Raw genomic sequence first — 72,089 nt, 5'->3', positions numbered from 1 at the left:
CAGTCAAGAAAGGCAAGTTCATCACTTGCTCATACCATTTGAGTATCTTTAACAAATTACTTGCAAAGTACTATGTTTATCACTATTGCATAAAAACCAAAACCACTATTTTCATAACTATGAATATGACTATGTGGTGGGCAATGGAACCATGGATTGTGTTGATATGGTGGAGGTTCCATTGCAAGGGTTTATATCCATCTAGGATTAAACAACAAATGTCGCCAGTGATTCTTGTACCGTAATACCCGTGTTAACCATAAAATCCGGAGTGGGACGGAGTAGTCAAAAGTGTTTCCACCTCTCGTACATCAACGGATGCGCTCTACCGTAGACACTTGTATCTGTCGGGGGCGAGCGGTTGGCTGGGGAAGCCTTAAGTCCCCACGGCATAGTCCGTAGACACTTGTCGCCCGAAGAACAAGCGGTTGGCTGGGGAAGCCTGAAGTCCCCACGGTATTGCGGTCTATGATGGGTTGCAGCTACCGGCGAAGGAGTTTGGTTAACGAGTCCCAAACTGTTGTCGTGGTCGGGGTCCACCCGTGAGTGGGAATAATGGGACCGGCGAGGACCCAGGGTCGGGGTATGCAACAAAGGGTGGGTGTGCGAGGTAGCGGAGGAACATGATTGGCTAGACCTTATACCGGGCCTCACACCAAAGGAAGTGTGGATGAGCCTGCAACTCGGTTGGCACCAAGGTTAAGATCTCTTATGGGTAAAGCAACACACCTCTGCAGAGTGTAAAGAGCCGTGACCTGTCACTCCCTGTTCCGGGATATGGAACTGCGAACGCGGCCGGAAAGGAGCTCCGTGAAGTTCTAGTAAACCGGTGAAGGCTGACGGACATAGTTCTTCTGAATAAAAGCAACCTTTTGAAGAAATGGTTATGAAAACCTGCATTGGTATTAGACTTTCTGGTCTAATGCTGTAGCTAGTGCATTAAACACCTCTTTCCTATAATGAACTTGTTGAGTACGCTCGTACTCATCCCACTCTTAAATCCCCTGCTTAGATATGGAGGCATCGGAGGAGGATCTACAGTGCAACTCAAAGGCCGAGGAGTCAACAACTACTTCAAGAAACAGGACCCTGTCAGAGGAGTCAGATACCCCATCGAACAAGGAGAAAACCTAGTTTAGCCATAGAAGGGAATTAGCTTCCTAAACCTAGCTCCTATTTAGCTAGAATCTATTCATAGCCTCTATAGCTAGTTAAATACTCTACAAATAGAGTTCGTGATAAGACTAGACTACGAGTCGTTCTTCTAGAGTTTATTTGCAGTTTTACCTCATTGTAAAGTAGGAGGCTGTGATGATCTTATGTAACAGAGGCGATGTTGTAATTCTATAGACATGCCTTGGACCCGCATATGTTTCTGTTGTACCACTCTGAGCGATATAATACCCGTGGAACTGTGTTTCATTGGTCTTGCATACTACACCATGCAGTGGTATGCCGGGTCACCACAGTTGGTATCAGAGCAAATGCTTTGACCCTAGGATTAAAACCCTTTAAAGGAGACCTATAGGATTGGTAGTGTCTATAGGAAGTTGTCCTAGGTAAACTAAATACTTCTTATGACTTGAGATGGATATTCACTTGAGAATAATCCTTACACACTTGAGTCACACCTTCTAACCTATATTTCCTAAGGGAAATTAGTTAGTTAATCCCAAACATATAGTACATCAATAAGTCCTTAAAACAATAGATGAGTAGATCACAGTTGGTATACAATACATGGTAGTCCAAAGAGAGGATACAACCATAAGGAAAATATCCTATTGGAAGGTGTGTACCAACATATGTCATGGTTAAGTAAGAGTTATCCAGACCTGTAATAGGAGTAATATCAAGTGATAAAGATAATTAAGATATCCTAATAGAAGATGTAGACCCAGACAAGTAATAGGGTAAGTAAAATTATCTAAACTTGTGAAACAACTGATAGTAAGTGATACAAACAAGTGATATGAGTAGTATAGACCATGATGAGTCAATCATGGGAAATAAGGAAGAGAGATAGAAATAAAACATGTCTACTTACAGATTAGAGGTAGTAATCATACAAGATTCACTTGAGAATCATTATGTGATGGACTAGAACCTCATAATTAGTTAGGAGGAGAATACTAAGAATCCAGTGTTCAATAATAGTGCAAGATTTGTGTTCCAAAACCATGAGAAGTATGCCAAGCACATCATGACCATAGTCTTAGGATAGAAACACTTGGAAGTATAGGAACTATGCTCTAATAGTTAGGAGTTTAGAGTAGCTATATTAGAATCTAGAGATAGCATGTAAAGTAGTCCTCAACAAAATAGAAGTTAAGTACTACTTCCAAAGAAAATTAGATTAACCTTATCTATCCTAGACCATTTTTGTTTCAAGTCTATCTCATTGCAAATGTGCAATTCAGGTAAAGGGTGAGGCAAATAGTAGAATCCCATATATTTGTGCTAATTATCACGATATCAACCTATCTTATGTGGTGTTATATACTACGCATCAGAGCCTGATGTTTAGAGATGTCTTACTCAAATATTATATTCAGGCCTAGGATGGTGTGTATTAAAAGCACAAAGCTGAATCTTCTTGGATCTTATTGGAATTTTCATTGTTTGACTAGATCCATACATGAAGTTTGACTTTGATATGCAAATGCATGTTGCAATATTAAGTTCCTACTTGATGTTAAAGATCTAGAGGGTAATGGTAATCGTGTGAGGAAGTGACGAATTGTGAAGATTCCGAAGACAAGATGAAGGTTCATCAGAGAAAGGAAGCAAAGTTGTGGGAAGTAACCACAATAATCTGAAGATAGTACCAATCAAAGCTCATGATTTGCCTCAACAGAGGAGTACTTTAGTACGGAAGAAGCATGAGGGTGAGAAATCTGGTGATTATGGTGAAGCTGAAGCAGATCCATAGTCAACATAGAAGAGGGAATGCATGGGAAATCACTTCGGATACTATATTCATAGTGTCAGCTAGTGGTTTTCTTGCAAAAATAAACCCTGAAGAAAGGAAGATGACCTATGAACCATAACAGATATAAGAAGACCATAGTTGATATCAGAAGACCACAATTGGTATAGTATCCATACTACGAGATAAAGTAGGAGATGTCCTGACCAATTGATCAGAACATATGATAGAATCCATTTATTAGATATCAAATAGCCACAATTGGTATCAAGTAGTCCACCATTGGATTATTTGTACCAAGAAATTGTGAACAAATAAAACTTTGTTAGCCAAATAACAATGACCTATAATCATTAAGTCGAAGGATTCACATTGGATGTTCACAACTGAGTGAATATACCACAAAGATCCTTCACGAGACCTTAGAAGAAGTACAAGCCATAAACTAGACCTAGACCAATATTCTAACTATAAGTCTAACGATTGGAAGAAAAGGAGTTGAAGACCATAAGAAAACTCTAAGGGGTAGAGTAAAGATTGAGTTGGCTGTATAACAACTCAACATTTTGAGCAAGATAGTTGATGAAGGTCTGAAATGAGAGGAAGTTCGATCTTATTTTCATAAGATTGTTGAACACTACTTCCGGAAGGATGTCAGACCAGAAGCCGAGGATCATACCTCGAGGAAGTAAGAAGTGGACTATAACTTGAGAAAGTGAGTAGTATTTACTCAGAAGTACGGAAGCTCAAGTATGCCAAGTTTAATGAAGTTGGACGAAGGAAATACCGTAGATCAATAAAGCCCAAGATGGCCAAGGAATGAAGAAGATTGACCATATCAAAACTAAATACTAAAAGAATAATTCCTTTCATGGAACCTAAAGAACCCCAAATAGTTATAAGCATCAACTATAAACCATGATTGGATGGACTAAATGAGTCTAATCCATTCTTAGGAAAGTAAACCATCACGACCATTTCCATGGTAAGTACCTTACCAAGTACCATTATTGCACTTTTGGTAGTAAGGGAAAACAAAGACCTATTTATCAATTAGGAGTTTGTTATCAAATTAGTCCTCTGTTAAGACTAGCAGCACCAGAAAAAGTCCCATCATTGATTCTTCAATGAGAAAGGAAACAAGCATATAGAGTTGGAAGAAATCAAAAAAATCAAAGTAAGAACCATGGTTCAGAGACAAACCCTAATGGATTCCAGGAAGAATCTGGACAAGGGATATATTCAATTATATCTAGTGAGATCAATATGGAGTTCGAGAAAAGCTTTAGTCTATACAAGTCAGATCCACACTCCGAAACGTGAGAGAGATCAAACTTCGGGGACGAAGTTTAGTTTAAGGGGTAGAGACTGTAATATCCCAGGTAATGGGGTTACAAAAATATAGGAATAGATGTGTGCATTGCATTCATGCATAGAAAATCTGGGGAATTTTTGCGCTTTAAAGTAAAACAGTCACAGTAACTGAAGTTTCACTTGACCTTGGTGGAATTGAAGTAGCTCATCAAGTCAAGCGCTATAAACCTCAATGTGACTTTGATAAAACCTTGTTTTGGGTAGAGATGATTTGATCTAAGGGGTTAGATCAAATGGAACTAATAATCAACACAACAACACTTTACTCAATGATCAATTGCTTGATCTTATAAAAGATTATAGTATGGTAATCATTGTCTTAGCATATGAACATCAATTCAATTGCAAATCAAGTAACAATAAAATGGAGAAACCATTATTGACTTATCTCTTTCATGTCCTAAACTAATCCTTGATCTTACCATGAACCTCATGGTATCCATTTCACTTCATTCATGGAAACAAGACAAGGAGGTAAACTCTATAAATATATATCCTTCTCCATTCCATATTATTACACATCAAACCTAGAGAGGTGAGAGTTCTACAATAATTATTAAGAGAAGTAACAAACCTTGAGCTAAACCTTGGATATACATCCAAGTATTCAAACCATCATCTTTAAGAGGAACCCTAGGATATTATTTAAGACCTTCCCTAGAGAGAGAACCCATTTATGTTAACCATAGGTATTGGTGACTACATCATTATCTTTGGAGAATAACCTTAGGCTAGAATTGAAGTCCTTCCCAAATGAGAGAGACCATTCATACCAATTCTAGATTTACCTATTTAAGAACCAAGAACAAATCTTGAACTAAAGTATTAGGTTGTAAACCATTTCACCTTGGAGGGGTGAGATAACCTAATATCAAATGGAACAAGACTATATCCATGAATAGGTAAAGTAAAGTAGAGACTAATTCAACTAAGCCATCTAGGTAGAGACTTAACCCTTTACTATCTAATGAGATCTTGTGAGTACACCATAAAACCTAGAATAACCACTCCTATAAGAGAGAACTCAAGCTATGGTGTTACACTCAAATTAATTGAGGCAACACTTGGATTTGAGGGAGAGATCTATCCATATACCAGATGATTACATCATCATTGATTAAGTAGAACCCTAACATAATATCTCAGGCATTCTCCTGGGATATAAACTTTAGAGGCAACCATAGTAGTCCCATTCAAGAATGTAAATTAGAAGTACTATACCCTAGTTGATTAAAACAATACTTGACCATGGAAGTGAGAAACCTAATTAATGAGAGATACCTTAGGAAGCCAAACCTTGATCATTATAGATTGAGTGATGATCATAAACCCAAAGAACTTGAGGTAGAGATATTAAGAACAAGTTGATCATGCCTAATTCATGATCATGCTCTTGAGATATATGAGGATAAGTTAAACCCTAATAGGATAACTAGATATCATTCACCACATGAAATTATAGGGAGGTAACTAGTAAGCAAACCTAGGCTAAAACCCTAACCTTAACTTGTGACCACTTGGTGATCATAAGTAGAATCCTACCATATCTATATTTCATAAATTAAAGAACATAAGAAACCCTTGTGCTATATTTTCTAATTAAAACCCATAAGTGGTGATCAACCACTTATCATGATAACCAAGACCAAACCCTGATTAGAGTAATATCTACTCTAAGTAATTCAAAGTGTTATTAAATGTAATTCTAGTGCTAACCTTGAAATAGGAACTTACTAAACCATACAAGACCTTAATAAAGATGCCCACATAAAATCATGTGTAAGTGACCAACATTCTCAAATGGGAGATCAAGTCCTTAGAAATATTTTAGCACATGAAATTATGCCACTTAGTCACTTACTTAATAGAACTCCATAAACAAACCTTACCTGGTGACTTGTATCTTGCAAAGTAATACCCAATATAACCTTACATATCATTAAATAAAAACAAACTACCATTTGGAAACTAATTTTAATATTTCCAAGATGATATTCCAATTTCATGCCATATGGATACTTAATTCAAAGACAAATAGTAATTAATTAACCAATGTTCTAGGAACCATATTAAAATTGCAAATACACAACAATACTCTTTAAAGTATCTTGGAGTGAATTACATAATAGTTAAAATAATAAAGTTCTACAAAATATGATTGAAATACAAATGACAAAATGTAAATAAAATTCAAAACAGAAAATACAAAACAGAAAAAAAAATGGAAAAGAGAGGAGGAGAGGCCTACCAGACCTTACCTGGTTGTGCAGCCCGTGAAGCTCAAATAGCGCCTACCAACGAAGCCCAGCCAAGACCAAAGCCAACCCAACTCTCAGCACCGATTCAATAAGAAGCAGAAAAAACAGAAGACCATCGTCTTCGTTCTCCTCTGTGAGGCCGACACCGCGGCGAGCTCCGTCACCACCGCCGTTGCTGATCGCCAGGGAGGAGTTGACCATCATGCAGACTCCCTTATCCTCCACGCCAACATCCATATCTTGTTTTCACCAAGATTCGCGCCAGCAGCCTACCGACATCGCCGTTTGCATCCCGGCCGCTGCCGCCGGTGAGGTGGCGAACCAAGCCTTGTCGTGCCGTATAAAGACCTCCAGAGCACCGCCAGAAAACCCTAAACATCCAGCAACCTCTCAAACTCTCTCAATCTCTGTACAACTCCCGAAATCATCCGCAGCACCTCGTCGGAGTTCATCATGAATCCGTCGGAGGAGACCACCCTAGGGACCCATAGGTAGTCCATGAGAAGCGCATGTGTCCGGGGATCCATCTGGTAAAAGGAATCGAGAAATGGCTTGCTCAATCGGAAGAATTCGTCCGTTCCCTTTCGTCGGAGCTCACCGGAAATCATGTCCACAAGCTCAACTCCGACCATCCCCGTCTTCCTCGAGCAGTCTATCAGCTTTGAGGTGAGCCTGCGCATCTCTAGCATCTCTTATTGCGTAGAATAGACATCCCTAGCTCGAGATTGAGATTCGCCGGACTAGCGCCGCCGCAGCACCATGCGCCGTTGTCGATTCCGGTGACCATTTGGTCACTGGCGCCACCCGTTCGTCTCACCACCTCAAGGCGGCTCGAACGCGCGCGCCCGTAGGGTCGCGGCAGCTCTGGAACGTCGGGGGCAGTCACCATATCGTCGCCGGTGGCGAGCAACGCAGCCAGTCAAAATTTGACTTGGTCGGTGCCATGCTATCGCTGAGGTGGCATAGACCCCACTTGTCAATGACTACGGTTAGATAAGAACCGGGTACATCTAGTATTATTTTCGTTATTTAAAAACCAGAATAATGTCTGAAACTTTGAATGAATTTAGAAAATTCATTATAACTCAGAAAAATACAAATGAGATATCAAAATGATCCTAAAAATAAAATCTATCCAATAAAAATATAACATGAAATTTTTATTTTTAATAAAAATTCAATTATTTAAAACTTATTATTTAAGCCTTTTATTTTAATTCTAAATGCAATTAAAATTCAATAATTAGAAAAACTTTCCAAATCAAATAAAAACCAGTAACTAAATAAAGAAAACATTAAAACCAATTTTCTTTATTTGTTATTTTGTTAAATCATTATTAGAGAGATTTAAACCCTGATTAATATTTATCCTAATTAATTGTTTAAAAAATGATAAATGCCAAATTCAATATTATTTTTATTTAGAAGTTATTAATAACTTCAAATTCAAAATGAAGTTATTAATCCTAGAACTATCCGGTAAATAGCAAACCCTAATTCCATATGGAATGATATTACAACCCTATCATTTCATGGGAAACCCTAAACCCTAAATTCATTTAGAACCTAGTTCCATTATTACATGTGAACCCTAATTTGCTTCTAACCTAAACCCAAGGTTAGAACAGGTGATCATGGTACTTTATTTCAAATCATAGAGCCATCATTAGCAACTAAAAGACATACCTATGTCCACATAAAATGTAGAACCCTATCACTAGCAATTTAATATTCCATGTATGCATCTTCATAAGAACTAGATGCTCAAGTAGGGTCAACCAAATGTAAAACCCTAGTTCCTACTCCCAAGACCACCATCCTTAACTATCCATGATTAGCATCACAACATTGTGATGAATCCTAATAGTAACCATGATTGATGATTACCTTACATTCCATACTCCACTAAACCCTACTAGTGTGAGATATTTATGAACCATCCTATTTAGGAACCAAACATTCTTTACATAGTGAATCCAAAGGTAAACCTTAGGCAACCACAACCTTAATTGTAATACTTCTTATTATATAAGAAGTATGTTCTTCAAAAGTTATTCCTTTGAAGAAAATTAGGAATCATCATCAACCCTGCCTAGTAGGATCTATAAACCCTAGCCAACTATCTCCAATAAGATATACCACCTTGATAGCAATTATTGGTAATTAAAAGGTTTAGGCTTAATTCAACAATACAAGCCCTAGTAGCTGATGAATCCAACCTTGTTAGGATCCATCTACTACTTACTCCAGAAACCAATTAGAACCATAGAAAACCATAGAACCCCACAAACTTAATTACCATACTTGTTCTTTATCAAAGTACATGTTCTTCAAAAGTTATTCTTTTGAAGTATATGATAATTAATCATTAACCATACCATATAGTACTAAAACTGACAACTGTTCTTTACTTGTTAACATTATGCCAATTAACATTCTTTATGTGCTCAATTGATTATTATGCTTTATTATCTACCTGTTTGTAATACCAAATAATCACACCTGAATAAGAACCTTGTATGTGAATCACTCTAAAAGTGCAACACACCCTGAACCAATCATTACAACTCACTGATCCTAAATCATCGGGGTTAGGTCACGCTTAGAGCGATTGCATCTCATACTTATGCATTATTGCACCCTTGCCAATCTTTTAAACATCGTCCTTACCGGACGATGATGCTATTTCAGAATTTGGAGTTATTACGTATCGAAGACCTTGCCTGCATAATCTTGCAGTCAAGAAAGGCAAGTTCATCACTTGCTCATACCATTTGAGTATCTTTAACAAATTACTTGCAAAGTACTATGTTTATCACTATTGCATAAAAACCAAAACCACTATTTTCATAACTATGAATATGACTATGTGGTGGGCAATGGAACCATGGATTGTGTTGATATGGTGGAGGTTCCATTGCAAGGGTTTATATCCATCTAGGATTAAACAACAAATGTCGCCAGTGATTCTTGTGCCGTAATACCCGTGTTAACCATAAGATCCGGAGTGGGACGGAGTAGTCAAAAGTGTTTCCACCTCTCGTACATCAACGGATGCGCTCTACCGTAGACACTTGTATCTGTCGGGGGCGAGCGGTTGGCTGGGGAAGCCTTAAGTCCCCACGGCATAGTCCGTAGACACTTGTCGCCCGAAGAACAAGTGGTTGGCTGGGGAAGCCTGAAGTCCCCACGGTATTGCGGTCTATGATGGGTTGCAGCTACCGGCGAAGGAGTTTGGTTAACGAGTCCCAAACTGTTGTCGTGGTCGGGGTCCACCCGTGAGTGGGAATAATGGGACCGGCGAGGACCCAGGGTCGGGGTATGCAACAAAGGGTGGGTGTGCGAGGTAGCGGAGGAACATGATTGGCTAGACCTTATACCGGGCCTCACACCAAAGGAAGTGTGGACGAGCCTGCAACTCGGTTGGCACCAAGGTTAAGATCTCTTATGGGTAAAGCAACACACCTCTGCAGAGTGTAAAGAACCGTGACCTGTCACTCCCTGTTCCGGGATATGGAACTGCGAACGCGGCCGGAAAGGAGCTCCATGAAGTTCTAGTAAACCGGTGAAGGCTGACGGACATAGTTCTTCTGAATAAAAGCAACCTTTTGAAGAAATGGTTATGAAAACCTGCATTGGTATTAGACTTTCTGGTCTAATGCTGTAGCTAGTGTATTAAACACCTCTTTCCTATAATGAACTTGTTGAGTACGCTCGTACTCATCCCACTCTTAAATCCCCTGCTTAGATATGGAGGCATCGGAGGAGGATCTACAATGCAACTCAAAGGCCGAGGAGTCAACAACTACTTCAAGAAATAGGACCCTGTCAGAGGAGTCAGATACCCCATCCAACAAGGAGAAAACCTAGTTTAGCCATAGAAGGGAATTAGCTTCCTAAACCTAGCTCCTATTTAGCTAGAATCTATTCATAGCCTCTATAGCTAGTTAAATACTCTACAAATAGAGTTCGTGATAAGACTAGACTACGAGTCGTTCTTCTGGAGTTTATTTGCAGTTTTACCTCATTGTAAAGTAGGAGGCTGTGATGATCTTATGTAACAGAGGCGATGTTGTAATTCTATAGACATGCCTTGGACCCGCATATGTTTCTGTTGTACCACTCTGAGCGATATAATACCCGTGGAACTGTGTTTCATTGGTGTTATATCAGACTTGCATACTACACCATGCAGTGGTATGCCGGGTCACCACACAAATCTAGCTTCTAACATGTGTACTAAAGAAGTAGCAGCAATTTCATAAGTAGGAGCAAGTTCTACCAGGTGTCTATCTTCAAAATCTTCAACCGTACTAATATGAGTGAAAAAATCTTCTATATTATCTTTCCCGAGGATAGACCCTCGGCCTACCGGTACATCCTTAAGAATAAACTTAGGAGGAAACATGATGAAATAAGTAAAGCAAATGCAAGTAACTAATTTTTTGTGTGTTTTTGATATGGAGTATGCAAACAAGACAGTAAATAAAGTAAAGCTAGCAACTAATTTTTTTGTATTTTGATTTAGTGCAGCAAACAAAGTAGTAAATAAAATAAAGCAAGACAAAAACAAAGTAAAGAGATTGGAATGTGGAGACTCCCCTTGCAGCGTGTCTTGATCTCCCCGGCAACGGCGCCAGAAAAAGAGCTGTTGACGTGGGAGTTGAAAATCTTTGTGGCGTAACTTTTCTTCGTTCCCCGGCAACGGCGCCAGGGCCCCATGGTGGACCCCTCCGGAACCTTCTAGAACCTTCCAGTCAACCACCGGAAAAATCCCGAACATTTTCGAAACCCAGAAATCAACTTCCCTTATATGAATCTTATTCTCCGGACTATTCCGGACCTCCTCGTGACATCCTGGATCACATCCGAGACTCCGAACAAACTTCGTCTCCATACCATATTCAAATCTACTTATGCGACATCGAACCTTAAGCGCGTCACCCTACGGTTCGCGAACTATGCAGACATGGTCGAGACTCCTCTCCGAGCAATAACCAATAGCGGGATCTGGAGATCCATAATGGCTCCCACATATTCAACGATGACTTAGTGATCGATTGAACCATTTACATACGATGTCAATTCCCTTTTTCACACGATATTTTACTTATCCGAGGTTTGATCATCGGTATCTCCATACCTTGTTCAACCTCGTTACTGACAAGTACTCTTTACTCGTACCGCGGTATGTCATCTCTTATGATCAAATCATATGCTTGCAAGCTAATCAGATGACATTCCACCGAGAGGGCCCAGAGTATATCTATCCGTCATCAGGATGGACAAATCCCACTATTGATCCATATGCCTCAACTCACACTTTCCAAATACTTAATCCCATATTTATAACCACCCATTTACGCAATGGCGTTTTATGTAATCAAAGTACCCTTCCAGTGTAAGTGATTTACATGATCTCATGGTCGAAGGACTAAGACAACTATGTATCGAAAGCTTATAGCAAATTGAACTTAATGACTTGATCTTATGCTACGCTCATTTGGGTGTGTGTCCATTATATCATTCAACTAATGACATAACCTTGTTATTAATAACATCCAATGTTCATGATCACGAAACCATGATCATCCATTAATCAACAAGCTAGTTATACAAGAGGCTTACTAGGGACTCCTTGTTGTTTACATAACACACATGTATCAATGTTTCGGTTAATACAATTATAGCATGGTATGCAAACATTAATCATAAACACAAAGATATTATAATAACCACTTTATTATTGCCTCTTGGGCATATCTCCAACAGTGCATAGGAAATCATTATTATTTGTGCTAGCGAAGTCACACAACTTAGTATTCTCAGGTGTACCCATTTTAGCAGTTGTAAATAAAGAAAACTAAATAAAGTAAATGCAAGTAACTAATTTTTTTGTGTTTTTAATATGGAGAACGCAAACAAGACAATAAATAAAGTAAAACAAGTAACTATTTTTTTGTATTTTGATATAAGAAAGCAAACAAAGCAGTAAATAAAATAAAGTAAAGCAAGACAAAAACAAAGTAAAGAGATTGGATGTGGAAGACTCCTCTTGCAGTGTGTCTTGATCTCCCCGGCAACGGCGCCAGAAATTTAGCTTGTTGACGCGTAAAGCACACGCCCGTTGGGAACCCCAAGTGGAAGGTGTGATGCGTACAACAGCAAGTTTCCCTCAGTAAGAAACCATGGTTTATCGAACCAGTAGGAGTCAAGGGCCACGTGAAGGTTGTTGGTGACGGAGTGTAGTGCGGCGCAACACCAGGGATTCCGGCGCCAACGTGGAACCTGCACAACACAATCAAAATACTTTGCCCCAACTTAACAGTGAGGTTGTCAATCTCACCGGCTTGCTGTAAACAAAGGATTAAACGTATGGTGTGGAAAATGATGTTTGTTTGCGAAGAACAGTAGAGAACAATGATTGCAGTAAATTGTATTCAGATGTAAAAGAATGGACCGGGGTCCACAGTTCACTAGTGGTGTCTCTCCAATAAGAAATAGCATGTTGGGTGAACAAATTACAGTTGGACAATTGACAAATAAAGAGGGCATAACAATGCACATACATATCATGATGACTACTATGAGATTTAATCGGGCATTACGACAAAGTACATAGACCGCTATCCAGCATGCATCTATGCCTAAAAAGTCCACCTTCGGGTTAGCATCCGCACCCCTTCCAGTATTAAGTTGCAAACAACAGACAATTGCATTAAGTATGGTGCGTAATGTAATCAACACAAATATCCTTAGACAAAGCATCGATGTTTTATCCCTAGTGGCAACAGCACATCCACAACCTTAGAACTTTCGTCACATGTCCTGCATTCAATAGAGGCATGCACCCACTATCGAGCATAAATACTCCCTCTTGGAGTTACAAGTATCAACTTGGCCAGAGCCTCTACTAGCAACGGAGAGCATGCAAGATCATAAACAACACATATATGATAGATTGATAATCAACTTGACATAGTATTCCATATTCATCGGATCCCAACAAACACAACATGTAGCATTACAAATAGATGATCTTGATCATGATAGGCAGCTCACAAGATCTCACATGATAGCACAATGAGGAGAAGACAACCATCTAGCTACTGCAATGGACCCATAGTCCAGGGGTGAACTACTCACACATCAATCCGGAGGCGATCATGGTGATGAAGAGACCACCGGGAGATGATTCCCCTCTCCGGCAGGGTGCCGGAGGCGATCTCCTGAATCCCCCGAGATGGGATTGGCGGCGGCGGCGTCTCTGGAAGGTTTTCCGTATCGTGGCTCTCGGTGCAAGGGCTTTCGCGACAGAGAGAATAAATAGGCGGAAGGGCAGCGTCGGAGGGCTGACGAGGGGCCCACACCATAGGGCGGCGCGGGCCCCTCCCTGGCTGCGCGGCCCTATGGTGGCGGCGCCTCGTGGCCCCACTTCGTATGCTCTTCGGTCTTCTGGAAGCTCCGTGGAAAAATAAGACCCTGGGCGTTGATTTCGTCCAATTCCGAGAATATTTCCTTTGTAGGATTTCTAAAACCAAAAACAATGAAAAAACAAGAATCGGCTCTTCGGCATCTCATCAATAGGTTAGTGCCGGAAAATGCATAATAATGACATAAAGTGTGTATAAAACATGTGAGTATCATCATAAAAGTAGCATGGAACATAAAAAATTATAGATACGTTTGAGACGTATCAGTGTCGATGGAGATGACTCCGGGGGCAATTCCCCGTCCTGGCGGCATGCCGGAACATAGATTCTGTCCCCCGAAACTTGTCTTCGCGATGGCGGCGGCTACGGAACTCTTCGTGGAATATCGTCGGTTGTAATAGGGTTTTCGCGTCTGGGAGCATATATAGGCGAAAGGGCGGCATCGGAGGGGCACCAGGGCGCCCTCCCCACCTGGTGGCGCGGCCAGGAGTGGGCCCGCGCCTAGGTATGGTCTGGGGGCCCCCTGGCCCATCTTCGTCTCCCCTTCGGACTTCTGGAACCATCCGTGAAATATAAGATCGTGAGCTTTTGTTTCGTCCAATTCCGAGATTTCCTGTGTAAGATTTCTGAAACCAAAAACAGCAGAAAATAGGAACTGGCGCTTCGGCATCTTGTTAATAGGTTAGTTCCGGAAAATGCATAAAATCATTATAAAGTGTGAGCAAAACATGTAGGTATTGTCATGAAACTAGCATGGAACATCAGAAATTATAGATAGGTTGGAGACGTATCATGACGCTCTGCCGCGGCCACGACCACGACCACGGCCACGACCACGGCCGCGAGCTCGGCCTCCACCTCTACCAGACATGGCGTCGTCTCTTGTTGAGATGGTGGCGTCTAGGGTTGGGGAGAGAGGCGTTAGGGTTTGTGTGTGAAAGGGACGATGAGAGGCGGCCCTTTTTATAGGCCGGAGGGAGGCGGGGGAGCGGTGGCGCTCATTAACGCCGACACACAAAGCTAGGCGCGACGAGACGCGTCGATGCGCCTCTGCGGGAACTGCACCGTCGCTGCGGGAACTGCACCGTCGCTGCAAAAGCCAATAACTTCCATCGCGAGGTAGGCGACGGTTAGGTTAAAATTTATTGTGCCGCTGACGGGTCGGCCCCGTCACTCCCCGCCTCGCTTTTTGGTGTGTCCGGCGTCCCAATAGCGTCCCCTGTGGGACGGGGACGGCCTCGGGGCGCCGGACACCGTATAGGGCCGCACCGGACAAAATGGGCTTTGGGGGACGCGGCTGGAACAGATTTTTGGTCTGGCGCGCCCCAAATTGCTTTGGGGGACGCGGCTGGAGATGCTCTTAGAGAGGTGTTTAGAAAAATAAATCAAGCTTTTTACAATAAACTAATTTATTTTGCTAAGCACTTACTAAGCATCTTCTATTGTACATGCCCTTAGTGGACAAACATACATTTGCAGATGTATTTCAGAAACTAAGAGCATCTCCAGTCGCGTCCCCCAAAGCGTCCTCCAAAGCTATTTAGGGTGCGCCGGACAAAAAAACCGTTCCAGCCGCGTCCCCCAAACCCGTTTTTTGTCCGGCCCGCCCCGATATACGCTAGACACAACGAAAAGCGAGGCGGGCTCCCACATGTCGGCGAGTATTTGCATAAACCGTTGATTCGCGCCTTTTTTCTCGTCGCTCCTTCTTCCCGCGCCTCCCACCCCTCCGCCGCCGCTGGATTTGCCGGCCGTTTGGGCGGCTGATCCCTTCTGAGAGTCGGGACCGTCGCCGCGGCTGGCGCTCCCGCCGGTCGCTCCGCCGCCGCCGCCGCTTCGCCATCGCGTCCCAGAACGCGGCGTCAAATCCGCCCCACCTCTGCGCACACAAGGTGCTCGACGACTTGCTAGGTAGGCGCGATTGGCCGCTGTTCGTTGCGTCGTCTGCCTCGACGCAATTTTAACCATTGATTTTGCTTTAGACATGGATAGCGACGATGAGATGGTTGCCCTGCTCTAAGCTGGTCTCACGACCAAATATGGGAGGTGATGCAGGCTTGTGTGATCATGCACAACATGATTATCGAGGATGACCACAAGAATCATGCCAGGGCACATGTTGGTCCCTATGAGTGTGAGGACCCTCTTGCGGAGGTTGATCATGAGTTGCCTGCAGATTTTGCTGATTTCCTGACCATGCACGCAGAGATCCGTGACAGCAATATTCATGATCAACTTCAAGCTGATCTCGTTGAGCATTTGTGGAGGATCAAAGGAAATGTCGCGGCACCTTGATCTAGCCCTATTTATTACATTTGTTTTGTTTTATTGTTTGTTGTATTCTAATTTGAAAACTATCTCCGCAAACATATTTATTCCTATGTTATATTTGATAAATGATTGTGTGTTAAAAAAGCCAAAAAAAAGTATTTTCAATGTTTAGGGGCGGCGCTTGGGGGACGTGGCTGGGGAGCGACGTCCCCCAAACGCGACACGAACAAAACACGTCCCCCAAACGCTCAATCCGGCGCGGTTTAGGGGACGTTTTGAGGGACGCGGCTGGAGATGCTCTAAATATGCATATATTTGGGGCATGCATGTCACTTAGACCTGTCATGGGACCCATTTGGTCAATCAAAATGGAAAAAAATCAAATATGTACGCAGGGATAAGTCCAACCAGTGCATATAATGTGTGCTCAACAACGTTGGGAGCTTTTGAAGCCACCAACTAAAACGTGAGCAATCTAAGGCATAGAAAATCGTTGCAATTATAAGCCAGTGAATGGGTGGGTTCATACATGATGAAGTCGAGGCCAGGAGCAGCTGGGTTTTGTTTTCCTCACATGAGATGACAGCTAGTAAGGCATGAACCGACAGTTTTGGAGTACTTTGTGTGCATGTTCCTCGTGTCTTTTCCTATCATTGCCTTATTATTTTCTTTTCCATAATTGTTGAATGAGTGTTCGTTTGATGATTGCTCTTTGGAGTAACATGCACAATTGGACTTTTCAATGCTGAAAGGAAGGATGCCAGTGCCACTAAACAGAAAAATAAAACAAATGCCATAATTTTCGCCTCAAGGTTTTTGTACGCCACATAAAGTGGTACTACTAGTACAAATCTACAATTGCTATTAATACTCCCTCCAGCACTAAATACTTCTCGGAGGTTTAGGCGAGGTACTAGTATTCTCTTCGGCTCTAAATATTTATTCCAGATTTAAACAAAACATTTAAGATATAATATGCCTAGGTTTAATGAACCTGCAACGAGTATTTAGAAACGGAGAGAGTATTTTTCTTCGGAAGAATGCAATTGGAGTGCTCCAATACAACACCTGATCGAGTCCACATGCACCGTAAAAGGATAGGGACCAAAATGCAAGCAAGGCATCTTAGTAGTTTGCTCTTTGCTGCCGTAGCTTTCAAGGGACTTTTTGCGGTGAGGTGAGTGGTGACAACGAGACGCGATCGAGGAGGAAACGTCTCATCGCAGCCGGTGATTGATTTGATCCACCATAGCATACGTATCTAGCCGTCATGCAACGCAACGCCTACACCTACACGGTCTTCCAGAAAGGCAATCTTCACTGAAAAAGTGGGACGCGAATGGAGGATATATTGCGTGCGTACGAACCTTCCAGTCAGAACGATTTTATCTCAAGGAACAGTCAGTTGGCGCTTAGCCATCCATAGGGCTCGCGACACGTCCCGTACTGACCAAGGTCGATCTGACGAAAAGTAGCCCGTTCGCGCCAACAATCCAGCACCGACACTCACGGGGCCAGCGAGCGGCCGGCCGGTCAGGTGTACCGAACGACGCATCACGGTCAGCGCTTAAAATACTACACCAGGGCTGCCTAGATATGGCTGTTTTGCCCCCAGGAGAGACGGCGACCCTGAACGTAACTTTGATCTGCAACAGGGCCAAGAGAACTAAACCACGACATCCTACACTACATGTACATCTACTTTTTTCGTAAAGAGAATATATATTTATATTAGAAGATATCAATTACATCAAGCCTTTACAACAACGCAATACCCTAATGTAATACGGAGGCATACAACCAAAAAAAAACTAAGAAATAAAAGCCTTGCGACAGCAATACTACCATCACCAAGACAACACATGAATTCAAACTCTCCAAAAGCGACGCCTCCAAGAAGGGAATAGTGCACCAGCGCCATCATCGCTCAATCAAAGATCTTAGGTTTCACTCTGAAGATAGTCTCCACTCTCAAAACAATATCTTCAACAAGGTCATTGCGAGACACAACTATTTAAGGACAGATCTTGCATTCTGCGAATTTTTTTTAAATAATACACATTTTTTTGTTTATTTCAGAAATAATACTCGGTTTTGAGATATTTCAGAAATAATACACTGTCGGGTTCAGGAAACCCGAAATTTGAAACTCGGGGTAGAGGAACCCGAAATTTCAAAAATCGGGGTAGAGGAACCCGACTAATCCTGTTTCCGCGCGAAAAAGAAGGAATTGGGGTAGAGGAACCCGAAATTTCAGAATTAGGGTAGAGGAACCCGAAATTTCAAAAATCGGGGTAGAGTAACCCGAAATATGTGGGAATCTCGGGGTCGCCTAACCCGATTCACTAATATCGGGTTTCTAAAACCCGATTCTTTCTTTTCCTTTTCTTTTTCCTTTTTCGCCCTCCCGCCAAAAGAATAAGTCGGGTTCCTCTACCCCGATTTTGAAATTTCGGGTTCCTCTACCCCGAGTTTTAAATTTCGGGTTCAACGAACCCGACGGTGTATTATTTCTGAAATATCTCAAAACCGAGTATTATTTCTGAAATAAACAAAAAAAAGTGTATTATTTAAAAAAAATGCGCTTGCATTCTCACCCTGAAAGGTATGACTATGAGAACTTCACCTGTGTTGTCGCCCCCACTTCATACCACTGTTGCAAAATCGGGAACACCAAGCAAGCCCATCAACAGCGTAGAGAATTGAATCTCCCTTAAGCTAGTCCTCCAATCCAGCCTTCATGATATTCTCTTCTTCAGACTTCACCATGGATCAAAGCCACTTGGTGGCAACACAGAACAGAGCTTCACGCCGCTCCCTCCAGAACGAAACGGTCGAAATAAAAACATGGGTGCGCACGACCGAATACCACCTGATCCAGCAAACTCCAGGCATAAGGTGCACTGTTACATTCGCTAACAGAGCCTTGTGGGACTCATCACTTCGACAGATCAAGACGGACATGCCTCAGGAGGTCTTCATCTTCACACAAGAGAGACCCATAGGGCCGCCACCATTATTCAGGTCGGGCCCCAACGCCGCCGACCATCCCGGACCGGCCAAGGCAAAGTAGAGACACCAAGCAAATGCTCAACGCCTTGCAGCTGGCAGACCCTCCACGGCGAAAACCAGGACCGGCGTGACCGCAATCATCTACTAGGTAGTTACAAGCTCGTTCTCCCTCCATTACAAAAATAAAATTCGCAAAATTATTTAAATTTTGACGCATCTAGAGTCTAGACAGAGGGAGTAGTATGTATCCGTAACAAAATAAATTGGGTTGAGAGCGACATTTTTAGCTCTCGTGTGCATATGGTCTCTTTATTTGAAATGTATTTTAGACACATTTGAAAATATCAAAAGAATCCAAAAAGAAGTCTCGCGTATACGTACACATCCTACAAACTCCCAAAGTTGTTTCAGCAAAAAACCCTACCAAATAATACAAAATCGGGTGCTAAACTAAGAATTTTTTCGAGACATTTTTTCTTGTCTTATACAGGAAAATGTTACGTGCACACATAGAAGAATGAGGATACATGCAATTTTTGTTTTAATTTTTTAACATTATTTTGAAAAAATTAGGTGAAAGGAGCATATGCACCACATATCAAAAGTAAATTTTATAAAGAGAGGTTACTTAAGCTAGAGTCGGTTGCCTAGTTAAACCCACATGTGCAAAATATATACTCTTTCCAATCTAAAGTAGGTGGCATATTTTTTGTGCGATAGTGACGCCACCGCTGACATGGGTGGTTTATGTGATAATGACGCCTCCACTGACATGTAGGGTGTCATTGGGCGCCTGGATGGAGTTCAAAAGGTGGTCAACAAGCAATGTGAGATCACGGCGGTGATCGAGAGAGAACCAAATATGATTAATGGAAGGGTGAGGGCAATACGAGAAGTCAGGCGTGTTCCTTCAAAAGAAAAAGAGAATTCAGATGCAGGCTTTAGGAGGAGATGGAATCAAGGCAGTTTGATGGAGATCTAAAGGCGTAAAGAATATAAAATTATGATTTAACCTTTTTTCAGGAAAATAAACAAAATGTGTAGTCGATTCAGTTGAATTAACAATTAAAGTAGGTGGCATATTTTTTGCGCGACTGTGACGCCACCGCTAACATGGGTTGTTTGTGCGATAGTGACGCCGCCACTGGCATGTAGGGTGTCATTGGGTGCCTGGGTGTAGTTCAAAAGGTGGTCAACAAGCAATATGAGGTCACGATGGTGATAGAGATGGAGAACCAAATATGATTAATGGGAGGGTGGGAGAATTAGAGAAGCTAGAAGTGTGCTTTAGGAGGAGATGGAATCAGGACAGTTTGATGGAGATCTAAATGCATAAAGAGTATATGATTATGATTTAACCTTTTTTCGGGTAAATAAACAAATGTGTAGTTGATTCAGTTGAATTAACAATTTGCTTCGCCCTTCCAAAAAAAAAACAATTTTAATCCACTTCTAGATGTAGTCCAGCTGTCCTGTTGTTGGTGATGAATGTGGAAGCTCCTGGTGGTGCCTTGATGTGGTGAATGTGAAAGCTCCTGGTGGTGCTGACGAATACACGGGAGTGGTAGGTTCATAAGTTAATTAGTTTCAATGAAATACTCTCATACTCTCCCCGTTTCTAGAAATAAGTTGTATAGTTTTTAGCATGGAAATTGAAGAATGCATGTGGAGGCGAAAATTACACCAGATTTAGATTGGATTACCCTTGAAAAATTGATATGAGAAAATAGAGAAATTTGCAAAAGCTAAGGGAACATATCAAATTCCTACAAAAACTGTTCACACAAGTGGTGCAACGCAATACGCCTTATATTTTATATTTTTTCTCAAAAAACTATAAACCTTATATCTAGAAAGAGAGAGAGTATTTAACATGATAGAAAATCGCAAATAATCTTGTACCTATAGAAAAGTCATACTACGAGGGAAGATATTCGTTATGGAAAAGCAACACAGCACGAATAATTAGTTGAAATCTCCATTCCGTAACAAACGCCCGCCACCTAATGCTCACACACCAGCTAATTTAAAAGTCTGATAACCTGTTATTTAAGGGCAAATGTCATAGGCCGACGCAAAGCGAAGGCACAGATACGTGCACACGTGAAAAGGACAAATGAGATGAGTAGTAGTGGGTCTAGCGGCAGATACGCGATCACGGAAACAAGGGCGGCACGTTGGGTTCTCTTCTCTACCCACGTTGTTCGGCCACACGGATGCCAACGATCGATCGGAAGTGGCCAGCAAGATACGAACCAAAACCAAAAGGGTCAAGGAAAGACGTGCTACAAGAAAGGAAGCAAAGAGCAGAGTTGATTTTGCGACAGTAAGACTGTCCTTTCCTGAACTTTAAACATATATAGACCACCCAAAACTTTAAAAATGTATGGTTCCTTTTGGTCAAGCCATGTTAAATAGCTTAACTGATATAGATGACACACCATTTAGATATCCTAGTTTTCGTTAAGTTCATCCATCTAAAATAACGTGGCCTAGCCATAATTTTTATAAAATCTTGAGAGGGGCAATAAGTAGTTTTTTCAAGGGTACGTCACGAAAAGACATAACGGTTTCACAGAAGAAAGGCCAAGAGGCCGAGTTACAACACGACTGACACCATGGGATCCACATTGTCATGAGGACAACCACGGCCGAGAAAGCCTAATCTCGCAGCCTCCTCATGTCCAGTAATGATAAACAAGTTCTAAGTAGGTTGGCTACTCTCCACAACTCTGCCTCGACAGAGATCTTACTAAGCACCATCATAGGTGAAGGAGCCGCTCCCTCGAAGATGGTGTATTTTGTGGTGGAGCCACATGCACCAGCAAACCAAACCTATGTTATCCAAAAGTCACGGATCATGTCTCCCCGTCACGCCATCCTGCAACCAATCCACCATATGTGCATCTGTTGTCAGGATCTTCATAGTTCCACCTACATAGAAAAGTCACCCACACTTCACGGGAGAGGGAGCAACCTAGCAAAGTTTGATTGAACTCATCATGTCGGCCATGGAATGGTCACGCCGCTGGGCGAGATAGCCCCATCGACCGAGCCTATCTGCCATCCAACAATGGTTCTGTGTCACCACCTAAGACTTTGCAGTTTGGGGGAGCACGAGAGCGCTAAATCTACGGTCCCTACCATTAGGGGCGTACACAGCAGGGCAACAGGGTGGTCAGGTGGGCCGTGGCCCACCCTGAATTTTTGAAAACCTTTTTATAATTAGTCATTTATGCAAATTTTTATTATATATATAGGCAGTGCAAAAAGAAAATTAGAAAGATATATCCACCCTACATTTTTTGTGTGACCACCATGACAATTCCACGTGAAGCTATCCTCGGCGTCCTCTACCAATGTGAAGTTGTGAACCCTCCAGCCGGTCATGTTTGTTAGAGTTAGGACCTCATTTCCCCCTTCACCTCTCTCGATCCACTACATATCTGCCCCCTCTCTCCTCCTTCCCGGGCCTCTCCCTCCTCCTCTCCGCCGGAATAGCCGGCCGGAGATGGAGAGGAGATGGCGCCGGAGTAGTTTTTAGGTTTAGTTTCTTAGTTTTCGGCAGTTTGCCATCAAGATCCTCTGGATCAGATCTTGAACAACCTGTTCTGTGGCTTCGTCTTCTCAAGCTCCGGTGGCCGGAGACGATGTGATCTGCCGCCCCAGGGATCTCCATGTATAAGATCCACTGCTGCTACCCCTGGATCTGTGCTGCTCGGCTTCCATCTCTTCCTCCTCTGGCCGGCCGTGGAGGCGAGGAGAAGAGGGAGGATGGTGCCATTACTTGCGCATCTGGAGGTATGCAGGGGTCTCCTTCAAGTCTGGCATGTCGACGCTGCGTCAGGCCAGCGACGTTGGCAGGCTTTGCTGTTCTTCCATGGTGGAAGACAGAGGGATCTGCTCCTCTGCCGCGCCCCTGCTTCAATAAGCGTCTTCGCCATCTCTGCTTCAGTGGTCTGCTTCGTCGTCGTCTCCTCTTGGCCGGCCTTGGTGGCGAGGGGGAGGAGAGGAAGTCTGTGGCTGCGATGACCCTGCAGAGGCGGCGCTCGAGGTCCAGCTGCGCCAAGCAGCACTGGAGTTGGGAAGCTATCTTCTGGAGCATCATCTCGGTGGCGGATGGAAGTCGCCTGACATCCAAGGCCAAACCATGGCCTATCCAAAAGCCGGAGAAGGAACCCGGCGAATCAACCTCCTTTGTGAGGCCCTTGAGGTGTGCAGCCGCATACTACGGCTGCTTAGAGGCAAGTGGTTTTGTCCCCGCCTCTGAGCATGACGGCGGCGTAGCTCACCTCCGGCTCGACGGCGGAGAAAGAGAAGGATCGGGTTGCAATTCTATATTTTTCAGTGTGATTGTTATCACCAGAATTTAACCGAGTCAGAGGTGGGCCGCGATCAAGATGGGCTTGAAGAATATACATGGAAGAATTTACGTGAATCGGCCTTATACGCAAAGTTTGGGCTAGTTTGCCCGTGTATCTGTAACATAGTAGGATACGTGTCGGTTAGTTAGAGTTTGTCTCGTGCACGGTGGGGATTATTCCCACGTTAGAAAGTCTACGGACTATAAATATGTATCTAGGGTTTATGAAATAAACAACAATCACGTTCACCACAAATCAATCTAGGCGCATCGCCAACTCCCTTGTCTCGAGGGTTTCTTCCGGGTAAGCATCATGCTGCCTAGATCGCATCTTGCGATCTAGGCAGTACAAGTTTATTCGTCGTTCATGCGTTGCTCGTACTGAAGCCTTTTTGATGGTGAGCAACGTAGTTATCTTAGATGTGTTAGGGTTAGCATTGTTCTTCATATCATATGCTATCGTAGTGCAACCCTTAGACATCTAGCCGCCCTTATGCCTATCTTAGGCGTAGGGGCGGCACCCCGCTTGATCATTATTTAGTAGATCCGATCCGTTATGATTGCTCCTTGTTCTTCAAGGATTAGTTTAATATCTGCATAGTTAGGCCTTACAAAGGGTTGGAGGATCCAGCGACGTGTAGGGTGTAGTTTGCTAACCCTAGACAGGATGTTCCGAGGATCAACCTTGTGTTGGTTTTTAGGCCTTGTCTAGGAGCGGCTTACGATCACCGTGCGCGGCCGCGAGGCCCAATCACGAGTAGGACGTTCCGATTATGCGGTGAAAACCCTAAATTGTCGTAGATCGTTTTAGCTTTATCTTGATCAAGCAGGACCACCATATATTCGTACACCTCGTGCGAATCATGGGTGGATCAGCTCTTTGAGCCGATTCACAGAACAACTTGAGAGCCGATCGAGGCTCGTATTTTATGGTTTGCGTGTATGCCATGCAGGAAACTAAGCGAGGCATCTCCATCACCTTCCTGACCAGGTATAGGTCAGGTGGCACGCCCTTGCACCAGCATCGGACGTGCGTGCCGGAGTCTTTGCGGGCCGTCGCTCGAAGGGACCAGGGCCAGCCGCAGCCCTAAGTTGCTCCCGGCTCTCCTGTGTTGCCCGTCGTTGCTCGCCGGTGGGTTTCTGACCGCAACACATTCTGGCACGCCCGGTGGGACAAGCTTCGACATCAACCACATTGCCATCTACATCTGAGATGTCGGACGGCACTCCAGTCACGTACAAGGATCTGACCGAGGAGCTCAAGAAGAAGTATGACGAGGTCAAAGCGATCCTCGAAGCCGACCTCATCGGCTCTTTTCACAGAACCCGTTCACATGGCATCAGGTGGAAAGGGTTCTCGCCTGAAGGTGCGCTCGATGGAATAGACCTGTCCGCCCCGTCAGAAGAACGCACCAGGTCCCTGCGTCAGGAGATAAACTTCTTGGTGGCTCACTCGCTGCACCGCCACTCTGAGAACCTGGTGAACACTTTGGAGCGTGTCGCTCTTCGGGTGATCCAGGAGATCATGAGGCACCAGTACTCTCCATCAGGACCAGCTTTCGGGACACACCAAGGAGAGATGCCACTCCAGTCCTGTCCACCGCTGCCATTTGCGTTGGCAGCACCAGAAGTGCCGAATTCACCGGCATTCGTCGTCTACAAGATCGGTGGTGACCCTAGTGACTGCCAGTTCTTGCATGAGGCGCCTAAGGAGATCCCTCACGGGTACATGTGCACATACGTGCCAGACTGCGGTAACTGGGCGCTCACAAACCAGGCCGCAACAGCAGGGACTTCTGGAACAACAGGAGGAACTTCAGCGACAGATCTTGAGAAGCAGACGTGGCTAGCTAAGTACGCCACTCCAACAAACCTCCAGAGCGCAGCTCCTGCAGTTGGCTCAGAGCTGGAAAAGCAAGCATGGCTGGCTAAGTATGCCACTCCGTCGAATCTTCAGAGTTCGACTCCTGCAGCCAGCACCGCGGATCAAATCAGTACGATCCTGAGAGACCAGTTCGGCATGGTGCCGAAAAGGAGGACAATCGGCTATTCCAAGCCGTACCCCAACGAGTACGAGTTGGTCCCGCTACCGCCCAAATATCGGCTCCCTGATTTCTCCAAATTCAATGGATCAGATGGCTCCAGCTCCATCGAGCATGTGAGCCGATATTTGGCGCAGCTAGGAACGGCCTCAGCATCGGATCCACTACGCGTGAGGTTCTTCGCACAGTCCCTCACGGGATCGGCTTTCGGGCGGTACACTTCGTTGCCACCGGACTCGATCCGGACTTGGAAGCAGTTGGAAGAACAGTTCCACATGCAGTATCACTCAGAGGCTTCCGAGTCTGGCCTTGCCGATCTGGCACAAATACGTCAGAAGCGTGGAGAAACTGTGGCAGAATACGTCCAGCGCTTCAGAAATCTTAGGAACCGATGTTATTCGGCTCGTGTGACTGAAAAGGAAGCAGTCGAGTTGGCAGTTGTGGGCCTCGCGTCACCAATCAAGGACATGGCCTCCCAAGCAGACTACCCTTCACTGGCGCACATGGTTCAGAAACTGTCGGCATATGAACAGCGCCATCCGGACTTGTACCAGGACAAATTCAAGCGTGCGGTAGTCCTGGTTGAGGCAGATGAAGACGAAGGTTCTGCGGGAGATCAAGAGGTAGCAGTGGCTGAATGGACTCGGGGGGCAACCCCCGTGTCCTGCAAATGGGTGAAGCCACCAGGTCCGCCCAGAGGGTTTGATTTTGACGTGACTAAAACTGAGCAAATCTTCGACCTCTTACTCAAGGAGAAGCAGTTGAAGATACCCGAAGGCCTCAAACTCCCCACGGCACAGGAGCTGAACGGAAAGCCATACTGCAAATGGCATAACTCGTTCTCCCATGCCACCAACGACTGCAGGGTGTGGCGTCAGCAGATCCAAATGGCGATAGAACAAGGACGTCTGATTTTTAACCAGTACGCCATGAAGGTCGACACCCACCCCTTCCCCGCCGTTAACATGGTGGAGTGCACTTACCCTGAAGGTTGCCAGCCAGGATTCTCGTTCAGCATCAACATGGTAGGACCTGGGCACCACTCTAGCAAGGATGGAGACGAGGGCAGTTGCTCTCGTAGCAAGGACACGGAGGAGGCCGCTCCACGCGATCGGCTCCGTCATGATGGCAAGCGCTACATCACAGAGGGAGAAGTGAGGAACGTAAGATATCAGCGACCTCTCTCTGATCACCTCCTCAACAAGTACGTGAGTCAATATAGCCAACGCCGACGATCCAGCGACGATGATGATAGAGACCGTCTGGCTAGGGACGCCAGGAGACATCGTCGGCATGATCGCGATGAGGAGGAGTACGAGCGCCGTGCCAAGGAAGAATCGAGGAAGCAAGACGACGAGGATAGGCACTGGGACTGCCCCTTCTTCAGACACTGCTGGGATTCAGGAATGAGCCGATTGCCTACAATCGGCAACTGCCCAGAATGTAGACAGAAGAGGAAGGATGCAGCTAACGTGTCCGTGTTCAAACGTCTAGGGCCTCTCCCACCTCGAAGCAAACACGCTGAGTCCCCTCGAGTGGAAGATCTCGAGGATTTGGAAGACGAAGAAGAAGAAGAAGAAGACAGATACCACCGGCCAAGGTGGTGCCCTGATGGACTCAGCCGTTCCCAAAAGCGTAGGGTTTAGCGATTGCGCGGCTTGGAGGAAGCCGAAAGGTTATACCTGCACACGCTAAGGAAGGCGCGGCCTGATCTGGCCGCGAAAATTCAGCGAACCCTGGATGAAGAGGGTCGACCACAGAAAATGGTGTGGCGCCCCAAGCAAAGGAAAGCCGATGATGAGACATCGGCTGGCACAAACATGGTGTTCATCCTTCCTACGGAGTTCAGTGCTCCAGGATTAGACGAGGCACCTGTGGCACAACTTGACTGCGGCCCACGGCCGATTATCTTTGAGAAGCCACGAGAAAGAAGCTACAGACATCTGAAGGCCCTGTACTTGCGAGGTTATATCGATGGGAGGCCTGTCAACAAGATACTGGTGGACACCGGAGCGGCAGTCAACATTATGCCATACTCTATGCTACGTCGGTTGGGACGCTCTAGCTCAGATCTGATCAAGACCAACGTGACATTGAGCGATTTCAACGGCCAAGCGTCTGACGCACAAGGTGTTCTGAACGTGGATCTGACCGTAGGAAGGAAAACCATCCCTACGACGTTCTTCATCGTCGATAGCAAGAGCACCTATGCTGTTTTGCTAGGAAGAGATTGGATCCACGCCAACTGTTGCATTCCCTCCACGATGCACCAATGCGTAATACAGTGGGATGGAGATGAGGTAGAGGTCGTCCAGGCCGATGACTCAGCCGAAATTTCAACGGCTGGCATGAACGTTTGGGAAACAGCAGGCCAAGAACCACTCTCAGGCATCAATCTGGACGACTGCGAGCGCATCGTCCTGACGAAGAATGGGGTTAGGCTGGTCCTATCCACAGGCCTGACCGTGTAGCAAGAACAAACCGATGAGCAAACGTGGCGAGGCCGATCCTTGGGATCGGCCCCAAAGATATATGGAGGGACATTACAGAACCTTCATTAAGCGCTTCGATCAATATGGAGGCCGATTCCAGCAATCGGCCAAAATTATCCTCACCACATGTTCTGCTTGTGTTCAACATCGATCTACTGGGCAACGGTTTTACGTCGGCTGATGAGTTAGGAAAAATCAACATTGGTCCTACCGGAGCCGACGTGCAAATACAGTGTCTTGGCTAACTACAGAGCCGATATCTGCAGTTACCTGACAGATTCGGCTCGGGGGGCACCTAGTCAGATGAACATGTGCAGATGAACATGTGTGCAGTAAAATATTGGGGGCCGATAAGAAAAATCGGCCAGTAAAAAAAAATATACACAGCCGATGCACAGCCATCGACTCTAGTACAATTACACAGGATCTACCTGCTGCGTGTGAGAGCTTCCTCAGCTGCAATGAGCTGATTGCAGCAGGACTGTCAGGAGTCAGTTTGGCGTACAAGGCGGCCTTTTGCTCGTTAAGCCGTTGGTGTTTCGTCTGCAATATCGGCTTTCAACGGAGGAAGAGGCAATCGATGGGGTCAAGAGCGGCTGCCTTTTGTCTGATCTGTGCATTCTCACCAGTATTCTTGCATTGGCTGAGGCTCGGGGGGGCAGCTGGCCTGGTAGATGCTCTGTTTTAGAAGCCGATTGAGGTGTCATCGGCTGATCCTTCATTGCAACCTTCTTCAAAAGTGGTGAGTTCTTGCAAAAGAAGACCATTGGGCCTGGTGGGAAGAATTTAAAGGCTCTCTTGAAGACTCCACATTATCCACCAGATCTCAAGGTCATCAGTTGAAGAATTGAAGGATGGATTGTAAAAGACCGATGCGTTGCTATCGGCTCATTAAGCATTGGCTAAGTGGACAAATCGGCAAAATCAGTATGAGGGGGAATCGGCTAAATTGGCTCAAGGGAAATCGGCAAAATCAAATTGGGGAAATTCTTCATTGATAAGCAAGATTTCTTACATAAAGAGCTGATTGCTCCCAAAAGGAAGTACTAGGGGATACATTGCCCCGTCTACTACTACTGATCCTATGCTAATGGTCCTATCTATGGGCCGTCGCTGCCCTCGTCGTCGCCGCTGTCGGCGCTACTCCCGGCAGGCTCGTCGTCGCTGCTCCAGCGGCCGCCGGCCGGGCCCTCATTGTCCTCATCCTCCTCGTCAGCGTCGTCGTCGTCGCTGTCGAAGTCGCTGAGGTTCCCCGGCCAGGGGCAGAACCGTTTGGCCGGCGGCTCGTCGGAGGAGGTGTCGTCCTCCTCTTCTTCCTCCTCCTTCTCCTCCTCCTCCTCCTCGGGAGAGGTGAAGTCGTCGCAGGAGAAGCGATCGTCATCGCTCTCCTCCTCCGTTTCCCCGTCTGCGAGGAAGCGGAGGTCACTTTCCCCGTCGGTCAAGGACTTGTCGTCCTCTGACCAGACGGAGAAATCATGGCTCGATTCCTCCCCGGCCTCGATGGCACGGCGGGTGTTGGCCGCATGGACCTCCGCCGGGTTCGGCTCCGGCGTCGGCTCGCGGGAAGAGGAGGACTGGGTGGAAAGATCCGATAAAGCAGAGGAGGAAGAAGACATGGTGGCGCAGGAGGGCTTTTGGAGTGCTAATGCGAAGGGGATGCGGAAGCAAACTGTTCAGAGCGGTTAAATAAAAGGGGATATAGTGGAAATTCAATGCCACAACAGTTTCTGAGGAAGTGGTGCCTAAAAAGAAAAAACTGCCAGGTCACGCGGAGAAGTTGAGAAGGCAAGGCATCATGATGAAGGATACTGCGACGGTACTGCCACGACATGACCCGACGAAGAAAAAGCAGAGTGATTTTGGAATTATCAATTCCAAAACCAGGGGGGCATGTGTTATCACCAGAATTTAACCGAGTCAGAGGTGGGCCGCGATCAAGATGGGCTTGAAGAATATACATGGAAGAATTTACGTGAATCGGCCTTATACGCAAAGTTTGGGCTAGTTTGCCCGTGTATCTGTAACATAGTAGGATACGTGTCGGTTAGTTAGAGTTTGTCTCGTGCACGGTGGGGATTATTCCCACGTTAGAAAGTCTACGGACTATAAATATGTATCTAGGGTTTATGAAATAAACAACAATCACGTTCACCACAAATCAATCTAGGCGCATCGCCAACTCCCTTGTCTCGAGGGTTTCTTCCGGGTAAGCATCATGCTGCCTAGATCGCATCTTGCGATCTAGGCAGTACAAGTTTATTCGTCGTTCATGCGTTGCTCGTACTAAAGCCTTTTTGATGGTGAGCAACGTAGTTATCTTAGATGTGTTAGGGTTAGCATTGTTCTTCATATCATATGCTATCGTAGTGCAACCCTTAGACATCTAGCCGCCCTTATGCCTATCTTAGGCGTAGGGGCGGCACCCCGCTTGATCATTATTTAGTAGATCCGATCCGTTATGATTGCTCCTTGTTCTTCAAGGATTAGTTTAATATCTGCATAGTTAGGCCTTACAAAGGGTTGGAGGATCCAGCGACGTGTAGGGTGTAGTTTGCTAACCCTAGACAGGATGTTCCGAGGATCAACCTTGTGTTGGTTTTTAGGCCTTGTCTAGGATCGGCTTACGATCACCGTGCGCGGCCGCGAGGCCCAATCACGAGTAGGACGTTCCGATTATGCGGTGAAAACCCTAAATCGTCGTAGATCGTTTTAGCTTTATCTTGATCAAGCAGGACCACCATATATTCGTACACCTCGTGCGAATCATGGGTGGATCGGCTCTTTGAGCCGATTCACAGAACAACCTGAGAGCCGATCGAGGCTCGTATTTTATGGTTTACGTGTATGCCATGCAGGAAACTAAGCGAGGCATCTTCATCACCTTCCTGACCAGGTATAGGTCAGGTGGCACGCCCTTGCACCAGCATCGGACGTGCGTGCCGGAGTCTTTGCGGGCCGTCGCTCGGAGGGACCAGGGCCAGCCGCAGCCCTAAGTTGCTCCCGGCTCTCCTGTGTTGCCCGTCGTTGCTCGCCGGTGGGTTTCTGACCGCAACAGTGATCTTTTCTGTAAATATTGGGGACCTATTTTATTTAGCTAATTTTATGGGGTCCTCTGTAATATTTGTACCTCCGCCGTTTGGAAGTAATGAAAGCTTCTAGGCCCTTCGGGCCACTCCTTGTTCAAAAAAAAAACCCTCCAGCCGGTCGGCTACGGTGAAGAGTCATTTTGGTTTAGATAAAAGAAGTCTGCGTCGACGGTGAAGCCTGACAGGCACGCAAAGCGGTCGCTGGTCCATACGGCCGACACGAGCAGGCGAGCGGAGCCGAAGCGGACACGAGTTCACTGGGCGCGCGCCCACAGCCGCGGCCCCATGTTAGGGCACCGGGGCGCGATGCATTTTAATGTCCATTTGCATCGCGCTGCGGACGTAAAAATGACCATTTTTGTCTGCGTGTCCGTTTGCGTCTGGGTCTGCTCCAGCGGGGCGACGCATTTTTTTTCTTCTTTTTTCCCTCTTCTCTATTTAAACATAGTTTCAAATATAACATTTTAAAACATGATTTTACACAAACTAACACATAGTTTGGAACATGGTTTACACAAACTAACACATAGTTTAAACCATGGTGGACACAAATATAATTTTTTTTAAAGAAGCCAGTTGTGTTGATTTCCGTATGTTCGCTGCCAAGAAAGAACATTCGCTGCCAAGAAAGAAAATCCAGCGGGAGGAGATGGTGCCCTTGTTGGTTCTACCGATGAGGCGAACATCCAGAAACCTCGACTACTGTCTTCGTCTGGCCCGTAGCCAGATTCGCTGCAAAGAAAGAACACTCAACGTTCTAACTATCGGTGTCGGAGCCAGAGTCGTCGGTGTGGTAGTGCCTGCGGCAGGCTGTGTCGTCGAACACCTTGACGATCATCTCGCCGTCCCCCTCGTAGAGGAAAGTGAGCTGGCAGCCGGGCTCGAGGTCGAGGTCACGGGCGAACTTGTCCCACCCCATTTGAGAAGACGCATCGACGCAGAATCGCTGCCAGACGGGCCCGCCGAAATGTCCGCTAGACGCGAGCGGACGTTTCCGGACGTCCGCAGAGACGCATCCGAGGCGCATATTTGGGCCAGGTTTGCGTCTCCGCGGACGGCCCGGTCACTTTGCATCGCCCCACTAGAACATGCCCCAGACGCATTTCCGGTCGCGGCGGACGAAAACGGTCGCTGCGTCGCGCCGCTGGAGATGCCCTTATACCAACGGAATCCCCCCGGCTCCTTTGAGTTTCGGTACTGTGATGATGGCCATTTAAATACGAGTGCGAGGGAGTAAAAGCTTACTTTCATTCATCTAAATTACTTAAAGGGCCGTGTCGGTTACTTGCTTTATCCATTGTGGATAAGCATCTGGCAGTCTAAGAGCATCTGCAGTCGCGTCCTCCAAAACATCTTTCCGAGCAATAGCAATAATATAGCTCGCTGCCGGCGATACTCACGCCAAGTCATTTAGGGTCTTCATAGAGTAAGCATAGTACAATAATCTGGTTCTTAAGCAGGCTCTATTGAATATTTAATAGTTAATGTATGCATGCGTTACATGCAAGAGTGCAGGCCATGCAAGAGCCGGCTCAAAGCGCTCACACCTTAACTTAACTGCGCTGTAGCCCGGCGGTAAGCAGAGAGCCCATAATATTACTTAACTTAACTTAGCTTAACTCTCCTCTCTCTCCTCTCTTCTCTCTCATCCATCTAAGATTTTTCTAATATAATATTACTTATAGCCTGCTGATTAGGATCTATTGTACTTGCTCTCAAAGCAATTTGGGGCGCGTCCGACCAAAAAGCGGTTCCAACCGCGTCCCCCAAAACCCATTTTGTCCGGTGCGTCCTGATACGGTGTCCGACGCCCGAGCCCGTCCCCCGCCCCACATGGGATGCACCGGGGACGCCTGACACACCGAAAAGCGAGGCGGGGAGTGGCGGGGCCGACCCGTCAGCGGCACAATAAATTTTAACCTAACCGTCGCCTACCTCGCGACGGAAGTTATTGGCGCGCAGCGACGGTGCACTTCCCGCAGAGCCGCAACGACACGCCTCGTCGCGCCTAGCTCTGCGTGCCAGCGTTAATGAGCGCCACCGCTCCCCCGCCTCCCTCCAACCTATAAAAAGGACCGCCTCTCATCGTCTCTCTCACACACAAACCCTAGCGCCTCTCTCCCCAACCCTAGCCGTCACCATCTCAACAATAGTCGATGCCATGTCTGGTAGAGGCGCAGGCCGAGCTCGCGGTTGTGGTCGTGGTCGTGGTCGCGGCAGAGCGTCACGCTCGCTGTCGCCTGCCACACCATCGTCTTCACCGTCGGAGATGGACGTGGAGCCGGGCGTGCTGTTCGAGTTCGTCCTCGTCCTCAAGGGCGACCCACGCGGCATCCAGAGGCTGCCGGACTCCTTCGCCGAGTGTGTCGCCAGAGACGACCGCCCGCGCACGATGCATCTGCGGGAGGCATCGTGCGGCTACTACCGGTGGATCGTCGACGTGATCTACGACGCGCGCGACAAGATGTACCTCAACATCGGCTGAGAGAAGTTCGCGCGCCACCACAGCCCCGAAGCCGGCTTCATCCTCCTGTTCTCCTACTTCGGTGATAGGGACATGAGCGTCAAAGTCTTCGACGAGACGCGCTGACGCCGGGACTACCACGACGACAACACTGACGAGGAGGATGACGAGGAGGATGACTGATGATGAAGAGTGTTGTTTCTTCACAGCGAATACGTGCACATAAGTTTCTGGATGTTCGTATCATCGGTAGAAGCAACAAGGGCACCATCCTCCCGCTAGATTTTCCAGTTTGAGTGACTGAGTATGCCCTCGAGTGTTCTTTCTTGCAGCGAACACAGGAAACCTTCGATGCATGGCCTAGTTAGGTTTAGTTTTTTTGCAAAATTTTATATTTGTGTTCACCATGGTTCAAACTATGTATTAGTTTGTGGAAAACCATGTTCCAAATTGTGTGTTCCTGTAAACCACGTTCCCAATTATGTATTAGTTTGTGAAAATTAAAATAAAAATGCCAAAAAAGTATTTTTAATGTTTGGGGGCGGCGTTTGGGGGACGCGGCTGGGAAGCGACGTCCCCCAAACGCGGCACGAACAAAAAACGTCCCCCAAACGCTCAATCCGGCGCAGTTTGGGGGAAGCGACTGGAGATGCTCCACCACTTTGAAAGCTTGTGTGATGTTCACGATATCAAGAATTAATGTAGGACAAGGAGACAAAATGACATCCAGGGTTTCCGTCCCAATATTATCCCGACCCCGGCGCCTTGAGATTTTAGAAGTGTGGCGGACCACGGTCTTTTGTCGGTGGAAGGGTTTCCTTCATTCTTTTTGAAGTTCTAGTGTCTTATTTGGGATGGTGAAGTGGCGGCAACATCTTGAAATCAGAGTAATGTTGTCCCTAACACCGGCAGAGGGGCACGTGGAAGTATGTGTCCGGCAGGATATCTGGTTAGTTTTGTTTTCGTTGGTATGGTTAAAGGTCTGTCTCTGTCAATCTATGGTTTTCATCATTGTTGATGAGTGCTCTTGTTGGTTGTTGATTCTTTGATACCTTAACACAACGACTTTCCATGTCTAGCTACTACAACAAGCTTTGTTTGGCTCCAGTGAGGGACGAACGAGGACGGCGTGTTCCTTCGGCTCGTTCGGGTGCTCATAGTCGTCGCTAGGTGGCCCAATGGTCTATTTGTAATTTATTGTTTTGAGGATTCTTTGTTCTGTTGTTGATGACTATCAATAGATGGTGGCATTCAAAAAATAAAGAATTAACATGGAAATGAACAACAAGATATTGGCTCAGTTGGAGCAAAGATAAAACGAGACAAAGGTTCGTCTTCCTAAAGTATACTACTTCCGTTTTAATGAATACGATTTATATTATTTTTGAAAAATCAAACCATTTGAAGTTTGATCAAGTTTTACAAAAGAAACTAATAACATGCAAAATATAAAATCAACATAATTAGATATGTCATTAAATATATTTTTATATGATATCTATAGAATACTATTTTGTTGATAGATTTTTCTAAAAGTTGGATACAAGCCTTATTCATTGGAACGGAGGGAGTGTTTTTTTGCGCTTAACATGGCATTTTGTCGACTGCAACATATTCCAACTCTTCATTGTTTTTTATTCATTTTAAATCGCCAAATTTTTTTAAAGCCATGCAAAGATTTGTTGTTACCGGTAAAGCTTCAATGTATAGAATGTTTATTGCAATATCGATACAAGCTTATAGAAAGTTCATATACTCAATGTACTTGCCCTAATAAGATGATGATCAAATGTAGCAAATTAAAGGTTTAAGTGGAAGGGGGATCAACGACATCAATATCCAAGAATGATATTTGTGAAATTGAAAATAAGAATTTATAATATTTTGATTGTGCGCTTGTTGCAATCCTCATATTCCGTTCGTTCACAAATAAGTGTACTTCTAGTTTTTTACTAATTCAATCCTTTTTGTATTTGACCAAAATTATAGAAAAATAGTAGAAAGCATATATGACATCAAATCAGTATATTATGAAAACACACGATAAAATAAATCTATTGTATTAATTTAGTGCGATAGATGTTGCTATGTTTTCCAAAAAATAATGAAACATTAAAAGGTTTGACTTATGATAAATGAAGTACACTTATCTGTGGACGAAGGAAGTACTAGCTCTACTCCAAGAAGTCTAATATGGAGCTATAAATCCATAGTCAAACATATATTATATCCTTGATTGCTATTACATTCTTTGTTTAATATGCTATTATTTACTTACACATCCTTACAAAGATTAACCATTAAAGTTGATCAATGGTAATGGTACATAATTTAAAACATCATAAATTTTAGAGCAAAGAGAGAACAAAATATATTTATCAGCATGAACAATAAAATGTCACAATAAGACAGTTGGTAGAGTCATGTATGTTCTACTCGAACTCTTCAAACTAGACAAGTAAAAACATGTATATCTTTAAAAAAAAATTGTGCCAACAATTTCTAGTCCCAAGCTGAATCCCTTTTAATTTAGTATCGTAGAGACTTATTTGTAGATTCAAGAAAAAAATGACCAAACTAAACTATCAATGTGTATGTATATTCTTTGAGAGATATGTGCATGTACATTGCGTAAGCACTAAATGCCACGATACAAAGTCCAGATACATGCAATGTATAATTAAAAAAATAATGCATTAATGTCTGTATCTCTCTCCCCAAGCTAGCAATCATCCAAGTGATTTTGCTAGAAAATAATCGTTTGTAATTGTTAGGCAAAAACCAGAGAACCATATCTGTTGTGAAAATAGTTTCACCTTTTAATCTACTTATTACATGTTCAAAGAAATATTAAAATAAATTATTTCACCTTTTTATTTTACCACCTTTCCATGAAAATGCTAGAGGACTTTGCAAAATCTAAAGCCCCATCACTTTTGGAAGGAAGATTAAGTGAAAAAACGTGAAAATAACATTTTAATTATTTTTTATGCAAAATGGGAAAAGCTCAACAATTATTAAAACCATGTATGTCATACTTTAACGTTTTAAGCTAGGAAATACAAATATGTTTTCATTTCAAAGCCTTTTTTCAATAGTTTCTAATCAAAATGTAAAAACACTTTCTAGCTTTGTATTTCAGTCTTTTTTGTAGACTACAATCAAATATTCCCTGCAGAAAGAGAGAGAATGAACCACGTCTATTAATTTACAATATCCATGTGTATTTATATGATAATCAATGAATGCCATGATATCAAATCCTAAAGTGACTTAAGAGACAAATAACGATACTGAACATGACTGCGAGCATAGAAACTAACCGAAAAGTAGAGATATGACCATAACCAATGGACAACATGCATCCAATATGTTTATGTGGTGAAATGTATCGAGCATAGCCATTTATGCCTAGACAACAAAAGATGATTGCCCTGAATGAAAATCAAATAATTTACGTCCATCATGTATGACTTATATTGTGTTAGATGGTGCTATACATTTTTTTTTTAAGGAGATCGCACTATACTTCCGGCATAGAAAAAATCAAGTACAAGTAAATCGCGCATGTAACACTTGAACCTTGTTAATCTTAACTAGGCAAGTAGAACATATCAGTAGAAAAAATCTTTGCAAAAAAGATTAGAACCAAAATTATTACTTTTAAATATCAATGTGCAGTATACTAGTACATATGGTAAGCAATAAATGCCATGATACCAAATCCTAAAATACAAACCCTAACAAGAGCGAGCATGGAAACTAGTCTAAAAATAGAACCAGAACCATAACCAATCGCCAAGATACATGGCGGTACACAAGGGAATCGGGCATAATTTGCCACTTATGAAGAGACACCAAAAGAGAGATTGACCTGAATAAAAACCACAGAAAATTTCGCCCGTCATCACTGGCAGTGGCCGCCCACCGTACATGGTGCATCAGCATTGAATGGAGTCAGAAAAGATGCGGATCGGACGGCGCCCAACCCACTCCACACGCGACTCACGACAGGCGGCCAACCAGGCAGCAAGCGAGGGGCAATCTCGTCCAAGCACGGAAATCAAAGCACCCATTTCCGCCCGCTGGATTCATATTCATTCATGGTCATGGCAAACAACAAAAACAAGGAAGCACACCACCTCCACCCGTCGTCCTCTTCCTTTCTCTCTCTCTCCCTCCATTCCCCTCCCGGACCGCGAGCTCGGACCCCGAGAGGAGGAGGAGAGAGAGAGAGAGGGAGAGAGCGGGAGCCCTAGCCCTGCCCGTCGTCGCTAGGGTTAGGGTCTCCCCGCCCCACCCCCACACAGTCTTCCGCCCTCCCTTCGTCGTCGCCTCACGCGATCCGGCGCCCTGCGGCGTGTGCGCGCTTTCGGCCTCGTCGGCGCGGCGCGAGCAAATGCCGTCTGTCTGACCGTTGATTTGGAAGGTGCTGTTGTTTTCGCCTCCTGCGGAGGGGAGTGGCCGACAGGCGCGGCCTTGTTTGAAGAAATTCCGCCCGAGATCCGGCGAAGATGCAGCAGGATCAGCGCAAGAAGGTGGGCTCCTGCTTATTTCGAACATTTTCTGTGTGCATCCATTCCTCCGTACCTGAGCTCTGCCGCCGCGGCGATTCTTTTTCTATGGAGAATGCTTAATTTGCTTTGATTTGCCCCCTCTGCCCGTCCAAAAGCTCTTGTCTTCCTATTCTGCTCGGCACGATTTCTTGTTTCTTCTGAAAGGACACGTATCGCTCCTGTAGTTCTGGCGTTCCGCCGTGCTGTCATTCTTATTCCTGTTATTTTAGTGGCGTGTCAATTCGCAAGTTTGAATTTTCTGTTTTTATTCCCAGAAAAGGCCAGTATTTTCGGCCTAATTCCGCTCTCTGCTGAGCCGTTTCCCCGATCTTCTCCCTCTCCAATCTGGTATGACCATGTCATTGCGTTCCCGCCTTCATGATCTCCGCCTGCACCCTGCAGTATATTCTTCTACATGTTCCATGCGTTTTATGCAATCCCATCACATCCCGCAGTCTTCCTTCCATATTTGGGAAAAAAGGTCAAATTTGGTGCTCCTTGCTATAACAGGGTGAATTTCGGGCAACTCACATGCAAAAAAGTTGACCGCGTTCCGTCACCTCCAGAGGCCGCCCGCCCGCGCAAAGACGCAGCGGCCGTTGCTTTTCCCTGTCGGTGGGCAACGCTGTTGCCTTTCCTTGTGGGGCTCTCTCCCGATCTGTGCACGACCACTCGACTTCACAATTCTTGCGTGCGAGGATTCCATTTCGCCAGAGATTGCTTCCAGACCTTGCTTCCAAAGCTTTTTTTCTTCTTCTTATCATTCTGCCGACAAAACAGTTGAATTTTGCACCTATACTGCTTGCTGTAGTTTTTCAACGATCAAGTGTCTTCCATTAAAAAGTATCGGGAGATCTGCCATCATTTCCGCGACCCACCACCTAGCCTGCCATCTCTGGTTTGCTCCATCGACAGCGTGGCATTAATTGTTTGTATATGATGATTGGGTGAACTGATGGTCCAATGATCATTCCTGTATGCCACTTGTGAGCTTCTAACGAGCTTCCATTTACAGATTGCGAAAGTTACCTAACACAATGTCTGCAATTATTCCAGAGTTCCGCAGAGGCCGAGTTTTTCACGGAGTATGGCGACGCAAGTCGATACAAGATCCAGGAAATCGTTGGCAAGGGCAGCTACGGTGTCGTGTGCTCTGCAATAGATGTCCACACCGGAGAGAAAGTGGCGATAAAGAAGATACATGATATCTTTGAGCACATCTCTGATGCTGCGCGGATTCTCCGTGAGATCAAGCTTCTGAGGCTCCTAAGACATCCTGACATTGTTGAGATAAAGCATATCATGCTACCGCCATCGAGAAGAGACTTCAAAGATATATATGTTGTTTTCGAGCTCATGGAGTCTGATCTCCACCAAGTTATAAAGGCCAACGATGACTTGACCAAGGAGCATTACCAGTTCTTTCTTTACCAGTTACTCCGGGCTCTCAAGTACATTCACACTGGTAGGTAACATCGCTATAATTGTCCAGTTAGATTTACTAGCTATCTAGCCCTCTGTTTATGGTTGCAGTATGTAAAGTATTTCTAGCATATCATTTTCCATATACCAATATTAGATTAGCTGAAGTTCCTAAATTTGTAGCCGTAAACTTGAACCAACTACTGTCATACTGGTTGGCTAGGGGGAAAGAGGTTATAAATATATGCCCTCAGCTTGAATCCCAAATGCGCACTGAAATAGTTTCTTTGTAGGTATGCATTAGGGAATGCACATCAGATCAGGTTTGCTTACATATAGAGTGCATTGTTCTTGTTTTCTCATCACTTATAGAGTTTTTAGATTAAATATTTTGCTCGCATTTTCTCATATTTGCTGGAAATGATACTCCTGTGTGATGGTAGTCTTCTTAACAACTAACTATCAAGGACTATCAACAAAATTTGGATAAACATCATGTGCAGACATGCTCCTTTTTCTGCCTGTACTCTTTGCTGATACTATGACCATATGTAACTGCAGCTAACGTTTACCACCGGGACCTAAAGCCAAAGAATATATTGGCAAATTCCAACTGCAAACTGAAAATTTGTGATTTTGGATTGGCACGAGTTGCATTCAACGATACCCCGACAACAATCTTTTGGACGGTATGTTCAAATATTCAACTTATTAATTTTCTATCGCCCTTTACATTTCTGACTTGTTGCATGTGAGCTGATCATGATGACGTCTCTTTGTTCCATTGCACCCCAGGACTATGTTGCAACAAGATGGTATAGAGCTCCAGAGCTCTGCGGTTCTTTCTTTTCAAAGGTAAGCTTCCCTCCATTGTAGCAGTCTCTTGGTTGATTTTTTTTTTTTGCTCAAACACTGAGCGGGCAGCCTGGCACAACAGAAGACCGATTGTGCTACACTTCTATATCATGCATCTTTGCTTACCATCAATCGAACTATAAATCGACTCATTCTTCTTCGATGACTGGTCCATTAGCCTTTTCAAATCTTGTTTAAGCTGTGGCATAATACCTCATTCCTCCTACAATTTTTTTAGTATGATTACCTTCTGTTAAATCAACCTCTTGGAGCAGATGTTTTAATATTTCCCTGTGGAAAGCTAATTTAAGCTGTAAACTATTGCGTTCAATTTTGTTTACTCGTGTCCTTTTCACATAGTTGATCATGCGTTCAGTGCATAAACATAAAGTTGATCTGTTTTCCTGTTGATCTACGCTCCAGTGAATTCTGACTTATTGTTCTTCGGTGAGCTGTTAAAAATAATATGATTTGAAGATTTGCTAAAAAATGTCAGGCATCGTTATATTGATTATTCTTAAGGGACATTATCATGATGCTTGTACTAATAACACTAGTAAATGACTTTGTTACTCATGCATGTTTTAAATGTTGTCTCGGTTTTTTATTAACGCAAATGCTCTGTTATTCCCCAAAAAAATTGCAGTATACACCAGCTATTGATGTCTGGAGCATCGGATGCATCTTTGCTGAGGTTTTGACAGGGAAACCTTTGTTTCCTGGTAAAAATGTTGTGCATCAGTTAGATTTGATGACAGATCTTCTGGGCACACCATCCATGTATACAATTTCTCGGGTATGATACTGGTTTTATTTGGGAAGCCTTTTGTAGTCTATTTATTTGGTAGGTGTTATCCATGTCACTGAAGGTTGAAACTGATAATTTCTTCCTTTTCAGGTCCGGAACGAGAAAGCAAGGAGGTATCTGAGCAGCATGAGAAAGAAAGAGCCAATTCCATTTTCGCATAAGTTCCCTAATGCAGATCCTTTGGCCTTAGACCTTTTGCAAAGGCTTTTAGCATTCGATCCGAAGGACCGTCCAACCGCTGAAGAGGTAACTGCATTGTTAGTGTTCTACAGTCTTATTTATCTCAAAAGCAGTGTTCTCTATTTTTGAGTTAATTGAGGTTCATAAAGTGACATTTATTTGGATACTCGTTGCTTTTTTCAGTCACTGTCTCATCCCTACTTCAAAGGGCTTGCCAAGATTGAGAGAGAACCATCCTGCCAACCAATCACAAAAATGGAGTTCGAGTTTGAGCGTAGAAGAGTAACAAAAGATGATATAAGGGAGCTTATCTTTCGTGAGATACTGGAATACCATCCACAATTGCTCAAAGACTACACCAATGGCACTGAGAGGACAACCTTTCTATACCCAAGGTTTCAGCAACAATACTCTTGGAAATATATGGTGCTTTTGCACATGTTTTCCCTTTGTTTTCATTGTATCTTTGCTGTCTACTGACAGCGACACTTCTTTACCCGTGTTTATACAGTGCCGTTGATCAATTCAGGAAGCAATTTGCTCATCTCGAAGAAAATACTGAAAATGGCCCTGTAGTTCCCATGGATAGAAAGCACACCTCTCTTCCTAGGTAACTTTTAAACGCTCCATGATGTTTACATTTCTCTATCTTTTGTTATACTAGCAGCAGGAGTTCAAAACAGCTTGGTCCAGGTCACAGTTTGGAACTTTGCCGCAATTCAATTCATCCAATGACAATGTTGAAATGGGCCTATGCTGACGTGACACAAGGAAAACATTTTGGACTTCAGTGTCTGTAGCTAAGATGTCAAATTGAATGTGCCTATTGCCGTGCTCTTGCAGGACTTGAGAGCTTAGCGACATGAAACTTGTTTGGTGAATTTTTCTAGATAGAAACAGGACAACACAAATCATTTTTTCCTAGAGCTGAAATTATGTGTAAGCCACCCCCAACTGTTTTTGACAATGCCCAAAGGGAAAAAAATAAACAGAAATAACTCAATGATTATTTTAGAAACATTGTCCTAGTTCCTAACCAAATACCATCTTTAAACTCATATTTGTAAAAAAACATAAAAATATGGCAAAACTAAGGGGTACAAATAACTCAGATGCTCACATCCTTTTAGTTGATTTCTGCGCATTCATGCAGGATAATAGTATCAAATTCTCTTTGCAGTCTCCTGGCTGGACATCTAGATCTTGTGAATGGAATCGTGAATCATTTGCCAACGTTTTGCAGGTCTACTATAGTTCACTCAGCTCCAATTCATGGCAAGGAACAACCCCGTATTGGCCCATCACGGGATAAACCTTTGTCTGAGGAGTCTTATAGAAATTCTCGAGATTCAGAAATATATTCTGCCAATCTCCAGAGGACCTCACAGGCTCCACAAAGAGTGCCAACAGGTGCTTTTAGTTATGCTTAACATGCATGCTTGGATGATACTAGCTTAATCTAACCATGTAATGCCTCTTAATTTTGCAGCAAGACCTGGAAGAGTTGTTGGTCCAGTTCAGCCTTATGAAAATGGTGGCATCAATGATCCATATGACCCACGAAGAGTGGTAATGAACTCAGGCTATCCTCCCCAGCAACAAATCCCACAAACATACGGTTATTATCAGACGCCAGCAAAGTCAGCTTGCTCTGAGCCGTTGCAGGCTGAAAGGTATACGCTGCACCAGCAGGCCTATGCTTGTGCAAACAGTTCAACTGTGCCCGATGTTGCTCTAGATATGAGAGCACCCCCTTTCCATCAATCATCAGGGCCGAAAAGGGGTTCTTCCGATCGGTTGTCAGCAGAGACAAATCTATACACGAGATCCCTTAACGGCATTGCTGCAACTACATCAGGAGTGGCGGCAAGTGCTCACAGAAAGGTCAGCGTTGTTCCCTATGGCATGTCGCAGATGTATTAGTGGTCAAAATCATGATACATCTGACATGCCTTTCTGGAGCTATGCTGCTGGCCAGTGGCGAAACAGTGAGAAACAAACAACGTATCAAGCTAGGGTGGATGCGGCGAAGTTCACAGTGCAGGGCAGCCCAGGGTTCATGATATTTGCAGTGTTGCCCTGCTTCTTGTATTCCCTGTCTGATAAGGATGCACATCCAACCGTGTTCAACTTCTTCGCCCTGTTTGGGCCATCAGCTTGTATCTGCCTGTGTGCCCTTTCGCCACAATGGAAGGGGGTAGTCCAGTGGCCTGTAATCTGAGCAATTTAGGCGCCAAATATTTTTCTAGAGTGAGGAGACAGAAGGGAAAGGAAGGAATACTAACCCGTTTGCGGTTGGATAGAGATGTTTGTCATCAATGTGCAACTTCAGAAAGATATAAACTTACAGAACACACAGTTGCTTGGCTTCCGGTGTTTGTTTTGGGTGGAATATTTACCTGTCATGTGGGTCTGAAAATGAAGTGATAAAACTGGATTAGAATTGATAAATAATAATAACGTACAGTAACTGGTCAAATCAGTGGTAACTTTCCAAACTCAGGTAACTAAATTTGAGGTGCATATTTGGCCGTTGGACTTCAATACATAGGAACATGGTCATCCAGGGGGTTTAAATTGCAATTAGTGCATATGTTGGACTGGCTTGACCACGGTTTAACTTGTGGCCACTCCTTGGCTAAACCCTAAAGCCAAAAGATGTTGCCCTAACTATCTTCCCAATTACGAAGACAACCAATGTAAATGTGAAAAGGGGCCCTCTTGGACAATGTTTCAACATAAATACATTGGCGGGAATCAAAAAACGAGACCAACCCAGGCACTAGCACCCGTTGGGTTTTCTTTATAGAAGAAAACTCCGTGAGCCCCGGGTTGCTCTCAAGACTCGAACCCGGGTGGTTGGCTTGCACTCCCGCACGACTAACCAACAGAGCGGCGCTCTGTTCTCTACATTGGCGGGAATCAACATACAAAAACTCATGAAGTTTTTTCCCCCAAGGATGATGTTGCCCAAGGTGCATCTCAACGACGCAACAACAAACACCATCACTTGGAAACTCGCTGCTTTTAGGTCATACTCTGCTGTTTGGTCCTATTATGCCTAGTTCGAGGACGTCATTACAATGACGATGAGACCAGTCATTTGGAGCAATTGGGCGTCCCTAAATGCAAATTTTATGTGCTAATCATTTTTCAAGATAAAGTATGGGCTGCTGAGCAACATGGGTGGCTTTTGCCAGCTATGTAGTAGAGCCAGGAAACACCTGCTCACCTCCTCTTTGGATGTTGTATATCGCTCCACATACGGGGTATGATTCGTGCTTATCTCGGTCTTGTGAACATGAACATCAACTCTTGGGCCAAATTCAACTCGGTCAAGGAATGGCGGTCCTTCATTATTCATCTTTATGGTGCTTGAAGAAAGGTCATGACATTGTTGGTCATGTTAATATCTTGGGAAATGTGGAATTAAAGAAACGAGAGATTCTTTGGTAATAATTTATCCTTGCCCTCAACCATAGTTGCAAGATTAAGCATGAAGCTATGGGATGGGGTATCTCTTGGGCAAAACATTGAGTTCAATCATGTCACGGGAGTTTAGTCTTTGCTTGTTTCCCTTTCCTTCGTACAACTAATGTACATTTTGAACCTCCGTAGTTAATGAAATGAGGCAAAACTTTTTGCTCTGTATTTTTTTTAAAAAAATATAACACCTGTATGAGGAACAGGGTTGATAACACAGGGATGAGAAGCAGGGTGGAACACATCATCTTAGAGAGAACTGTTGGCCTGATGCTGGAGATAATGGAGGTGAATAGAAAGATGGCCAAGATGTCCAATTACAAGGCCATGCTGCTGGGAGTGATAGCTCTTCTTGTTGTGTCTGTGATGCTAGCTGTGCCCTTCTCTTTTGACAGTTGATGCTAGCTGTGCTAGCTAAGTAGTTCGCTGTCGTTGGCTTGAAATGCAGGAGTTTTTTTTTTTATCTCAAGTGCAGGAGTTTCTGGTTGTAATGCAGGTGGTACTGGTGCTATGTTTAGGGGCAATTTAGGCCTGGTTCTGTGACTAATTAGTATGCTGTGACTACTGTATGCAATGCAATGGTAATATTTGCTAATATAAATGTTCAGTACTCAATGAAATGCTAAATATTATGCAATCTACCAGCATGATTCTTGAGCGTGAATGGATCATTATCATCACCATACCGAATTTTGCAACTATGATGTACATGTAGATAGGGATCGGGATGGCAGCACCACAAAAAATTCTCATCGGTGAAAGCTTCATGTATAGTTAGCTGGTCGGTGCTGCATCAGTGGTCCCTTTGAGCAAAATTGGATTCAGATCACTTTATTCATTACTATAGTTTATGTACAAGGATCTGCGGACACACAAAGCCGAAAAAAATACATATACAAACCACGGTGACGTACGACTGTAGTTTATGCTTGCTATTTGTAACAGCCAACATAACATAAATGGTGAATGTGGGTCCTATACCTAATTTTCCAAGAATGGCGCGCACCATATACTCGGTGGAAGTTCACTGGCAGGATCAGTGCTACATGATAATCATGCATCTAAATCTAATCCTGCTGTTGGATGCTGTGAAAAGTTTTTGAGATTAGTGGCCTTACATCCTCTGCATCTACAAGGGTCTCGAGGAACGGGAGTAACTCAACTAATTCCTGGTCACAGGGGTCATCAAACCAGCTCTTTATAGGTATACCATTATCCACTTGTAACTGGAAAACCTGAAAGAAGGGAGGCTTTAGTTACAATAGATCTATAAGAGTATTCAAGAATTGTAAAGCTCTATTGAAGGGTCAACACAACAGTTTTGATTCAAAAGGAAACAACTACAAGCTTGCAAATCACAGATCATAGACCTACATATTCAAACTACTAGATGGAAAGCTAAAAACTACGAGCAGAAACTTTTCTGCCTGTGGAGATTAAAAGCATAAACCTAATATTTTGGAAGGAATGTTACCTGAGGCGTATTGTCGATAATTGCAACTTTCGCCAAGTGGACTCCAAGAATTGTCAGGTCTTTTGTATAGCTACCATCAGAGAATATACATGACTCACGATAAAGTCGTTGTGAGATCAATTTTCCTTCAGGGTCCAGTCTATCTATTATCTGCTCGGCATAGATTTTCTGACTAGCTGTGAAAATGACAAGCTCAAACATCTGAGCTACCTTCTCAAGGAACATCTTCAGGTGGGGCCTTTGCCTTACATAGACTGTATGGTCTTTCATATTGAAGAAAACTTGAATGCTGAAATCAGCTATATCACAGTGATCTAATGTTGAATGGACAAGAGTCTCTGCATAAGAAAAATGGTTAGACCATCTTAGATAAAGATATCAATCATGGTAAGAATGTTTATATCATAACTGAATTTTACTTTTCGTTCAGAAAGCTGAATTTTATAATCCTGAAGATAATGCTTCCTAATTCATGAAAATTTTCCTTTGCTTCAAGGTGTTATATAACAGTTTATCATAAACTTTCTTGCCGTTTCCAGCCGACGTAATCTGAAGATCTATAAACTTTGTTTTCCAAAATATATATAAAAAAATTCTCTGCCTTGTACACCTAGGTTGCCTGGATACGACGATACGGATACGGATACCACGATACGCCGATACGTCGATTCTCCAAAAACACGGATACGGGGATACGTTTGTATACATATAATTATTAATAACATATATACAAATTACTGATTTTTTTACCAGAAAAACTACCAAATAGGAGTACATGTAGGTTGTTTGCATAAAAGCTTCACAACTCCAGCGCTCTCTTACTCGCTTCTCCACCTAGCTCTGAAGTAACGGTGTAGTTTCTTCTATTTTTTTTTGGAAAATCAGCTGCTATGTACGTGATAGGTATCCGTAGGTATCCGATACGTATCCGTGTATCCGGCAGTATCCGATACGGATACGTGAGTTTTCTGAAGTATCCGTGCAACATAGTTGTACACCACTAAGCAGACAGGATGGCAGCATATACTTAAGTCACAATTACTATAAGAAAGAAACATTCAGAAGTTTAGTTTAATGATGCCAAGTAATTGCCTGCTTACCATCCAGATCAAGCACAAGAGTGACATGCTTTGTTCTCACTGGTGATTTGCGTAGACGGTAAGGTGAGTCAACATCCATTAAATCAGGCAGACCTCTAGAGTGTAGCTTTTCATCAACATATTCAGTTCCTATCACACCATGAGAGGCAGAAGTACTTTCGGTTTCTGAATCCGATGGTTTCATCTGAAGGTACAAGGATGTGTCATCAGGGTCTATTGTAATGTCGTCGGCTGGAGCCTTATTGGTCGTGTTATTTGGTTCCTCTGTATCATTGAGAGATAGGAGTGCCACAGGCCGCTCTACCAAGTCAATAATGTTCATACAATCATGAGAGGAAGTACTGACATCATTTGTGAATCCCATGATGCTATCAAATTGTACATCAGAAAAGCTTTCTGAGAAATAGAAGTCCAGAACATCCCAAACTTGCAGTTCGGTTGTATTACTGTAGCCTTCATCATTGCCACTAAGAATCAGCTGAAGGAACTCAGTGCTTTCATCCATTGCTGCAACCATAGATCAAGAAAATAAAAGGATCAGCACATTCATCTACCAAATAGTATTACATAGAAAGATAAGAACTGGATAGCATGATCAAGACAAACAGCAAAATATGTATATGCTGTAGCAACATATAGTAATACTATACAATGCTGGAAATGCAGGGATATATGAAACCTAAAATCAAAATGCTGCAGTAATTCAGCAACTGACAAGATTGGAAGAGTTGAAAGCCATATTACCTGTAGCATTGTAGTTCACATCTTTGAACTGAATATCACTGTAGATTGGATTAGCTGATAGGATGGTTTCAAGGCCAGATGACGACGGAATGGATATTGGAACCTACAGATATTAAATAGTAGTTTGAATATTCCACACTCCAGAATTCATAACTTGACAGAAATAGCAGTTCTTCCAAGCAGAGGAAATGGATAATGCTTTTTAGATTTGCAAAAAGTGGTTGAAAACCATTATCTGGGTTAACTTGTGTTGAGATAGTGCGCTATATCTAAGCAGAGTGCTCGGAACTAGAGAGCAGAAAGCTGGTAGTAGTCAGGGAGTTGACACTCAAACATTACTTTATGTATTTAAAGCGTATCATGAATTAGTGTCATTCTACGAACTACTGAAAAATTAAAGTTGCAGGAAACAATCATAGTTAAGGAGTACAGATTTGTTATTTCCAGTCCAATCACATAGCATTAGCAATCATGGTTTCATGAAGATCACAGTGTGAAATATGAACCAAAGGCATTTGCTTGTGAGAACTAGAGAATATCAACCAAAGTACCAAACACCGAGAAGTTATGGTATGAGATGCAGAGACCAGAAGCAGAATTATGCATTTTTTAAATCAGGAACCAAATTTCAATTAACGAAAATAGAAGGCTAATCACCATAGATCTCGAACCGCATGACAAGAACGACAGTGGCAGTAAATCGGTGGCTGCTGTGTCGGATTCACCCTGCACCAAGCTGACTTCAGCGATTGCAATGTCTCCCCCTGATACTTCAGTAGTAGAGCAGACTGCAAACGAACAATTAATCAAATTGCAGTGCAAATGAACAATAAATCGGTGGAGTTATAACACAAGCAAATGTCTGGGCGTTCTAAAACAGAAGGTAATTGGAGAATTTGGTGCTGGGGAGAGGCGCACATATATATACCAGTATTCTAATCTTTCATCTTTGTGCGCAGCACATATCTCGCCCAGTATTTCATTTCTATAGAAGGTTTGTTTCATAGACGTTTGTTAACTTTATTGTGAAAAAAGTATCTTGGCGTTTGTTAACTTTATACGTTGATTCATATATGAAGGATTAACATGCATTGACATAACACTAACAGGTGTGGTGTACTGGAACCGATAACTCTGTATCCGAGGAAGTGTATGTGCTCAAATAATCGGCCCTGTGCAGGTGTGTTCTAAGCGGAAAATTCTGGATCCACTGAGAGGGAAAAGATGAAACGAGTATAATTAATTAACTCAGGATGGAAAGTATGCAGACTTTACCATTTTGCTGGCCTGTTAGCGTTGACCCCACCGCCGCTTGTTCGAATGCAGCCTCTCGAAACTGTGAGTCTTCCAGAATTTCAGGTGTGCTGTAGAATGCATGAAACTCCTGCGCCCCTAAACAGTCGGTGCTTAACATTTTATTGATCCTTAATGCAGTTCATATGCAAAAAGCATGCCGAAAGTACTGCAGATCCAGTAGGTAGGAAAAGGCCAACTGTTGAGACATTTGATATCACTGAATAATATTAGTGGAGAAAAGTGAAGCCAGTAGAAATCTAGGGTCTAGTGTAGTGGAAACAGCATGCTTTAGTAGAGTAGTAGTAGTTCTTAAGAAACTAAGAGCAGCCAAGCATTATTTTTTTACAAAGGAAAATCTTTTATCAACAAAACTGTAGCTAAATACTACTTGTATATGGAGTCCCATACAACAAAAGATGCAACTCATGCATACAGCAAGCGAATTGACCAGCCAAACAGGCTCTGATAATTTGATAGTATGTCCATAAATCTAAGAACGCATATCAAGCAAACACCATCGAAAGTTCTCCATTTCTAAATAGTTCTGTTTAAAACTTTGCCCAGTAGTACAAATCTTCCTTCCATGATCCATCTTGGTTCACAGGAACTCCCCACATCACATGAGAAAAAAAAGGCTCGGTTGGCCCGTTCCCCCCCTTAAGTAATCGAGCTTAATTAGTAGAGCAGAAATCCAGCGACCAAGCTATGATTCCGATGACACAGATAGTTCTGTTGGGCCCAAAACTGGCTTAAACTCACAGAATCAGCTCACGGACCACCGGACTAGAATTCGCAAATCACAGCATACTTTGACTGTTTGACCCAACAGCAAGAGCAAGAGCTGAATCAAACTAATACAGAAAGGTTGCACTAAGTTACGGCAGGCAAACTTATCCGCCCTGAATTAAACAAGACCCATATAAATCACACACAAACGAGAGAAGAGAAAACCAGCGGATACTAATCCAAGGATGAATTAAGCTTATGAAATCCCCCACCACCAAAGCAGAGCAGGAGAGGAGACGTACCGAGTATCGAAGCTGTCGCCGCCGTAGCCTTCTTCAGCACAGCCTCGTCGTCCTCACAAGGTCGGTCTCGCACACAAGGAGGATGGAAGCAAGCAGGCGCGCAAGGGGGAGAGGGAGGGAGGGAGAGAGAGCACAACAGGTAGGGGACAGCTCGATCGCTCGCTAATCCCGCACCACATACTCTATACGACCGATCCGCGTTCGGCAGGCCAAACCGCCGGTATCCCCCAACTCTGCCGCTGACACGTGGGACACGGCGCTCCGGACCCACCTGACAGCGGCTCAGCGAGGTTGGTTTTTGGGTCGGCGTCGCATTTCCGGGGCGGGTTGCGGCTCCCCCTTCCTCGCAACGATCATTCCCCTGTTTAGTACGCGCGACCGTACCGCTATCCGTGAGCAGTCGCTGACAGGTGAGCCCGGTGTTCGGTTGGGCCCAGGTGTCATGCAGGGAGTGGTGGTGGGTGCGTGGTTCGTGGGCCCCAGGGAGGTACACGTGGACGGCAGGGATCGCTAGCTCATCATGCCCAGCGGAGTCCACCCGTTTTGTTTATGGCGATTAGTCTCGCTTTATCTAACCGGCCCCGCGTACCGTACTCGCTGTTTGTTTCAGTCACTGACAGAGAGGGTGAGCAACGGTGGGGCCCGTTGGGAAGTGAGGTCGGTTGGGTGAGCGAGTGTGTGTGGGTTTTGGAGATTACACAGAGTTGGTGGGCTGCGCGTGGACGGCGGTTGATCCTTTGCTCCGTGTTCCTGGCCGCGCCCGGTGCTCGACGGACGCGTGGCCCGGGAGAACGTTGTACCCTGTGACCCGCGTGTTGTCTGTGCGGACGAATGCCAGCGCCGCATGTGAGGGCGCGAGGGCATCTTCAACGGGGCGACTCATCCCGCGTCTACATGGGTCGAATCGGACAAAAACGCGGTTCAGCGCGCGGATCCATCCCTAAAACGGATGGCCGCGGCGTCCGAGACGACCCAAACCCGGCCTAAATCTGGGACGAGTTTCCGTGGCCGCGGACGTCGAAGGCTGGTCGCTCGCGTCCTCCCCTTGTCCGCCCCTAACCTGCTTGTCTGTCTCCCAAAACAGAAATCCCTAGCACACATCTCCCGCCGCCAGCCAAGGACCGGCGATTTGGGAGCGGCGTTCACGCCGACCACCGTCGTCGAGACGCCGGCAAGCGGGGGCGGAAGCATAGGTCGCGGCCCCGCGCTGCTTTCGCAGCGTCGTAGCAGAGTCGGAGGACGCTGTCGCCGTCACTGTTGTCCTCTCACCGTCGCCAGACCTCCCGCCGTTCGCCGGACGCATTGGATGGCCTCCGCCTGCGATGTGTTCGATGGAATGGGCATACTAAAATTTGTCCCTTTTCATCTGTAGATCATGGTGGACAGCGGCGGCGACTACTTTTTCAAGAACTTCATTGACACGTCGTCAGACGAGGATTCCGACGATGAATTTTTCACGGAGGCTGCGCTGATCATCCACGAGCACATTATCTCGCAGATCCCCGTGCACCGGGGGTCCTTGCCGGGGCGCGCGGCCGCCTTGGACCAGCTCTTCGCCGACTACTTCCAACCCAAGGCATTGTTCACGCCGGCCATGTTTCATCGTCGTTTTCGGATGTCCAGACCGTTGTTCCGCCGGATAATGGATGGCGTCAAGCTCTACGACGACTACTTCTGCGCGAAAGTGGATGCAATTGGCAAGGTAGGCCTCTCTTCGTACCAGAAATGCACGGCAGCGATTAGGATGCTCGCATATGGCGTTGCCGGTGATTTCGTAGATGAGTACACGCGCATGAGTGAGTCTACCGACTTGGAAGTGATGTACATGTTCAGCAGAGCAGTGATCGGTTCGTTCGGAGAAGAGTACCTCCGGCAACCTAATGCAGAGGACACAACTCGTCTGTTGTCAATCAACGCTTCCAGGGGTTTTCCTGGGATGCTTGGCAGCATAGACTGCATGCACTGGGAGTGGAAGAACTGCCCCTTTGGTTGGCAGGGGGCATACAACGGTCATTCTGAGGGGTGCACAAAAATTCTTGAAGCTGTTGCTTCACAGGATACATGGATTTGGCACTCATTCTTCGGAATGGCTGGCTCGCACAATGACATCAATGTGCTGCAGTGCTCTCCGGTGTTTGATAGGCTAGCGTACAGTCAGTCCCCTGATGTGGATTTTGAGATCAATGGCCACCACTACACCAAGGGGTACTACCTTGCTGATGGTATCTATCCACCTTGGGCTACACTTGTGAAGATAATCCGAAAACCCAACTCATAGCTGATACGTCTCCAACGTATCTATAATTTCTTATGTTCCATGCTACTTTTATGATGATACTCACAAGTTTTATACACACTTTATGTCATATTTATGCATTTTCCGGCACTAACCTATTGACAAGATGCCGAAGAGCCAGTTGCTGTTTTCTGCTGTTTTTGGTTTCAGAAATCCTACAAAGGAAATATTCTCGGAATTGGACGAAATCAACGCCCAGGGTCTTATTTTTCCACGAAGCTTCCAGAAGACCGAAGGAGATACGAAGTGGGGCCACGAGGCGCCGCCACGCCAGGGTCGTGCGGCCAGGGCTGGGCCCGCGCCGCCCTGTTGTGTGGGGCCCTCGTGCCGCCCCTAAACCTACCCTTCCGCCTACTTAAAGCCTTCGTCGCGAATACCCCAGTACCGAGAGCCACGATACGGAAAAACTTCCAGAGACGCCGCCGCCGCCAATCCTATCTCGGGGGATTCAGGAGATCGCCTCCGGCACCCTGCCGGAGAGAGGAATCATCTCCCGGAGGACTCTTCATCACCATGATCGCCTCCGGATTGATGTGTGAGTAGTTCACCCCTGGACTATGGGTCCATAGCAGTAGCTAGATGGTTGTCTTCTCCTCATGTGCTATCATTGTTGGATCTTGTGAGCTACCTAACATGATCAAGATCATCTATTTGTAATGCTACATGTTGCGTTTGTTGGGATCCGATGAATATGGAATACTATGTTATGTTGATTATCAATCTATCATATATGTGTTGTTTAAGATCTTGCATGCTCTCCGTTGCTAGTAGAGGCTCTGGCCAAGTTGATACTTGTAACTCCAAGAGGGAGTATTTATGCTCGATAGTGGGTTCATGCCTCCATTTAATCTGGGACAGTGACAGAAAGTTCTAAGGTTGTGGATGTGTTGTTGCCACTAGGGATAAAACATCAATGCTTTGTCTAAGGATATTTGTGTTGATTACATTACGCACCATACTTAATGCAATTGTCTGTTGTATGCAACTTAATACTGGAAGGGGTGCGGATGCTAATGTAAGGGTATTTTACCCTTATCCATTATTTTGGTAACAATGACACCGTGCTAGAGTATTTGACCTAATACGTTTATAAGGATTATCTCAGGTATTAGGCAAAGAGACATAAATTGTGTATCAAAGGAACAAGAAGGCTAATGGAGACCCCCCCACTTCAACAACAATCAAAAAGGGGTCTACAGCAGAAATCCGGTTTGCCGCCCGGTCAGCCGGCCACACAACCGGCCAGTCCGGCGAGCAACCCGGTCAACCGGGCACCAACCGGGCGCCAACTGGGCTCCAAACCAGCGCCTAAGTGATCCGGTCTTCGGCCCGGTCTGCCGGCCTCCAGACCGGCGGGCCCGGCGTGCGGTCCGGTCGACCGGGCGCCAACCGGAGGAGCTCCTGGACGAGGCAAAGTGTCCCCCGGTCGGGATCCGGTCTACTGTCCGGCTCGGGACCGGCAGTCCGGTCTTCGGCCCGGTCCGACCGGCCTCTGCACCGGACAGTCCGGTCAGTGGTCCGGTTGACCGGGTTTGTCGGGAGAAACGATGAGGTGGCAAGTGACCAACGGCCATATTTCGAAGAACACTATAAATAGGCCTTCTCCTACCTCTGAACAGTAGGGCACTACACTACAAGCTGTTCTTGAGCTCTCTCTCTCTCTCTCTCTTACTCCATTGCTAGAAACACCAAAAGCCTCCGATCTCCCTCCTCCTCCACCCAAACTCAAATCCCTCCGGGGAAACGTTAGAGGAGGACCCGATCTACTGTTCTACCAAGCCAAATCTCATTCCCCCTTGTATTCATCGAGAAGCTTGCTTCCTAGGGTTCCTTGGAAACCCTAGGTGGGCAAGAGGAGTCTGGAAGCATCCGGGCTGTGGATTTGCTCCGGGCAAGATTGTGAAGGTTTGGAGGCTACCTCAAAGTCTACCACAAGTGAGTGAGCTATTCCTTCTTGGGATAGGCTCCGGAGAATAGGGTGAGCCTTCGTGGCGTGGGGAATCCTTCGTGGGACCTCCACCCCTCCAAACGTGACGTACCTTCTTGCAAAGGAAGGGAACACGGGAATACATCCTCGTCTCCGCGTGCTATCGGTTATCTCTAACCGAACTCCTTACTTGTGATTTAACAGCCTGTGAGAGCCTTCGTGCTCGAGTTAGTTGTATCCTCATATAGGTTGCTTCACCTAGTTTGCATTAGGCTCACCTTTATATTCCGCAAAGCCTAATATTGCAAAGAAAGAATTAAAATCTGTAGAAACCTATTCACCCCCCTCTAGGTTTACCATCTCTATACTTTCAGTTGGTATCAGAGCCTGGACTCTTATTAAGGGCTTCACCGCCTTAAGAGTGAGATGCATAAACTATTAGAGGGTCTAGATGAAGCCTCTAACCTTTCGGTTAAAGAGATGAAATCTAGATTCTTGGCATATGATGCCGAGAAGAAGAAAAAGGAGGATGAACTACAAAGCCAAATGGCAGAGATGTCTGCCATGCTTAAGAACTTGACTAGTGGGCCTCCTAGTACGGCTTCGGCCTCCCTAGGGAGCTATCGTGAAGTCAACCATGACTATCCCAAAAACACTTCACCCATGCCTCATATAAACCATAGTGGGAATGTTCCCCATTTTGATGGAACTCACTTTCCTTTTTGGAAATCTTCTATGGAATCTCATATTCGCAGCTGCAGTGTGGAGTTATGGGAGATCATTGTTCATGGATACCGGGAGCCACAAGATCCCATTCGGTTGACCTCCACCGAATTCTACAACCGTAAACTCAATGCCTCTGCACGTAACAAGATTAGGAGTGGCATCAACCGCAAGCTCCTTGATCAAGTCAATGACATAGAATCCGCTAAAGAGTTGTGGGATCGAATCATAGTACTCCAAGAGGGAACCGATTTGATCCAATCAGCTCTTTATGAGACCGCAAAGCAAGATGCCCATCAGTTCATGATCCGAGAAGGAGAATCCGTGGCCGATGCTTATGCAAGGCTAGGTGCTCTTAGAGTGAGGGTCAAGGGACTTGGAGTTGAGAAGTACAATGACGGCTTCGAGATGAATGAAGCATTCATAAAGTTCAAGGTCATTGCTATGATTGCCGTCAATCAAGAAGACACCAACCTTGCACTCAACTTGCAAATCATGACCAAGAGTGCCGATCTCAACTCCGATGATCTAGTCTCCTATGTGGCCGCCAATGAAAACATGGCCAAAGCGGGAAAGAGGCTCATGGCAATGAACCGTATTGATGAAGCCTCACACAACCATGAAGCGCCACACAACCTTGCTCTCAAAGCTAGGGCCGATCATGGAAGCAAAGAAGACTATGAAATTGAAGAAGATGAAGAGATGACTTCAACTAGTGACATTGCTACCGACTTTGCTTTCTTTGCCAAGAAGTACAAGGCAAAGTTCCCAATGCTCCTCAATGACAAGAAGAATAAGAGAACTTGCTACAATTGTGATGAAGATAGCCACTTTGCAAATGAGTGCCCTTATGAGAAAAGGGTAGACAAGCCAAGATTCATCAAAGGGGTCAAGCTAAGATTAAAGCCAAACCCAATCAACGATCGATACAAGAAGAACAAGGGAAGAGCTTTTGTTGGGGCCGAGTACTTGTCCGATGAAGAAGAGGAAGATGCGGAGAAGGAGGCCGGAGTGGCCGGTTTGGCTTTCTCTAAGCCCGGGTCACTCTTCACATATGACTACTCCAAGGATTACTCCACGGAGAATGATGTTGGCTCTTCCTTCATGGCAAGAATAACTCAAGATGATGACTCCGATGACTCTCCCTCCTCTACAATCGTTGGCTCTTGTCTTATGGCAAGGGAAAACAAGGTAATGGAACCTCCACCTTCCCTATCTAGTGTTCTTGATGATGAAAACGAAAATCAAGAAGAATTAATTGTGCTTAAGGAACTCTATGATGTTAGATGCACCCTTCGTGGTGAAGCTCTTGTCAAGTTTGATTTCTTGATGGACTCACTCAAGGAAAAGGATGAGTCCATTGAGGAGTTAGAATATCATTTGAATGAGAAGGAACAGAGATTCAATCTCCTAAGACAAGAGCTAAAAACCGAAAGGTGCATATCTCAAGGTCTTAAGCAACAAAATGAAACTTATGAACTTGATAAAGTTAAGGACCTAGAAACTATTGATAGGGCTCAATCATTGACTCAAGAGCTCAATGCCTCAAAGGAGGAGCTTGAAGTTGCTCATGCTTCTCTCACTAGGGATCTTGACCACCTTGAAAAAGCTAACAAGCTTGTTAAGGATGAGCTCAAGAAACTTGGAGAGAACCATGACCTACTCCAAGAAACCTACAAAAAGGCTCTTGGATCAATGAAGGATCCCATTGTTGTTGAAAAGCTTGCTTGTTCCTCCACTTCCTTTACTAGTGAGCATGCTAAACTTGTTGAGGAACATGTTCGTTTACAAGAGGAACTCTCTTTGCATGTTGAGACCAATGCATATCTTGAATCCTTGGTGACCAAATATGGTCTTGACTATCATCCTAACGAATCTTCTTGTGAGCAAGCATCTACTCTTGAGGAAAATGTTAGGTTAACAAAGGAACTTGCAAAGTTCACCACTGCCAAGAACAAGATGGGATTGGATGACCTCTTGAGTAAGCAAAGGTCAAACAATCAAAAGTTTGGACTTGGATATGTTCCCGAGTCCCACAAGAAGAACAACTACAAGAAGGAGAAACCCGCTCAAGATAAGAACAAGAAGGTCACTAATGTTGGCAAAGCCTCAAAGGGCAAAGCCAATAGTGGTGACCGCACGGGGCCAAACGATCACTATGCATTACTTGTTGATTACTATGGTGATGTCTATGCTAACTATGTTGGCCCTCCTAATGGCTATGCTTATAGAGAGTACTCAATTTGGGTACCAAAAGATATTGTTGCCATTGCAAAGGAACCCATTAATCGATGGGTTCCTAAATCCTCTACTTGATTTTGTAGGGGTATTCCTCCGGTGGTCCAAAATGGGTGTTTGATAGTGGATGCACCAATCATATGACCGGAGGAAGAGGTGTGCTTGATCAATTCATTGAAGATATCAACAAGAAGTCAAGCATCACCTTTGGTGACAACTCAAAGGGAAATGTACTTGGGTATGGCAAGGTAGCAATCTCTAAGGACTTGTGCCTTGAGACGGTTATGCTTGTTGAATCCCTTGGCTATAACTTACTTTCTATATATCATCTTGCCGATGCCGGTTACAATTCATATTTCACTAATTATTGTGTGAAAGTCTTTAGGAGTGACAATCTCAAATTGGTCCTTGTTGGATATGTGGAGAACAACCTTTACGTGGTTGACCTCTCGAAATAGAGCTCCTCTCCCTCCACATGTCTAATGGCGGCCAAGCATGACGAAGGTTGGTTGTGGCATCGCCGCCTTGGTCATGTTAACATGAGAAATCTTAAACAACTCCTAAAGGGTGAGCACATTGTGGGACTAACCGGCATTTCTTTTGAGAAAGATCGTGTTTGCAGTGCATGTGTAGCCGGAAAGCAACTCAAGAAGAAATATCCTATCAAGAGTATTGTTACCACATCTAGGCCTTTGGAGCTCCTTCATTTGGATCTCTTTGGTACATCACATTATGATACTCTTGGTGGGAGCAAGTATGGACTTGTCATTGTTGATGATTACTCAAGATACTCTTGGGTCTTTCTCCTTAAGTCTAAGGACGAGACCCATAGAGAGTTCATCACCTTCGCCAAGAAAGCTCAACGTATGTATGAATCCGAGATCAAGGCAATCAGGACCGACAATGGCACCGAGTTCAAGAACTACACTATGCAAGAGTTTGTTGATGATGAGGGCATCAAGCATGAGTTTTCGGCGCCATACACCCCTCAACAAAATGGTGTTGTTGAAAGGAAGAACCAAACTATCATTGAGATGGCAAGAACCATGTTGAGTGAATTCAACTCACCCCACAACTTTTGGGGAGAATCCATCTCTACGGCCGTCCACTACTCCAACCGGCTCTTCCTCTGTCCCCTCCACAACAAAACTCCATACGAGCTTCTTACCGGTAACAAGCCTAATGTCATGTACATTCGTGTCTTTGGATGCAAATGTCTTGTTAAGAACAACAAAGGAAAGCTCGGTAAATTTGAAACTAGAACCATAGAGGGTATATTTGTTGGATATGCGGAGAACTCTCACGCCTATAGATACTACAACCGGTCCACTGGGACTATTGAAGTATCTTGTGATGTGGTGTTCTTGGAGGATAATGGCTCCCAAGTGGAGCAAGTTGTTCCATGTGTTGCAGGTAATAATGTTGATCCATCTAGTGCCATCAAGCATATGGGCATTGGACACATCCGGCCCATGGAAGTTCATAATGATGATCAAGATGATGGAGTAGATGTATCAAGCATGGCTCAAGTGGAGCCTAGCTCAACTCAAGCCGAACCATCAAGTGCAACTCAAGAACCATCCTCTACTCAAGATGAGTCACGTTCCAAAGAACAAGAAGAAAACCCTCATTCCACGGAGCAAGACCATGATGATGATCAAGAAACATCCTCAACTCATGATCAAGCTCAAGTGATCCCTCGTGATCAAGCACTAGCAAGAGATGAATTCATTGATCATGAAGGAACTATTCGGAAGATCAAGGCCGCTACAAGGGCAAGTGACATGAAAGTGGATCAAGTCCTTGGTAGCATCTCAAGAGGAGTGGTAACTCGTAGACACCATGCATTACTTATCACTTATTGTCAACATCATGCTTTTGTGTCTAGTTTTGAACCACTTAAGGTACATGAAGCCTTGGTTGATCCGGATTGGGTAATTGCCATGCAAGAAGAATTGGAGTGTTTCACTCGTAATGAAGTATGGTCTCTAGTTGAGAGACCCAAGGATCATCGCATCAATGTTATTGGGACCAAATGGGTATTCAAGAACAAGCAAGATGAGAATGGCATTGTCATACGAAACAAAGCAAGGTTAGTGGCGCAAGGGTTTGCCCAAATAGAAGGTATGGATTTTGAGGATACCTTTGCGCGGCAGTCCGTCTTGAAGCTATTCGTCTTTTGCTTGCATTTGCATCTTTCCACAATTTCAAACTATATCAAATGGATGTGAAAAGTGCATTTTTGAATGGTCCCCTAAAAGAAACCGCATATGTGGCTCAACCCCCGGGTTTCGAAGACCCATGCCGACCCAACCACATGTATTTACTCCATAAGGCACTCTACGGTCTCAAGCAAGCTCCACGTGCTTGGTATGAGTTCCTTAGGGATTTCTTACTACATGATGGGTTTTGCATGGGTACGGTCGATTCCACCCTTTTCACCAAGCGGGTTAAAGGGGGTGGCCTATTTATATGTCAAATATATGTTGATGATATTATCTTTGGTGGAACTAACCCCAATCATAACAAAGCTTTTGAGCTATTGATGACTAGGAAATTTGAGATGTCCATGATGGGAGAGTTGAAGTTCTTCCTAGGCTTCCAAGTGAGGCAACTTGCAAAAGGCACCTTCATCTCTCAAGAAAAGTATGTGAAGGACATGCTCAAGAAATTCAACATGACCAATGCAAGCCCAATGAAGACACCCATGCCCGTAAAGAGGCAACTTGGCTCATGTGACGGTGAGAATGATGTGGACATAAAGGTATACCGCTCCATGATAGGATCCTTGCTCTACCTTTGTGCCTCTAGGCCGGATATCATGCTAAGTGTAGGGATGTGTGCTCGTTTTCAATCCGCTCCTAAGGAGAGTCATTTAATGGCGGTCAAACGGATTCTAAGATACCTTGTTCTCACTCCTACTCTCGGGCTATGGTATCCAAAGGGGTCAACCTTTGAACTCATTGGCTATTCGGATTCCGATTGGGCCGGTGATAAGGTTGACCGGAAGTCTACCTCCGGGGCTTGCCAATTTATTGGTTGGACATTGGTGAGTTGGTCATCCAAGAAACAAAACTCCACCGCTCTATCCACCGCCGAAGCCGAATACATATCCGCGGCATCTTGTTGCACTCAATTGTTATGGATGAAGCAAACCTTGAAAGACTATGGTGTGTCTCTTGGTACGGTGCCTCTTCTTTGTGACAATGAAAGTGCAATAAAGATCGCCAACAACCCGGTTCAACATTGTCGCACCAAACATATTGACATTCGCCATCACTTCCTACGTGATCATGTTGCCAATAAGGATATTGATCTCACTCATGTGGGAACAACCTACCAATTGGCGGATATTTTCACTAAGCCTTTGGATGAAGCCCATTTTGTTAACTTGAGAGGAGAACTTGGTATTCTTGATCCTAAAAACTTGGATTGATTAACTTCTTGCACTATATTCTTGCATTTATCTTGCTATCTAGCTTAGAGGCATAGCACATATGGGGATAGTCATCCTACCATGTCTTGGTATGATGCATACCTATATGTGCAACATAAATAGACCCAATGTCATTATATGGACCCAAGCATGTCTCTTCGAGGTCTCATGACATTTGCGCTTTCACATAGGGGGAGTAATCCCCCGCCCCTCATTGAGCCTTCATTACAACTTGATTTGACTATATAAGGCCAAATGATCTTATTGCAAAAATCATTTCAAAATGACTTATGATTCTTGATATATATTTCGAATCATGCCCATTGTTGCTATTTACATCTTGTTTGGATTTTCTCTCCAATGGGTATGCCTAGAGAACTTTGTGTTTCCAACCCCATGTCTATGCTCATCTCATCGTCATCTATCTATCTATATGTACATGTCATCATCTGAGCATTCACACACATTTACACAAAGAATAGGGGCAAAACGAGGCAAAACGAGACAAAACTGGGCAGTTAGTCCCTGGCCGGTCTCTGGCCCGGTTGGACCGGCCTCTGGGCCGGACCAGCCGGCGCTAGGTCCGGTCGACCGGGCGCCCGACCGGCCGTGCGGCCTGATATGTGTTGGGAGGGGATACCCCTTGGGGTCATCTTCCTCATTACCCCCCAACTCCCAAACCTCCATGGCCGCCGCCTCCACCACCTCCACCACGATCTAGGACCTTCCCACCAAAAGAATCCTCCCAAACTCCACCAAACCATAGATCGGGCCCCTTGGAACATCTCCACCAAAGGATTTGGTCCCTCTCAAGCTATTTTGGGAAATTTTGGAGTTCTTGGTTTTCAAGTCCTACCTAGTGTTCTTCTTGCTCTCTTGATCAAGGAGGACCATGTCTTCGGGTAATGTACTCTCCCTTCCTCCCTATTTTATAGTCCTCATCACACATTGCAATTTCTTGACAAGATTTGAGGAAATTTTAGGGTTAGGGTTAGGGTTTGTAAGTCCTCATGCCTTTAGAGTGTCTCACAACACAATGCACATACTCCACTCTATTGCTATAGTCTATATTCAAGTTTTTGAGTTTTTGCATGAATTTGTGGTAGAAAATCTGGGCAACTCCTCACAAGTCGACAGATCCGGTCACCAGCCCGGTCAACCGGCCTCTCAACCGGCCGGCCCGGCGTGCCGCCCGGTCAACCGGATTGGCAACCGGCTCGTCCGGTCTGCCGCCCGGTTGGACCGGCCTGTGCGCCAGATCGCCCATTTTTCGCACAATCTCATCAATACACTTGGATATATGCTATGCTTTTTGGCTTCCCTCTTATTGATGACATGTACACTTACCCCACTGCTATCCTCGCTCTATTCTCTCATTCACAGGTAGTTGGAGTGGTGAACCACGTGGCACCATTGCCAAGAGAGGACGGACTGCTGAGAATCCACCCCGCCGTGCTAGTGGTCGCGTACCCACTGCAGCTCATCAGACTACTGACACTGGCAGCTCGGCTGGGAGAAGAACCAAGTCAGTTGGTGGTAAGAAAAAGGATAAGCATGCCACCCAAGAGGATGATGAAATAGTGCCAGATTTCAATCTTGTGGATGCACACCGTGGTGATTGGCGGGAAGTGAGGACGGTGAATCCGTATCGCTATGAGCACCGGACATACACTGGTAGGGAAAAGTTCTTCTGGACCAAGACACAAGCAGCCCTATGGGATGGTTTCTATAATACTCAAGAGCGTATGAAGAATGGTGCTGTTGTGATGCCCAAGGCCATCAATCCTGAAGAGCTTGCCTTGCATGAAGCCACAAAATACCGCTTTGTGGTTGAAACCTTGAAGGGTATGGGACTATATGACCTTGTGTGCCTAAAGCCCGATGATGCACAAGAAGATCCCACCTATTGTCCCCTCCTAGTCCGTCAGTTCCATTGCACCGTCTTCTTCCATGATGATGCGGACCGCACCATGACTTGGATGACTGGCAGGGAGAAGTACTCCTGCACCTACACTCAGTTCTGTGCGGCCATGGGTTTTGGTGGTGGCCGTGCTCAAGGGTACAGAATTCATACTCGGCCTAAGCTCACTAGAGGTGACATCTCCTTTTGCTATCCCACTAACCCCACAGCTGGGCCTCCCACTATCTCTGGGATGTACTACTCATATCTTGTTCTTGCCAAGATGTTCCGTGAGAGTCTCATCAGCAAGTCAGGCGATACTAGTGAAGTCAGGAACTACCACCTGAATCTGATGTACTATTGCCACCCTGCCAGGATAAGGAAGATTGATGGTTGTGATCTTATTCACTGTGAACTAAAGCGTGCAGTTATGGACCGCATGACTCCCAACTATGCTCAGTATGTTCAGTGGCTCATCAACTACATTGTTCCTGCTCCTCTCAACACTCTTGATGAAAGGGTCATCATGGAACCATTCAGGTTCCCTACTCAGGACGGTCGCCCGGAAGTCCCTTCCATGATGCCCTCCAATGAGCGCCGTTCCAAGGAACACCATGATCCTGCAGCAAGCTCCAGCTACTCTCGACGCCCTCAGCGTGGTGCCGCTCGCTTCTTCTCCAGCATGTGGCAGATGTGCAAGAATACCAATGATGTTGCACATCAGAGTCTTTCTTTGAACCAGGAGACACGGAGGAGACAGAGTGAGTTCATGGCTGCACGGAATGCTCCTGTTCCTCCTTCTGGCCCTAAGATGGAGCCTGTGGTTGCACCTGCTTGGGAGATGCCTCCCATTACTGATGAGATGCTCCAGAACTTCGACCTATCCATGTATGCTCATGGTGGCCCTCCTCCTCGGACTGCTCGTGCTCCTACTCCTACTTATGATGATGGTGATGAGGATGAAGGTGATGCGGCTGCGCGCAATGATGGCGAGAGCTCCTACTCCGCCGGGCATGAGTTCTATTGATGGGTGCGACATCATCTCTCCTCTTTTCTTCGCCTTTTTGGTGTTCCGATGCCAAAGGGGGAGAAGAGAGTAGAGTCTAGGACCACGGGGTTCTTTGATTATCACAAGCCATGGGAGTTTCTTTATTTGAATCTTATATGGCTTGTGCTTATTTGCTTTGATTTCTCAAGAACCATTTGCTACTTCGAATAATTTGTGTATGGACGTGTATGGATGACTATTTGTATGCTTAATCACTCTATTAGGATAATCATGCTTTATGCTTATATATCTTGATATACTTGTCCATACCATGCTTGTTTCCTAAAGATATTGGGGGAGCTTCTCATATTCCACAAATGGTGCACTTTGCATTCAAACGCAAATTCTCCAAGTGCACACATTATGGGGGAGCTGTCGTAATATCTTATATGGAATCAAGGTTTAGAGCTTATCATAATATCTATATGTGACTCTAGCTCGGTTTGTCATTGTATACCAAAAAGGGGGAGATTGTAAGGGTATTTTACCCTTATCCATTATTTTGGTAACAATGACACCGTGCTAGAGTATTTGACCTAATACGTTTATAAGGATTATCTCAGGTATTAGGCAAAGAGGCATAAATGGTGTATCAAAGGAACAAGAAGGCTAAAGGAGACCCCCCACTTCAACAACAATCAAAAAGGGGTCTACAGTAGAAATCAGGTTTGCCGCCCGGTCAGCCGGCCACACAACCGGCCAGTCCGGCGAGCAACCCGGTCAACCGGGCGCCAACCGGGCTCCAAACCAGCGCCTAAGTGATCCGGTCTTCGGCCCGGTCTGCCGGCCTCCAGACCGGCGGGCCCGGCGTGCGGTCCGGTCGACCGGGCGCCAACCGGAGGAGCTCCTGGACGAGGCAAAGTGTCCCCCGGTTGGGATCCGGTCTACCGTCCGGTCTGGACCGGCAGGTCCGGTCCCTGGCCCGGTCCGACCGGCCTCTGCACCGGACAGTCCGGTCAGTGGTCCGGTTGACCGGGTTTGTCGGGAGAAACGATGAGGTGGCAAGTGACCAACGGCCATATTTCGAAGAACACTATAAATAGGCCTTCTCCTACCTCTGAACAGTAGGGCACTACACTACAAGCTGTTCTTGAGCTCTCTCTCTCTCTCTCTTACTCCATTGCTAGAAACACCAAAAGCCTCCGATCTCCCTCCTCCTCCACCCAAACTCAAATCCCTCCGGGGAAACGTTAGAGGAGGACCCGATCTACTGTTCTACCAAGCCAAATCTCATTCCCCCTTGTATTCATCGAGAAGCTTGCTTCCTAGGGTTCCTTGGAAACCCTAGGTGGGCAAGAGGAGTCCGGAAGCATCCGGGCTGTGGATTTGCTCCGGGCAAGATTGTGAAGGTTTGGAGGCTACCTCAAAGTCTACCACAAGTGAGTGAGCTATTCCTTCGTGGGATAGGCTCCGGAGAATAGGGTGAGCCTTCGTGGCATGGGGAATCATTCGTGGGACCTCCACCCCTCCAAACGTGACGTACCTTCTTGCAAAGGAAGGGAACACGGGAATACATCCTCGTCTCCGCGTGCTATCGGTTATCTCTAACCGAACTCCTTACTTGTGATTTAACAACCTGTGAGAGCCTTTGTGCTCGAGTTAGTTGTATCCTCATATAGGTTGCTTCACCTAGTTTGCATTAGGCTCACCTTTATATTCCGCAAAGCCTAATATTGCAAAGAAAGAATTAAAATCTGTAGAAACCTATTCACCCCCCCTCTAGGTTTACCATCTCTATACTTTCAGCTAACCTGAAGGTGGACTTTTTAGGCATAGATGCATGCTGGATAGCGGTCTATGTACTTTGTCGTAATGCCCAATTGAATTTCACACTACTCATCATGATATGTATGTGCATTGTTATGCCCTCTTTATTTGTCAATTGCCCAACTGTAATTTGTTCACCCAACATGCTTTATCTTATTAGAGAGACACCACTAGTGAACTGTGGACCCTGGTCCATTCTTTTACATCGAATACAATCTACTGCAATACTTGTTCTTTACTGTTCTTCGCAAGCAAACATCATCTTCCACACTATACATCTAATCCTTTGTTTACAGCAAGCCGGTGAGATTGACAACCTCACTATTACGTTGGGGCAAAGTACTTTGATTGTGTTGTGCAGGTTCCACGTTGGCGCCGGAATCCCTGGTGTTGCGCCGCACTACACTCCGTCACCAACAACCTTCACGTGCTTCTTGACTCCTACTGGTTCGATAACCTTGGTTTCTTACTGAGGGAAAACTTGCTGCTGTACGCATCACACCTTCATCTTGGGGTTCCCAACGGATGCGTGCTGTACGCGTATCAAGCACATTTTCTGGCGCCGTTGCCGGGGAGATCAAGACACGCTGCAAGGGGAGTCTTCCACTTCCAATCTCTTTACTTTGTTTTTGTCTTGCTTTACTTTATTTTATTTACTGCTTTGTTTGCTTTCTTATATCAAAAATACAAAAAAAAATAGTTACTTGCTTTACTTTATTTACTATCTTGTTTGCGTTCTCTATATTAAAAACACAAAAAAATTAGTTACTTGCATTTACTTTATCTAGTTTGCTTTATTTACTATTGCTAAAATGGGTACTCCTGAAAATACTAGGTTGTGTGATTTCACTAGCACAAATAATAATGAAAACTTATGCACACCTATTGCTCCACCTGCTACTACAGCAGAATTCTTTGAAATTAAACCTGCTTTACTGAATCTTGTTATGAGACAACAATTTTCTGGTATTAGTTCTGATGATGCTGCTGCCCATCTTAATAATTTTGTTGAACTATGTGAGATGCAAAATTATAAGGATGTAGATGGTGACATTATAAAATTAAAATTGTTTCCTTTCTCATTAATAGGAAGAACTAAAGATTGCCTGCTATCTTTGCCTAAGAATAGTATTGATTCATGGACTAAATGTAAGGATGCTTTCATTGGTAGATATTATCCTCCTGCTAAAATTATATCTTTGAGAAGTAGCATAATGAATTTTAAGCAATTGGATAATGAGCATGTTGCTCAAGCATGGGAAAGAATGAAATCTTTGGTTAAAAATTGCCCTACCCATGGACTGACTACTTGTATGATCATCCAAACCTTTTATGCAGGATTGATTTTTTCTTTGCGGAACCTATTGGATTCAGCTGCTGGAGGTACTTTTATGTCCATCACTCTAGGCGCCGCAACAAAGCTTCTTGATAATATGATGATAAATTACTCTGAATGGCACACGGAAAGAGCTCCACAAGGTAAGAAGGTAAATTATGTTGAAGAAACCTCCTCCTTGAGTGATAAGATTGATGCTATTATGTCTATGCTTGTGAATGGTAGATCTAATGTTGATCCTAATAATGTTCTGTTAGCTTCATTGGTTGCTCAAGAAGAACATGTTGATGTGAATTTCATTAAAAATAATAATTTCAACAACAATGCTAATAGGAATAATTTGGGTAACAACAACTATAGGCCATATCCTTCTAATAATGGTAATGGTTATGGTAATTCTTATGGTAATTCTTACAACAATAATAGGAATGTACCCTCTGGTCTTGAAGCCGTACACAAACTGCTTTTAATAAATCTGTTGAAGAAAAGCTTGGTAAAATTGATATTCTTGCTTCTAAAGTTGATAGTCTTGCTGCTGATGTTGATCTTTTAAAATTGAAAGTTATGCCTAATGAAAATAAAGATATTAAGTCATTTTCTACAGCAAATGCCCTCCAACTTCGAATTAACGAAAATATTAGATTGATGGCTGAATTGCGTGCTAGGTGGGAAAAAGAAGAAAATGCTAAAGAGAATAATGTAGCTAAAGTTTGGACTATTACCACCACTAGTAATGCTAATGCTTCACATGTTGCTACACCTCCTACTATCAATGGTAAAATAATTGGTGTTGGCAATGTTTCTACTCCTAATGCAAAGCGTGCAAAACTACCTGAAACTGCTAAAACTGCTTGTGATAAAACTGCTGAAATTTTTCAAAATATTGGGGACAATGATCCCATTGCTTTAGATCATAATGGTTTAGATTTTGATGATTGTCACATCTCTGAAGTTATAAAGTTCTTACAAAAACTTGCTATAAGTCCTAATGCTAGTGCTATAAATTTGGCCTTTACACATATTACAAATGCTCTCATAAAAGCTAGAGAAGAGAAATTAAATCGTGAAACTTCTATTCTTAGGAAGTTAGAAGATGGTTGGGAGCCCATTATTAAGATGAAGGTCAATGATTTTGATTGTAATGCTTTATGTGATCTTGGTGCAAGTATTTCTGTTATGCCTAAGAAAATCTATAATATGCTTGACTTGCCACCATTGAAAAATTGTTATTTGGATGTTAATCTTGCTGATAATTCTACAAAGAAATCTTTGGGGTGGATTGATAATGTTCGCATTACGGTTAACAATAACCTTGTCCCCGTTGATTTTGTTGTCTTGGATATTGAATGCAATGCATCTTGTCCCATTATTTTGGGAAGACCTTTCCTTCGAACTGTTGGTGCTATTATTGATATGAAGGAAGGCAATATTAAATATCAATTTCCTCTCAAGAAAGGTATCTAACATTTCCCTAGAAAGAGAATTAAGTTACCTTTTGATTCTATCATTAGAACGAATTATGATGTTGATGCTTCATCTCTTGATAATACTTGATTCACACTTTCTGCACCTAGCTGAAAGGCGCTAAAGAAAAGCGCTTATGGGAGACAACCCATTATTTTACTTCTGCACTTTTGTTTTATGTTTGAGTCTTGGAAGTTGTTACTACTGTAGCAACCTCTCCTTATCTTTATTTTATTGCATTGTTGTGCCAAGTAAAGTCTTTGATAGTAAAGATCATACTAGATTTGGATTACTGCGCAGAAACAGATTTCTTGCTGTCACGAATTTGAGTAGTATTCTCTGTAGGTAACTCAGAAAAATCTGCCAATTTACGTGAGTGATCCTCAGATACGTACGCAACTTTCATTCAATTTGAGCATTTTCATCTGAGCAAGTTTAGTGCCCCAGAAAAACTCGTCTTTACAGACTGTTCTGTTTTGATAGATTCTGCCTTTTATTTCACATTGCCTGTTTTGCTATGTTTGATGGATTTCTTTGTTCCATTAACTTTCAGTAGCTTTGTGCAATGTCCAGAAGTGTTAAGAATGATTATGTCACCTCTGAATATGTGAATTTTTGATTATGCACTAACCCTCGAATGAGTTTGTTTTGAGTTTGGTGTGGAGGAAGTTTTCAAGGATCAAGAGAGGAGGATGATACAATATGATCAAGGAGAGTGAAAGCTATAAGCTTGGGGATGCCCCCGTGGTTCATCCCTGCATATTTCAAGAAGACTCAAGCATCTAAGCTTGGGGATGCCCAAGGCATCCCCTTCTTCATCGACAACTTATCAGGTCACCTCTAGTGAAACTATATTTTTATTCCGTCACATCTTATGTGCTTTACTTGGAGCGTCTTTATGTTCTTGTTTTTGTTTTGTTGAATAAAATTGGATCCTAGCATTCTTTATGTGGGAGAGAGACACGCTCCGCTGTTGCATATAAACACATGTGTTCTTAGCTTTATTCTTAATGTTCATGGCGAAGGTTGAAACTGCTTCGTTAATTGTTATATGGTTGGAAATAGAAAATGCTACATGTGGTAATTGGTATAATGTATTGAATAATTTGATACTCGGCAATTGTTGTGCTCATATAGATCATGTTTAAGCTCTTGCATCATGTACTTTGCACCTATTAGTGAAGAAATACTGTAGAGCTTGTTGACATTTGGTTTGCATGATTGGTCTCTCTAAAGTCTAGATATTTTTTGGTGAGGGTTTGAACAACAAGAAAGACAGTGTAGAATCTTATAATGCTTGCAATATGTTCTTATGTAAGTTTTGCTGTACCGGTTCATACTTGTGTTTGCTTCAAATAACCTTGCTAGCCTAAGCCTTGTACTGAGAGGGAATACTTCTCGTGCATCCAAATCCTTGAGCCAAAACTATGCCATTTGTGTCCACCATACCTGCCTACTACATGGTATTTTCTGCCATTCCAAGCAAATAATTCGTGTGCTACCTTTAAACAATTCAAAATTTATCATCTCTTATTTGTGTCAATGTTTTATAGCTCATGAGGAAGTATGTGGTGTTTATCTTTCAATCTTGTTGGGCAACTTTCACCAATGGATTAGTGGCTTCATCCGCTTATCCAATAATTTTGCAAAAAGAGCTGGCAATGGGGTTCCCAGCCCCAAATTAATTAACCTTAATAGACACTCCTCCATGGTATGTGATTGATGGATGGCACCCGAGGATTCGGTTAGCCATGGCTTGAGAAAGCAAAGGTGGGGAGGAGTGTCATCTCTAAATAAAACTAAAATAAATAGACACTCCTTCATGGTATGTGATTGTTGGAAGGCACCCGAGGATTCGGTTAGCCATGGTTTGTGAAAGCACAGGTTGGAAGGAGTGTCACCCAAAAATAGAAATAATCATGGGAGCCGCTCTTTGAAAGTCTGTCTGGCAAGGGGGTTAGAGTGCCCACTACCATTCGTTGACAACAACAAACACCTCTCAAAATTTTACTTTTATGCTCTCTTTATGATTTCAAAACTTGAAAAGCTCTAGCACATGATTTTATCCCTGCTTCCCTCTGCGAAGGGCCATTCTTTTACTTTTATGTTGAGTCAGTTTACCTATTTCCTTCCATCTTAGAAGCAAACACTTGTGTTAACTATGCATTGATTCTTACATACTTGCTTATTTGCATTCATCATATTACTTTGTGTTGACAATTATCCATGAGATAAACATGTTGAAGTTGAAAGCAACCGCTGAAACTTATATCTTCCTTTGTATTGCTTCAAAACTTTCTACTAAGAATCTATTGCTTTATGAGTTAACTCCTATGCAAGTCTTATTGATACTTGTCTTGAAAGTACTATTCATGAAAAGTCTTTGTTATATGGTTCAGTTGTTTAACCATTATCTTTACCATTGCTTCGAATCACTTCATTCATTACATATGCTTACAATAGTATTGATCAAGATTATGGTAGCATGTCACTTCAGAAATTATCTTTGTTATCGTTTACCTACTCGAGGACGAGTAGGAACTAAGCTTGGGGATGCTGATACGTCTCCAACGTATCTATAATTTCTTATGTTCCATGCTACTTTTATGATGATACTCACATGTTTTATACACACTTTATGTCATATTTATGCATTTTCCGGCACTAACCTATTGACAAGATGCCGAAGAGCCAGTTGTTGTTTTCTGCTATTTTTGGTTTCAGAAATCCTACAAAGGAAATATTCTCAGAATTGGACGAAATCAACGCCCAGGGTCATATTTTTCCATGAAGCTTCCAGAAGACCGAAGGAGATACGAAATGGGGCCACGAGGCGCCGCCACGCCAGGGCCGTGCGGCCAGGGCTGGGCCCGCGCCGCCCTATTGTGTGGGGCCCTCGTGCCGCCCCTAAACCTACCCTTCCGCCTACTTAAAGCCTTCGTCGATAATAACTCCAGTACCGAGAGCCACGATACGGAAAACCTTCCAGAGACGCCGCCACCGCCAATCCCATCTCGGGGGATTCAGGAGATCGCCTCCGGCACCCGGCCGGAGAGGGGAATCATCTCCCGGAGGACTCTTCACCGCCATGGTCGCCTCCGGAGTGATGTGTGAGTAGTTCACCCCTGGACTATGGGTCCATAGCAGTAGTTAGATGGTTGTCTTCTCCTAATTGTGCTATCATTGTCGGATCTTGTGAGCTGCCTAACATGATCAAGATCATCTATTTGTAATGCTACATGTTGCATTTGTTGGGATCCGATGAATATTGAATGCTATGTTAT

General features: G+C 44.4%; 2 protein-coding genes across 3 annotated transcripts; one reads left to right on the top strand and one right to left on the bottom strand.

The window, feature by feature from the left end:
- The first annotated feature begins 37,850 nt into the window (after positions 1–37,850).
- LOC127343039 (mitogen-activated protein kinase 10) lies at positions 37,851–43,903 on the top strand. Its single transcript, XM_051369112.2, has 10 exons — positions 37,851–38,262; positions 39,337–39,745; positions 40,264–40,391; positions 40,498–40,557; positions 41,204–41,353; positions 41,456–41,611; positions 41,729–41,940; positions 42,057–42,155; positions 42,789–42,955; positions 43,035–43,903. The coding sequence occupies exons 1-10, from the start codon at positions 38,239–38,241 to the stop codon at positions 43,466–43,468; spliced, it is 1,839 nt and encodes a 612-aa protein (XP_051225072.1). The 5' UTR covers positions 37,851–38,238; the 3' UTR covers positions 43,469–43,903.
- A 1,929-nt stretch (positions 43,904–45,832) lies between these two features.
- On the bottom strand, positions 45,833–50,809 carry LOC127343040 (uncharacterized). Of its 2 annotated transcripts, none has more exons than XM_051369113.2 (7): positions 50,671–50,809; positions 49,622–49,838; positions 49,004–49,134; positions 48,347–48,449; positions 47,603–48,109; positions 46,503–46,840; positions 45,833–46,263 (listed from the first exon to the last, which is right to left on the bottom strand). In XM_051369113.2, exons 2-7 carry the CDS (start codon positions 49,758–49,760, stop codon positions 46,096–46,098), a joined length of 1,386 nt encoding a protein of 461 aa, XP_051225073.1. In that variant the 5' UTR covers positions 49,761–49,838; positions 50,671–50,809; the 3' UTR covers positions 45,833–46,095. The 2 variants fall into 2 exon arrangements, with proteins under 2 accessions (XP_051225073.1, XP_071684384.1); XM_071828283.1 differs by having other exon boundaries at positions 49,622–49,738; positions 50,671–50,699.
- Positions 50,810–72,089: the final 21,280 nt, after the last annotated feature.

Source organism: Lolium perenne, chromosome 3 (assembly GCF_019359855.2).
Source record: "Lolium perenne isolate Kyuss_39 chromosome 3, Kyuss_2.0, whole genome shotgun sequence".
Classification (NCBI taxonomy): domain Eukaryota; kingdom Viridiplantae; phylum Streptophyta; class Magnoliopsida; order Poales; family Poaceae; genus Lolium; species Lolium perenne.
Note: the sequence above shows the minus strand (reverse complement) of the source record. Positions and strands in the feature narration are given on the sequence as shown.

What these genes read in the sequence shown, in the direction of transcription:
- LOC127343040 (XM_051369113.2), bottom strand. Translation starts at nt 49,760, where the DNA reads ATGTTAAGCACCGACTGTTTAGGGGCGCAGGAGTTTCATGCATTCTAC. An exon ending in TGTGAACTACAATGCTACAG is followed by an intron (nt 48,110 to 48,346) that starts GTAATATGGCTT and finishes CTATGGTTGCAG; the next exon opens with CAATGGATGAAAGCACTGAG. An exon ending in TCTTGTGCTTGATCTGGATG is followed by an intron (nt 46,841 to 47,602) that starts GTAAGCAGGCAA and finishes TTTCTTATGCAG; the next exon opens with AGACTCTTGTCCATTCAACA.
- LOC127343039 (XM_051369112.2), top strand. Translation starts at nt 38,239, where the DNA reads ATGCAGCAGGATCAGCGCAAGAAG. An exon ending in CGACAACAATCTTTTGGACG is followed by an intron (nt 40,392 to 40,497) that starts GTATGTTCAAAT and finishes ATTGCACCCCAG; the next exon opens with GACTATGTTGCAACAAGATG. An exon ending in CCATGTATACAATTTCTCGG is followed by an intron (nt 41,354 to 41,455) that starts GTATGATACTGG and finishes CTTCCTTTTCAG; the next exon opens with GTCCGGAACGAGAAAGCAAG.